The sequence below is a fragment of the Chenopodium quinoa genome, unplaced genomic scaffold, assembly GCF_001683475.1.
Source record: "Chenopodium quinoa cultivar QQ74 unplaced genomic scaffold, ASM168347v1, whole genome shotgun sequence".
Classification (NCBI taxonomy): domain Eukaryota; kingdom Viridiplantae; phylum Streptophyta; class Magnoliopsida; order Caryophyllales; family Amaranthaceae; genus Chenopodium; species Chenopodium quinoa.
Genome location: NW_018745419.1, coordinates 577,698 through 649,786, shown reverse-complemented (window position 1 = coordinate 649,786; position 72,089 = coordinate 577,698). Strand labels below are relative to the sequence as shown.

The window sequence follows — 72,089 nt, the reverse complement described above, 5'->3', positions numbered from 1 at the left end:
CGACATACAAGTTCATTCGGAAAGGCACCGACATACTGGTTCATTCGCAAAAGGCACCGACGTATTGGTTCATTCATTTAGAAAAAGGCACCGACATACAGGTTCAAAAGCACCAAAAGTTCTGACGTACAGGCATAGCGGAAGCAAAGTTCAAGCGAGCTTTTAAAGATCGACAAGAGGAGATCTTCGGTAATTTCCTTTGGAACATTATCGCAATAAATGAGGATGGCTTCAAGCGAGGATATCTTTGGCAGCGTTCCCTAGATTGTGGAAAGTTGTCACAAACAACTGAAGGTGATTTCAAGCGAAGTTGTCTTCGATCATGTTCCCTAAGATGTGGAAGATGGTCACAAAGCGGAAGAGGATCATTTCAACCAAAACAATCTTCGATATTGGAAGCAGTTACAAGTGTAGCGGTTTTCAAGCGGGATGGAATTCTCTTGGCAGGAGGTCATCAAAACAGTAATACAACAACAATCCGGTTACTTTCATAGACGTGTGCTCGACGGTGCAAGATACGCGTTTCTTACCTCTTTTATCTGTTCAACTAACGCTATTTTGCAGGTATCAGCGTTACAAGAGTGATTTAGGATCGCAGAACGTTCTGAATCATTCTTCGTCCCTATCGATACTTTACTTTTGTTTACGAAACTGGCGTTTCTCCAAACTCAGTAAAAGTGGGGGCTTCTGTAGACACCCATTTGTGTCTCCCCAAAACCAAACCCGGTGATGAGTACCTTTCACATCGAATCATAATCGAATGAAGTGAAAGTGTGGAAGGTTTAGTGTGGCGGATAGTTTTAATTTATTTTCTCTTCTCTCTGTTTTTGAAAACCTATTTTAAGAAAAAAGCCAATACAGTTTGGTTGGTCCATGATTTGGGTCCAATAGTAGTGTAGTTGGATGGGGCTTGAAAAGAGCTTTCCAACGATATATTATAAGCCCAATTCCGATGAATATTGAGGAAGTTATGGCCAAATTACTGAACTGGGCCCGGTTTGAGCCTTATATACGGCCCAATGATCTAGAGGAGGGCCTAATATAGATTTATCATTCCTAATGCAATTAGGAATGGTTTTAGTCTTCTAGATTCTTCTAGAAAGTTCTTTTCATTCCTAATTTAATTAGCATTGATAAATTGACTTTTGTTGACTTTTTAGAGTTTTAATCAAAATAAAAGAACGTTTTTGAGGAAAATACGATTTTATCCTCCTGTACGGCAATTTCTATCTAATTTTAAGAAAACTCGTCAATTTCTTAGTTAACGCCAAACACCAGCTGTAGCGCCTGACGTTACGCTCGGCGCCTGGCGCTACGCTTGGCGCCTGGCGCTAACCTGGGTTTTCGCGTCAGAACTCTGTTTTTGATTTTTCTCTCTTTTTGGCTGATTTTCTCTATAAATAGCTTCCTAAAAACCCCGTTTTGATTCACCAACTCTCATCAAGATTTTCTTGATTACTCTCTCTCTCTCTTTCTTTTCTAAACTAGCCTTCTCTCAAAATATAAAAATTTCGCATTCATTAGATTTAGGAACACCTAGCCAATTTTGAAGTTGCCTTTGTCCTAGACGTGAAAGGTTTAATTTCTGAGGGTTTGGTCCCAAATCTCTTTCAATTATTTAATTTAATTGTTTATTTATTATTTTCTTTGAAGTTACTAATGTGTGTATTTTGTAATTAGAAAGAGGTACGAGGCATCCAAGTAAGTACTTTAATGATTTTTATTGATATTATTATGTAGAAATCATGCTTGAGTTGTTATTATGATATTCCTAGTATCATGTCTAGGGTAACTTTAATATCAAGTATGATTAAAAGTATGATGCCTTTTATATTCTTCCTAATATTTATTTTTGTTAGTATCATGTTAGGGCTAAAGCTTTGATTTTTATTGCTTAGTGACATGCTAGGATTTGTTATTAATCTTGTTAGTATCATGCCTAGGATCTTGCTATTATTATGCTTTAACATGTTTATGATGATGATTATTTTAATTATAATTTGTTATTATGATTATTAATTATTATTATTGATGATTATTATGTTGCTTTATATTTATTTTTATTGGTTGATCACGCCTTTTATGCATGTTTAAAGGGAATTTGTACTTGTAATCACGCTTAATAAGATAATTAATAATCTTATTTAGGGTTAATATGATTATAATTCAAGTGATCGTCAATAATAGTTTATTTGTGCATTAATATTCAACCCAAAATAGGTAAACAGGTTTAGGGTTAATCCTATTGATTGTATGTTAGTCATAAAGCGCACATGAATACGATCTGAATAAAGTAGAGGCCTATTATTAGGGCAGGTTCTATATCTATTAGGTTGGATTTGTACCTTCATCCCTGAACCCTATTTGGTTCAAGACCTTATGGAGTTGACGATCGCTTAAATCGTTAAGGGGTGTAACCTTCACCTCGTGAACGGTTTACAAGTTCCTTAAAAAAACTTGTTGGCGACTCTTTTGCTCTAGCTTCTTTCCCTTTGGACGCAATCGTACTTTAGTTTATGATCACAGTGGGGTTCAAGATAAGGGATTCACGCTTGAAATATTCCCTACAAGATGCATTTGGCAACTAGCATGACCCCTTGAGATATTCAAATCTTCAAAAGGTCTTCATTTGCAACTTTATGGCTACGTCTTCCAAGAACCTCCATCTTCAAGACTTGACCATAATTAAATGCAACTACTAGTATCTACGATTAGGACTAATCAAAATATTAAAGTAGAAAAATACTCAACGGTACGCAGACCGTATTTAGATTTACAAAAATACATCACGGATCGCAGTACGTATTTTCTATCCTAATCGGGCCCTACTAGTTGCCATTTCATAAAACCTGTGAGAGAATATACATTCCATTCATCCATTCACTATTATTGAATGGCCCATGCATTTTACAACGGTAAACAAGTAACAATGCAAAAACACGCGTGAACTAGTAACTAATCTAGGTGGTTAATCCAATTAACACGCCTAATTAAAACTAGTCAAAGTTGTTTTAACCGGTTATGTAAATAAGCGCAATTAACAATTGAAGCTCCCACTAAATTCCGCATCCAACTTAATTAATCTAACTAATTAATTAAGCCAGTAAATCCCAAAATTGGTCAAAATAAATTTTGCCAATGCCGCTCAAAATCGAGGCCTAGCCTCCAAAATTTATTAAAATAATTAAAACGACAATTATTAAGAAAAAATACGTAGTCCAAGTGTCTAAGTGCCTAGCACTAAGGCATGGAGTGCTCACATTTTGCACAACCGTTAGATGCTCAATGAACGTGGGAGTGGGCCCGATGTCGCTAAGCGTTACACAGCCCACATCAGCGAACTTTCACACATAAAAAATGTGGCCCTTGATGGCCATGTTGAACGAATTCATTGCACTACATTGCTTCGCAAGCAAAGTCTACGCATACCCCTAATTACACGACGCATGCACCAAGTCCCAAGCGATGCACCATATGCTCGTGCCCCACATACCCGCGCCATAGTAGCCCCAACCACCACGCAACACAGCATACACGCACGCACGCACGCACTTGGCAGCGTGCTGCTGCTGTCGCTGTGCTGCAGCTTGTGGTCGTGTGCACCAGCCACGGCTTTCCTGCACGCACAAGGCATGGTAGCCCCTTGGCAGCCACATGCGGGCTGCTGTGCAGCCCGGCTAGCCAAGGGCGCTTAGGACTTGTTTTGCGTGCCATTAGCCTCGGGATTTTGATCCCAAATTTTGCGTGACTTTTGTAATTAATTCTAAATTAATTTTAGAACTAATTTAATGAGCAAAATTAAAAAATTTAAATAAGTCTAACTTAAATAAAAAAATTTAAAGTGCATGTAACCAAAATAATTCCCAAGAACCATTCTTTAATTAAAATTGGTTCAACTTGGTGCAACAAAAATAATAGGGCAATTACTCACTATTAATTTAATTAATTTAAATTAACTTTAAGTTTTTGACAAAAATAAGAGGGAGTTGGAAAAATGAACATAAATTCAATAATGATTCCAACTTTAATACTTGTGAATCCTTGAAAAATTATCTCTTGTAATATGAAGATAAACAATTTTTCTACCACAAAGTTTCAAACTTTATGATTCCAATCAACTAAAAAATGATTAAATCAATAAAGTTTAACAAAAATTCATGAAATTTAGTATTATAAAGTTTCAATCACTTAACATAATTAAAGATTGAATCTTTAATACTTGGAAGCCTCAAAGAACAACAATTTCACACTTAATGCAATTAGTTTGCAATTATGTGAAAAAATAAAACCAAGCATTCAAGAACAAATTACTACCTAGTAATCATGCCTAAAGAGGTTTAAAATTGCATATAAAATATGTATTGAACCAATTACATAACCACCATAAATATGCAATTAATTTTCAAGGTTAGAAAGACTTAAAGTTTTTCGTAAAAACAAAAAAACCCTCGAAAATAGCATTTCTGGTCGTTTTTTGGCTAAAAATCAAGTCCTTGAGGGTAAAACCATTTCCAGAACACATTTTCCACCCAAAATTCACAATTTTTGGGTCGAAATCTGGGTTCGAGGCTGAAGGTAGCTTAAATACGAGGTTAAAATAGATAATACGAGCTACCGTATTATAATTAAGCCATAAAAATCACCTTGAAAAATATTATGATTTTAAAAATAAACGAGCGTGGCTCCGATACTGCTATTGGGTTTTGGTAAGTCCAACTTACCGCGGAAACGACCCTAACCCGCAATTAATAAAATCATAAAGCATAACAAATAAACATAAAAGGATAAAATCGGAATTTACCTTTGACGCGTGCTTTGCCCGACATAGCTAATGGGCTCTTACTTGAAAGCTTTAGCTCCGAAAATACCGAGCCTCCAATGGTATCCACCCACAAAGGACGAACACTGACTTTTTAGGTCCGCTATCTTGGAGTTAGCAAGGTCCGACCAAAACCCGAGTGATTAATGAGTTCAAAGGTTTTCACAATGGTGATGCTTTTTTCAACTCTCACTCAAGTGATTTTCCCAATACCCCAACTTGGGTATTTATAGGAAAAACAAGATAGTGAAAAAGCTCTCCCATCAATGTGGGAGAATTTGATTTTTCCATATTATTTTAAAGCTAAAATAAAATTAATAATCAAACTAGTAATAAATCAACAAGTGGTAAGCTCATGAGAGAGGTTAGGTGAGGACCATTTGGAGGAGGGGGGGACTAAACTTGCTCCCCACTCCCTCTCCAAAAATCGGCCAACACAACCCTCAAACCTCCTCTCAAGTTGCGCCACATGGCACCACACTTGGGCAACAAGGCACCCAAGGTGGGCCGCCATGCGCGGCTGCCAGCAGGCCCAGCACGCTAGCATGCGCGCAATGGCCCAGCCATGCTACTGCGGCTGGCGCGCATTGCGTGCTAGCTACTGCGGATTGTTGTGGCATGGCTGCTAGCCAATGCGCGCACAAGGCAGCACTAGCATGCACTAGGCTATGCCTAGTGTTGCGATGCTATCATTGGTGCGCTAGCACGCACCAGCCAGCCTAGGCTCGGCTTGGTGCGCATGCTAGCCACCATGCTATATCAATTGCCCCTAGAACTCGGTTTGCTCGGGAAATTCCGATGCTAGGGTTATTTTGGTCTTGTTGATTAATTATTATTTTCATGTCTCGTCTTTTACTATTTTTTTGACTCGACTTTCGACGCTCTGTTTCGACGCTCTAAGCTCGAATTTCCGACGTCTAAATATTTAACACTCGGGCGACAAATTAATTTCTTCCGAATTAATTCGTCGGGTCAGTTCGCATATTTGCTAGGGTGTGACCCGAAGGGTTCAGTCAAGATTAATTTGTAATATTAAATATTCATTAATATTACTGATCGAAAGTGGCCTCCACCCAGGCATTCCGATCATTTGACCTTAGTGAATATATTAGCTTTCTAATAATTCTGAACCCGGTATCAGAAAAATACACTTGTTCGAAGGACACCATTCCTTTCATAAAGTTTGAAACTTGTGATAGAAATTTGTTTATCTCCATATTGGAAGATATAATTTTTCAAGGATTCACAATTATTAAAGTTGGAATCTTTATTGAACTTATGTTCATTTTTCCAACTCCCTTTTATTTTGTCAAAAACTCAAGATTAATTTAAATTAATTAAATTGATAGTGAGTAATTTCCTTCTTATTTTTGTTGCACCAAGTTAAATCAATTTTATTAAAAGATGGTTCTTGGAATAATTTTTGTTTTATGTACTTGGATGAATTTATTTAAGTTGGACTTATTATAATTTTTTTCCTCAAAATTAATTGATGTTAAAATTAATTTAGCAATTGTTAAATATGTCACACAAAGTTGGGATTTCTTTTTCCCGAAGCATGAGCACCAAATCGAGGCCTAAGATACCCAAGCATGCTCTCGGCCAGCCGGGTTGCTCACGCAACCCACATGGGGCTACCGAGGCTACTAGGCGCCTCGAAATGGTGCACATGCGCGTGGTGGCTGTTGCACGTGCAACCCTTAACGCACCATAGCAGCCTTGTGGCTTGCTGTAGGTAAGCCTCCTAGGGTGCTTACATTTGAGCTTACTTGAGGATTTTTTTTGTGGATAGCTTGGTACATCATTAAAGGGAATATGCGTAGACATTGCTTGTAAAGCAATGTGGTGCAATGAGATCGTGCGAGTTGTGTGCGAGTTGTGAGCACTCCAAATCTTAGTACTAGGCACTTGGATATTTTGGACTACGTAATTTTTTGCTTAAATTGTCGTTTTAATTATTTTAATTATTTTGTTTATTTAATTAAAATTTTGGAGGCTAGCCCTCAGTTTTTTGAGCGACATTGGCAAAATTTATTTTGACAAATTTTGGGTTTTACCGACTTAATTAATTGGATTAATTAAGTTGGATGCGGAATTTAGTGGGAGCTTCATTTATTATTTTCATAACCTGTTAAAACAACTTTGACTAGTTTTAATTAGGCGTGTTAATTGGATTAACCACCTAGATTAGTTACTAGTTCTCGCGTGTTTATGCATTATTACTTGTTTATCGTTGTAAAATGCATGGGTCATTCACAGATAGTGAATGGATGAATGGAATATATATTCTCTCACAGGTTTTATGAAATGGCAACTAGTGGGGCCCGATTAGGATAGAAAATACGGACTGTGATCCGTGATGTACTTTTGTTAATCTAAATATGGTCTACGAACCGTTGAGTATTTTTGTACCTTAATATTTAGATTAGTCCTAATCGTAGATACTAGTAGTTGCATTTATTTTGGTCCAGTCTTGGAAGACGAAGCCATGAAGTTGCAAATGAAGACCTTTTGAAGATTTGAAGATCTCAAGGGGTCATGCTAGTTGCCAAATTCATCTCTAGTTATGTTTTTCGATATGTATATGTTTATGTAAATGAATTAAATGTTAGATGCATGTTCAGGATTTCGAATGTTGTGATGATTAATTAAGGTCACTTAAATCAACCAACATAGAAAACCTAGGTCCCTAAATATTGATTAAAACATGCCATTCCAAAACAACACTTACCAACCGAACGAGGGTAGTGGTGGGCTACGCCAAATTGAGGCATCACTACGTCTCCAAGGAACGTAAGGCATACCGGGTATGAAAGTTGGTTTTGGTTATACTCAACGATATGAGTGATGGAGTCCTAACATGTCCTGGCAAAGTTGACAAATTGTTGAGAGAGCATTAGATGCGACGATTTATTCAACCAAGAGTGGCTTAGAGCCATTAGCAAAGCGTTGCTTACCTTGGGAGATTGAGTGCTAAGACAAGCCAAAGCATGCTAAGCCACTCTTTGTTTCCTTGGATCTTGGAATCGACTTATTCTCGCCAAATGGGGGAAAAATTTAATGCGTATATAAGACATTTAATAATATTGAAAATTTGCATGAATACCTTTTAATTTTCAAACTTATTATGTTATTTACTTGATAAATGGTTATACTTTGTACTTTTATTTGTAGAATTCCAAATCAAACTGTATTGTTTTCCATGATTGGTAAAAGAAATCATTGAGAATGGTTTTCAAAGAAAATTAAAGCATTTCTAAAACACAAATCTCATAAATGACTTTTATAACAAAGTCCGAAAAGACGGTTGGACATCATGTATTCAAAATACTAGGTAGTTTTGATAAAACATGAAGTATTGAATTGCAAACTCAAATTGTCAATAATGACAACCAACATATCTTTTCTCTTAATGCGTAGATGAGTAGGACTCATTGATGTAGTAATTCAAGCGTGAATTAAAGGAAAAGATGGAACTTTGTTTTACGGTGCATTAGATTCTTAATTATGCCTAACAAAGTAAAAAAAGTCAAAGACACTTAAAGAAATGGTTCTTAAAGATTATGAGATAAAGTGTGATAAGAAATATAGGAAACGATGAACGAAGAAAAGGAATAAGATTCCATTTCAACCCATGAGCTCATGTTATTGTAGTTAACTTAGCAATTTGTTATCTTCAAGTATCGGATACTGCTTGAGTGTTCCACTTTGAAAGTGACCTCAAACTATTGAAGATAAGCTAAGTTATCGACTTACAAGCTTAGAATGAAGCAAGTGGTGCTACATCAGTTGTAAGTTCGTATGCTTTGTTTAAAGACCTTTAAGCTAAGGCTGGAACAAATAAATGGTTATTGTGTTCCATAATCAGCAATTGATCCGTTTACACACGGAAAGACTCACTTTCACAGCAATGAGCAATAGTTGCAAATTTATTTGAATGGCATGGTTTTCTAAACCATGAGTCAAGAATGCTTGATTATAAACAAACATTTTCTTAACATGATAAACTAGCAAAAGCTCAAAGTCATGGGCATGATTTGCGTTCCAAACATCTTTAGCAATGTCACATTGACAAGAACATACTCAAGGCTCTATTAGATAGGCTCTTGATAGTTGATCGATTCGGAATCATTTTAAGACAAGCAATTCTTACTTGTTGAAACCGACAAAGTAAAGATATATTGTTTTTGGTATAGACAATTGACTCCGAAAACTAAAGATGATTTATTTACTTCAACGTTTCACAAAGAATTTGAAAGAATATGGCTATATTCATCAAATGTGAACAAACTTGACTTTGAATAGTTCAATAGTTTAGTGAAGTACAGAATCGACTTGGCAAGATATCAAAACATCTAGATTAGATCGAGCGATATTTACTTGAGCCAAGCGTGACCATCACAAAGTTATGAAATTGAAATTTTTATAAATAACTCCACAAGAACATAGTGTAACTTCACGGAGACCTCGATGCCATTTAAAAATGACTCGAACAATGATGGATCATATCCCTTCCTATAAAGTTCTTAAGATTTGCACGAAGGACTAATGCTACACTAAACAAAATGTCAAAGCTAAGAAGGACGCCATATTCAATTATTGATAGAATTATCTTCTAAATGTCTTCTCAAGTATATGTCTAAAACTCTTAGCCACAATGGGAGTTCACTGGCTTAGTGGGAGCTAAGAGACTCAGTGGAGCTCACCGGCTTAGCAAGAGCTAGGTGGTTGAGTGGGAGCTTAATGGCTCATTAAAGTCTATGTTTACTCAAGTGGGAGCTAACTGTTTGTTTTACAACAAACGTTTACCCAAAGACAATATGCATGTCTCTTTGTAAGCATTCAAGTGAGACCATGGGCATTATCTCCACAGCATAATTGAGAACATAGTGTTTGTTGCTCTAAGTGGTATCTTTCTGGAAAGTAACACGTTTCCAAAATGACAAGTGGGAGGAAAATAAACTCGATGACCATCGAGCTTAGCAACAAACTAGAACTGAGAATCTCAGATTACCTTAAAAGGACTTCGTGAGAATTCTTGATCAAGAATACTCAAAAGGACTTTACAAGTGCCTTAAAAGAGAATTCATTACTCACAAAACATCATAAATGTTGGAGTAAGATCAACATAATAAAAGGGCTTTGAAAGCGCCTTGAAACTCAGTGGTTGATGCAATTACCCCGTATAGGTATAGAATTCACCAAAAGCTTGGATTGAATCCTATAAATTTCTATTAAGTTAGAAATAAAACTAAGACTTACAAGCATACTATTTAATATTAAATAATAAAGGAATAATGTATTGTAAGATAGCTACGACAAATCTAAATTCTGAATAATGGTTAGAGGCCATGAAAATCCGATTCAGACCCCATGTTTGAAAATCATGTTTGAAACTTGATTAATTTGCATGAAAGGTGAAAGACCCATTGATTGCAAATAAGTTTTCAAGTAGAAAACTAAAAAATGTGGAAATGTATATGCATACATAGCTAGATTGGTTGAAAATGATACAATTAAATTCACGGAATTGATTTTAATAAAAACCTATTCACCAATTGGAATGCTTAAGTCTTTTCGTGATTGGTCTAGCAAAAATTGAACATATGACATATGGCAAAATAGATACCAAAACCGCCTTCCTAAATAGGATTTTGGAAGTGACTATGAAAATAATCTAAGGGTTTTGAAAATCTAAATAAATGCTAGATTTAAAAGCAAGCTCAAGGAATCCGTCATGGGATTAATGGAAGCATTGCATATAGGAATTGGAACAAGTTTTCTCATGAAGTTAATAAGAGGATTGGCTTATGGAGAAACATAGAAATTCTTATGAATAAGAAGTTTAGTGGGAGCAAAAGTAAATTACATAAAGGTCCAACGAAAAGTTTATGAACTCTATTGTTAAATAAATATCAAATGCTAAATGCTTAGATTTGATAGTATTTTCGACAATGGACCAAGAAAAAGAAGATACTTAGTACATATTGGTATTAAGATCTATTGTATAGACTTAATAAAAATTTTGAATGTGTAAAGGATTTTACCGTGTTAAACATGAATTGAAGGACTTTGAAAGACTTTCGACCCGTATGTATAAAACTAAGTAAATGTTTGAACTAAATATAAGCTAGGTTAAATACTAAGTCAAACATGAAAGACTCTAATAGAGACTTTTAACCATATCACATAGCAAACAATTTAGCAAAGACTCAGTGAAACTGAATGAGGTAAAATGACAAATTGATGGAATAAGATTGAGAATTACTTTGCAATTTAATCCATCATGTACGTTGTGATATGGAATCGTCACGCGACTTACTTTCTTAGAGCATGTGAAGTATATATGTATGTAGTACCAATCAACCTGAATCTATGTAATAGATCGTTAGAACATCCAAAGTACTTGGATAAGTAACCGGATGATTTCTTGACTTGTGGAAACAAATACAATTTGAGAATTGATGTTGCAAGCACTAACCTTAACAAGGATTAGATCCTTAACAAGGAAGTCGTTTATAAGCACGAGCTAACTATAAGTCGTGGCTTGAGAATGGTAACATGGACGTGCATCCATGTGTAATGTGCAGGAATTTAAGGAAAATTTCCATGATCACAAGTGATTAGGGTATCCAAAATCATTGTGAGCCGTTTGGAGTGAAACCCAAGCAAAGCATCATCAGGAAGTCTACTAAAATATATGTTGAGAATATCGTTAACTTAATGGCGGTAATAAAGAAGATGTTCTATGGAAAGTTCGTTGATGAACGTAAATGATTGTAGGTTGTCAAGTTGAAGGTCTCAATCATGAAAATGAGTGGGAGTCATCTATTTACACAAATTTCGAGTCTAAATAAATAAAGACGGGAAATAAAGTAACAAATGAATTTATATTAATATGTGATTTTTGGGTACAATCTCTGTATAAAAGTTTATAATAAAATAAACTAAGTCCTCTGATTCTGTTCCGCAGCTTGACGATGACACGTGTGTGACACCTGTAGGGTGACGTTTGATGACGTCGAATTGAGTTTGAACACAGGGTGACGTTTGATGATGTCAACCTGTATTCAAGGGTTTTGTTTGAATACACCTAAACGAGGGCTTTGAAGCTTAGTCCCGTTCAAATGTGTTTGAGTGTATCCGAACAAGTCGGCAAGAGTTTGATGTGCTTGTTGACTTACTTCAGAGAGAATTCCATTTGATTTTTATGAGCTCTTGGAATAATAATTTCAGGATCCCCTCAACTGATGGAGGAATGGTGTATTTATAAGAGATGAGAACCCCTTGAGTGGGCGTAGTAGGTCTGAGCCTGGCTCATTTTATGACTTAAAAGTCTTTTAACCTGGTCCGTTTAATTTATTTATAACCCGAATTTTATTTAACTAATTCAGATTATTTATTTAGGTGGGCCATAATTAATTAAAATGGATCATTCATATGATTTTAACCCAAATTAATTTATTTAATTTAATGTATGACACTCATAAAATTTCCGTGTCTAAAAATTGCCCCCTTGAGACTGTGTCACATACACGATTTGAAGTGTTTGGCGTGATAAGGTCTCGACCCTTTTATTTGACTTGGATTCACTAGTACTTTTTTTTTAAGTACTAGGTTTGGTTTATGGGAATTCTTGAGCCCCAAGGTTAGACTCCTAATTGTACTAGGTTTGATATCCTATAAGATAATTGCCAACCGAAACCTATAAAAATAAGGAATTTGACCCTTCTATATTTCTTCATCACGGTGGACATACTTTTGACGAACACAGGTAGCCGACTTTCCCCTGCAATTGCTTTTTTATATATATATGTTCTCGAATTTGCAGCCGCCAAGACAAATATCCGAACTTTCGTGCTTCTATTTTTTTGACTAATTAATCACCTTAGATTTAATCACAATTACATCTTCCATTGTTTTTTTACATTCTTTGAGAATTTTCCTTGACATCCCACTTTCGATTGTCGCCGTCTCAAGGAACTTGATGATTTTGGAGTATTGTTGCAACAAGTTGATCGTCAACAACAATAGGTGATTAATACCTAACTTATGCCTTTCTTATTGTGATTAAATCAATTCTCATTCATCATGATTAAACCATGATTAATATTCCATGAATTTGCAGCAGTAAAAGCAAAAGGATTTTGGTAGCAATTGGTTTTTCAAGAAGCCAAACATACTTTCGTTCAGTAAGTTTGTTTGCTTACTTTCTTTTTTTAATTGCAATTTTGTCTCGTATTGCCGGAACTTTGTGATCATCAATAATCAATTACCAATTGTTTGCTGAGTGATGTTGCTTTTGCCTGATTCTTGTTGTAATTCGATACAATTACCTTAATGTAGCAACAATTGTTGACCCATAACCAGTATCTTAAGCATAACTGAATTGTGGTAATTTCATGTTACTTGCAACACTGCACTTTTTTTTTTTTTTTTTTTTTGCATGTACGGTGTATTTGTTCTCTGTGATGGTGTACATATGATAGCTTTGCAAGGTAGCCATACGTTGCCGCCCATGTCGCGATGGGTCAGGACCCTTTGTTATGAACCCATCAAGGATGTAAATTCATGTATGCTAATCGTTATGAACTTGACATCTTAAGACTGGCCGGATAACTTGAAGATTTGAAGTCGCCCTTGTTGCGATGAGTCAGGACCCTTTGTTATGAACTCATCAGAGACGTCAAGTCATGTATGACAGTCGTTAAGATCTTGACGTCTTTAAGACAGGTCTGATAACTTGAATATTTGAAGTCGCCCTTGTCGCGATGAGTCAGGACCCTTTGTTATGAACTCATCGGAGGCGTCAAGCCATGTATGCAAGTCGTTATGATCTTGACGTCTTTAAGACAGGTTTGATAACTTGAAGATTTGAGTCGCCCATGTCGCGATGGGTCAGGACCCTTTGTTATGAACCCATCGAGATGTCAAGTCATGTATGCCAATCGTTATGAACTTGACATCTTATGACTGACCTACTCAAAATTCCAATACGAGATTGCCTTCATAACATACTCATTATACATGTGCCATGTCAAACACTCTAATATTTTTTTATTATTATTTTTTTTTAATCTTTGATCATGGACAAGGTGCACGTAGTGGAATTCAATGAAGGTTCTCGATCCTATCTTTCTCTCGTCGACCAAGAGGCTGACAACCCCAAAACTGGCACGCGTCTACAAATTCGACAATCATTGCGGCGGCCTAATGGCATGCAAACAAGTATTTGTAAGCAAAATTTCCGCAGTGACATGTCTGTTGAAATTGCTAATATCTTCGACACCACAAAGGTTTACAAGCTCCAAGACACCCTTCAGAGTAGACCTGCAACAGACAATTTACTTCCCTTATTGGGTCGTTCTATTATTGAATGGTCCATAATATGGGGATCCGCTGTTTTAAATATGTATGGCGAATCATGCTTCATCCTAGTCTATCGAGAGTGGACCGAGGACGTTCTCTATCGCTCGAGGGAAAATCTGAAATCAGCATCAATCTACAATGTTGTCTATGCCTCACTTTACTCCTATGATAAAAATTCGCATATTTTACGAGCATTGTGTGAGAGTTGGTGCCTTACCACAAACACACTCCATACAATGGCAGGAGAGTGGTCCATTTCACTGTGGGATTTGCACAGACTTGGTGGCTTACCCATTTATGGGGAAATTTATGATGAGACTGTCCCTCATTTTGCAACCCTAACAGCAACAAATGAGGACAAAAAACGGTACATTTCAAAGCCTTGTGAGCATTTGTTTGTTTCTTATCATTGCCTTTACAAAGAATCGGGCTCAAGGAAGGAGGTTCCAGCCAAAGAATGGATTAGATTTTGGAACCAGAAGAAAATTTGCTATGCTGCACCGCCAAAGAGGACAAGATATCTCTCGACTCCTCCACATTCTACACATGACCCTAACGGAACGTTACAGACGTACCTATAACGTGGACAAATGAAGAATTATCCATGTTTGAGCGTTTAGGCCTTCCTGAAAACAATAGAATGGGAATAGCCTATACTGCTACTTTCTTGTCTTGTTGGTTATGCGCATTTGTACTTCCACAGTGTGATACTAGATCGATAAGACCCGAGACGTTTGAGAACGCAACCGGCTTGTGGTAAACCGTTCAGCTTGGCAGTTCCTGTCCTGGGAAGCATTTATCATGGTCTGAACGACATTTTGAGGCCTCCCAAGCCTTCTTATTCTAGTTCATTCTTCCCGACTCATTACTTGTATAGTTGGCTCGCATACTATTTCGAAACTCATCACAATCTGGATTTATCTCTCCAGGCCCTTTAATGACTGTATTCTTGGGTTCTCAAAGTTCAAAGCATTTTAAGGATAAAGAAGCACGAGATCTGATACATGAAGGGACCACAGCAAGAGTTGGGTGTACCGTGCCGAATAAGAAAGAGAACATCGCTTTGTTTGATAATGGGAAGCTCGAGATTCCACAGTTTGGCTACCTCATCTCCCTTCCCTCAAGCTACATTCTTGTATGCTCCGGTGATAAATTTTTTATAGAGCATTACAATCCTCATCGATTTGGTAGACAATTTGAGTTTTGTCAAGATGTTCCCGGTATGCTTACGCGTGCCATGGATGATCGTCAATCTGTAGGCTATTATGAAGCTCTTCGGCTTTGGGACTTGATTTTGTTTTGTGGCAGTCAATCCCGGGTGTTGACTCCTTGTCTTTCCCTGAATTGGCGTGACCTTGTAACTCGGGCTTTTCGGTCATGGTGGTATAAAGTGACAGTTAATGACCTTTGAGACAAGGTTGACGTTCTTTGCTCAAGTATTGAAACTGATCCCAACAAGTCTAGGAAGAGCCAGTAACATGCTGGTGACACAAGTGCTCCTCGATCGAAGACCAATGCTAGTAGTAAAAGGAGTCATGAGCCTCTGTCCAGACAAGGAAACTCTAAATCGATGACAGCTAGAGATGTCAGCCAAGGAAGAAGCTCTAGTACGTGACGGAGAATCTGACGTCAACTACATAAATAAACGTAGGAGTAAGAGGCGATCAGACGTTGTTGATGAAGAGGACATCAATTTAAACGATGCGGACTCCTTTAACGTTCTTCAAGATTTTCTTATTGTTCCTACTAACATACTGCTTGTAAGTATTCGATACTTTTTCTTCTTTTTTTTTAATTGATATTTTTTTTTCTTTTTTTTCTTATTTTTAGGATGATCAAGACTTCGAGAGTGTCTTCGCTGACTTCTTAGAGGTTGAAGCTATTTTACCTATACCGAGACCAACTGCTGGCAAGGGGAAAGCAATAAGGATCGCCACGAATAAAGTTCGTGACAATTCTCCCAGTTTACCAAGGAAGGAAATACAGTCTCCTACTCAAAGCCTAAAGTCAGTAGATGGTCCTCATTCTCTTGAGCTTGCCTCCCACGCTTTAGAGTTCGACAGTCAGTTGGTGATGACCGTACAGCTTCATCTCAACGTGTTTGCGCTCCTACTGTGTCTACAAACACGTTTCGACCAGGCCCCTTCTCTAGTACTATTTTTGCAGATGTAATAAAACACATAGGCGATCAATACTTGGCAATGTTGCAAGCGTCACCTTATTCGGAGGTACCCAAAAGGTTTGAAGAAGCGTCTATGGTGTATCGAGGTATACAAAACCTCAAGGGTGACCCGGCTCCGCTGAAGCATAAAGTTGAGTCTTATGTTTGTTCAGTCAAATCCTACCTTGCTTTGGAGGAGGCTGCAGCGAAACGACAAAGATCTGAACTAGTAACAAGAGACATACTTGCTCAATCTAAGTTTCTCAAGCAAGCGGAGTCCAACCATGCTAATGAGCAGAAAAGGCAAGAGCAATTGAAGGAACAAGATGCCTTAGTCACAAAAAGAGTAGAAGACCTTGAAGCTAAATTAACAAAAGCTTGCAAAGAGAAGAATTGTCCAACAGATGACTTGGTGGCTAGCAAAGGATTTATCAAATCAATTGAAGCACAAATGAACGCTGCGAAGCAGATTTTGGACGCCTTACATGCAACTCCTGTTCTGAGTGCTGATGAGATAGTCCAATTGGAGCAACAGAAAGTTCAACTTCAAGAGCTTCAGTCCATGCTCAAACCTTCTGAATGGATGGATTGAGAATAGACTACCCCTTATTTATTTATTTATTTTTATGGTTAAGCTGTTGAACAACACTACTTTTTTTTTTACTTTTTTTTTTTTATTTTGATCTTGACATTTTATTTTATTCATTCTATCATATGGATTTATTTCATTACTATTTCGCTATACACAGTTTATACTCTTGCGGGCCAGGAATAGGGATTTTTTTTTTGTTTAGCCGTACACAGTTTATACTCTTGTGGGCTAGGAGTTCTACAATGATGATGATTTTTTTTATGTAGCTGCACGGTTATCTTGCAAGACCAAGCCAACGTAGTTCAAATAATGTTTTTTTTTTTTTTTTTGTAAATAGTTTATCCTCTTACTTGGGAGTTTACAAGGCTTGCACTTCATGAATAGTAGCGCTTTAAAAACTTGCCATTAATTGGACCTACACGCAATCCCTCAGCATCAGCAATTTTGTATGCTCCATTAGTGTAGACTTCTCGTACCATATAAGGACCATCCCATTTTGATGTGAACTTATTTCCAGTTTTGCGCGAAGTAATAATAGGCCTTCTCACTGCCAAGACCATGTCTCTTACTTGAAAAGAACGAGGTCGAACCTTTTTGTTGAATGCACGTGTCATGCGAGCTTGATAACATTGCAATTTCTGTTGAGCTTGTAATCTTTTCTCATCATGTGCTTCAAGCTCAGCCAATCGAAGCTTGTAATTTTCATCACTAGTTAAATCCTCTTGAATGGAAATTCTTAGTGATGGAATTTGAACTTCTAAGGGTAGGATAGCCTCAACATCATACACCAACGAATATGGGGTAGATTGTGTTGCATTCTTGTATATCGTCCTGCATGCCCAAAGTGCTTCCCCTATCTTTTCATGCCAATCACGCTTAGACTTTGCAACGACCTTTCTTAGCAAGTTACAAAGCATTTTGTTAAATGCTTCAGCTAGACCATTTGCAGGAGCATTGTACATGGATGACTTATGTTGCGTGAACTTGAACTTTTGGCAAAGGCTATGCATCAAGTTGTTGACGAATGGCTTTCCATTGTCAGTGACAATTCTGTGAGGAATTCCATACCTGTAAATGATATGGGTGTGAATGAAATCGACAACATTTACTTTTCTCACCTCACGAGGGGTAACAGCTTTAGCCAACTTAGAAAAGTAATCAGTGGCAGCTAGTATGTAAGCGTGACCACCAGATGACTTTGGTGTGATCGGACCAACCACGTCAAGACCCCATCCGTCGAATGGCCATGATGTCATAGTTGGATGTAGTGGTTATGGGGGTTCGTGAATGAAGTTTGCATGAAATTGACATGCTTCACACTTTTTAACAAACTCCATGAAATCTTAAACCATTGAGGGCCAATAATACCCCGCTCTTTTGATACGATCATGAAGCTTAGGACCAGATTGATGAGCTCCACAAATCCCTGAATGACATTCCTCTATTATTTTGGTTGCCTCTTCATCTTCTAGACATCTCGACCATAGCTTGTCAAAAGATCATCTATAAAGAGCCCCTTTGAAGAGAACAAAATGAGAGGCTCAACGGCGAATTTCTATTCGATGTCGTGGATCATTAGGCAGCTTTTGGTGATCCAAATAGTCGATGATTGGTTGACGCCAGTCTTCTTTGTCAATTTGGCAGATAGTGATCATGTCAACCTCCTTGACCTCGTCATCTTCAACTTGATATTCTTCAGGTGCAACTACCCAACGATTGCAAACAGGCACATACATGGTTTCCTCTGCCCCTAGTTCCAAAGTGGCTGCAAGACCAGCAAGCGCGTCAGCCATCTTGTTGGCACTCCTTAGAACATGGCTTAGCTTGACAATGTCAAACTTGTCAAGCAATCTTAATGCATGTTTGTGATAAGTAATTAAATCCTCTTTATTGACTTCGTATTCGCCTAAAAGTTGACTTATAACGAGTTGCGAATCTCCATAAACATCAAGATCTTGAATTTCCATTTCAACCGCCATTTGAAGACCCATAATAAGAGCTTGGTACTCAGCCATGTTGTTTGAGCACAACTGAGTTAGCATAAATGAGTAAGGTAAAACGTGCTTTTCTAGCGACACAAAGACTACCCCTGCTCCTGCGCCGTCTTGACGAGGAGCCTCGTCAAAATACATTTCCCATGGTGGTAGTATTTCGATGTTAAACACATCTTCTCCAGGCAAATCAACGGACATCTCCCATTCAGGTGGTACTGGATGGTCGGCAAAGAAATCAGCGATGGCTTGTCCTTTGACAGACTTTTGTGGTACGAACATTATATCGTACTGTTTGATGTGTACAGCCCATTTAGCTAGTCTTCCTAACAACACTGGTCTTGAGAGGATGTACTTGATTGGGTCGACTTTTGAGACGACATGGACTGTATGAGCTTGCATGTAATGCTTCAACTTTTGAATGGAAAAAATTAACGCAAGACAAATTTTTTCAATTGGTTAATAATTCAGCTCAGCACCCACCAACGTTCGACTCAAGTAATAAAGAGTTATCTCCTAGCGATCGTCAATTTCTTGAGCACACATTGCCCTCAATTATCTTTCTTGAGAAACTATGTACAGGATTAGAGGTTTTCCTTTAACTGGTGCCCCCAAAACCGGCGGAGAGGATAAATACTTTTTTATATTGTCGAACGCTTTGTTACACGTCTCATCCCATTTGAATGGAGCATCCTTTTTCATGAGATGACTAAATGGTTGACATCTTCCTGCAAGATTGGAGATAAACCTCCGAATATATGCAAGGCGCCCTTGGAGACCGCGAAGTTCTTTGAGATTTCGTGGTACAGACATTTCTTGAATTGCCTTAATTTTGGTTTGGTCAATTTCAATTCCCCTATGTTTTACGATGAAACCTAAAAATTTTCCTGAGGTAACACTGAACGCACATTTGAGCAGATTCATTTTCAATTGACATTTACGTAGCCTTTCAAAGATTTTGCGAAGGTCACCTAGGTGATCCTCCCTCTTTTTAGACTTAACCACTAAATCGTCCACATAGCACTCCACGATTTTGTGCATCATATCTTTGAAGATCTTTTGCATTGCACGTTGATACGTGGCCCCGGCATTTTTTTAAACCAAACGGCATATCTTTGTAGCAAAATATCCCTTTTGGGTTGCAAAATGTCGTGGCTTCTTGATCTTCAGGCGCCATGTGAATTTGATTGTATCCAGCTGTGCAATCCATGAATGACAATGCTTCATGTCCAGCGGTGGCATCGATCATGATTTCTGTGACTGGAAGTGGGAAGTCATCCTTGGGACATGCTTCATTCAAATCGCGGAAGTCCACACAAACTCGTAGTTGCCCATTTTTCTTCCTCACAGGGACAATGTTTGCTATCCATGTAGGGTATTTGACTTCACGAATGAACCCTGCATCGATGAGTTTGTTTACCTCAGATTCAATTTTTGGGATCAACTCTGACCTGAATCGCCTTTGTGATTGCTTCTTTGGACTCACACCTTTTTTAATTGTTAATCGATGGACGGCGACTTTCGGGTTAAGACCTGGCATTTCTTTGTAACTCCATGCAAAGACATCTTTGTACGCAGAGAGTAATTTGAAGTACTCTTGTTCTTGCGCTTGAGTAAGAAGAGCACTAATGTATATAGGAAGTGGGTCTTCGAAAGTGCCAAGGTTTAACTCTTTTAACTCATCTACTGTTTCTTGCCCCCCGTCTTCAAGTGTCTTGGGAGCTTCATCAGTTTCTATTTCCTCGTCGGGATTTGGCACCTCTTCAGCCGTCACATGGTTCGTGGAAACAATATCCTTATGCTCCTCTATAGCATGGTCGGATGACTCATTTTGGTTAGTGAAAACCGCGGTGCGAAATCTTGCCTTTAAAGGTTGTTTCTCAATAACATCTATGTCTTGCTTTCTTTTCATGCGAGAGGGAACAACACTTTTCGACTCATCATTTTTCATGACATTGTCTTCCCTTTTCTTTATGCGACTAAAAGCTGACTGTCTTTGTTCTTTGCTAGAGGCACTTGTCATGCCTTCGCGGTCAAAGACATATACCTTTTGTCTTAAGGGTTGCGAACTTGAAGTTTCTTTAACCTTATGGTCACATTCTCCAAGCCTATCGAACACTGAGACATGATTCCTCACAGTAGATGGTTGAAGTCGATTAAATACAGAAGTTCTGGGTGTGGGAACATCGTTCTCACCTTCACCTTCCTTGAATTCCTCGGCAGTAATGTACTGTGAGGAAGAAGCGTCTACTTTACGCCATACACCAATTTTGATTGGTTTGGGGCGCTGAAACCCTAGGCCTGCCTTGGATTCTTGAAAACTAGAGCCATAGTCAAGTAGTTTCTTCTGAGTATCATTGAGTCCGTTAGGTTTAATGTCTATGACCTTACCCATGGGTGTTGGGTTTTCAAAGTCATATCCTGCCTTTGCCAATAGCTTGTATGAATTTTGTCCGAACTTTGCTTTGTTAAGCTCTTTTGCCTTAGATGACTCTGTTGATAACTTAGAAATTTGGCTTTTCGCGCCTTTACCCAATGGTAAAGTTGTTTTACTGTTCAAGTTTTTTAGAATAGTGTCATCAATTGGCTTTGCTACCTTAGCATCAAGGTTAACCTCTCGACCCACAAAAGGTGATTCTCCCTCCTTGCGACGTGTTTTTGGGATGTATCGCAAAATAGGAGTTGACAACTTTGGCTTTTCTTTTATGACAAGCTAAGAGACACTCTTTTTGTCCACTTCTACCTTTTGTTGAGACTTCTCCTCAACAAGAGATGTCTTTTTGTCATTTGAAACCAAAGTAGTGCTCTCCTTAACTTCTCTTTTTCCAGTTGAAAGGACTTGGGAAGGTAGTATCTCACTTGACGCTTCTTCTTCAAAAAAACTTGGCGTCAGCAAAGTAAGAACCTGCTTTGCTAAAGGGTTTGACATCCCCATTTATCTTCTTTTCGCCTCCACGATAGTACTTGAGACATTGATGGAAGGTCGATGCTACCACACCATTCTCATGCAACCAAGGGCGTCCTAGCAACATTTTGTATGATGTCTTTGTGTTAATCACATGAAAGAGAGTTGATGACGTTAACTCTCCCATTGTGAGTTCAAGGCGTATTATGCCTATTGCATGCTGACTGTCAAGGTTAAATCCTTGGATCACTATTGCGACTGCTAGAGAGTTCATCCATCTTGATTCCTAACTTTATCATAGTGGATTTTGGCATGATGTTAACAACAGATCCACCATCGACTAAAATGCGACTCACTTTTTGTTCACGGATATACCCTGACACAAACAAGGGTCTATTGTGGGGTTTTGACCCCATTAACATATCATCATCTGTGAACGTCAAGGCTGCGTTGTACGACACACATTTCGTGGCATCTTCTGCAGGTTCTCCAGCATTTTTCACTTTATCGGCATACAACTTTGGGTGTTGAAGTGCAAGAGATAACTGTTGACACATTTCTTTAGGCAAATGAAAATTTGCCTCCATCCCATGCGTGAAGGAAGAGCATCCAAGAAAGTAGATATTTTTGGATTTACTATCACCTCGGATTGTTGTACAACTGATTTTGTTGATGTATCATCATCAACTTGTTCCTCCTCACTTTCCACAAAGGAAACCGTATTCGCCGTAACCACAGTAAAGTAGTCTTCCGGGAAATATTCCTCCAAAGTTACAGGAGACAACAGCTATTGCTCAAGAAAATCAATAGGGAGGACCTTTTGCTTGCTGGCCTTTTTTGCTTTCTTTTTCCCCTTTGAATGCTTGGATTTCCTCTTCTTTTGTTGCTTTCTTTTGCGATGAAAAGGTTTTGGTTTAGGATTATGCACTTGTTTCCTTGGCCTTCTCCTAGTCACCAATGTCCACCCTTCGTCATCATCTTCATCTCGGTAGTTAACATGTGTTTGGTGTTCAACCTGAGATGAGACTTCGTGTTGAATAGATTGACTCTCAACAAGTATGATCACAGGCTCCAAACTTCCAAATTGCAAAGTTTGAGCCTGAAATGATGGTTCACTAGCTACCGAGGCATGATTTGATGTCACTGGCTCGTCGATATCTAGCTCGATTGTCCCATCCTTTGCCAATTGCATAATTTTCTCCTTAAGTGTTATACACTTTTCAATAGGATGACTAATCAACCTATGATACAGATAATAATTGGGATCGGATGTCTTGTTCATCTGCTCAGGGCGCTTTGACTTAGGCAACTCGATGATTTTGTTTTCCAGCAATTTGTCTAACATGCCAGACAGGTTAGAGTCTGGGAAAGGGTACTTCTTAGCTTGAAGCTCTTTCAAAGTGGGTTTATCTTTCTTGACAAATCTCAAAGATGAACCCTTACTTTCTTCTTTCTTCTTTCTTCTTCCCTGAAATTTTGATGGGTGCAGAAGAAATAGTCACAGACAACGTCTCCTTAGTTGAACTATTGGAGGACATGTCATTTTTATAATACTCCTTTTTTTCTTTCCTGGCTTATGAAGCAAGCCCCTTTTTCTTCCTGTTGTAGGTGATCGAGAGTTCCATGTCATGAGTTCTCGTCGCCAACTCCTTACAAGATCTTGGTTTGATACCCTTTAGGATGTAATGTAGTTCCCAACTCATCCCATTAATGCACATTTCTATGGCAGAAGTTTCAGTGAGTCGATCCTTACATTCCAAACTTAGACCAGCGGTTGATGTAATGAATGACTGGCTCATCATCCCACTGTGTAGTTTGAGTTAGCTCAGTCATGCTAACGACACGCTTAGTGCTGAAGAATCGCCCCCAAAAACTCCATTTCAATTTGATCCCAATTGTCAATGGACTCAGCCTCTAAGTTGGTGTACCACTCAAAAGCGGTTCCCTTAAGAGAACAAACGAATTGTTTAACAAGTAGGTCACCCTTGGTACCACCATTGCTGCACGTCTCTATGAAATGTGCAACATGTTGTTTTGGGTTACCCTTTCCATCAAAGAGTTGAAATTCTGGAGGTTGGTATCCAAACGGCATTTTCAGCTCATCTATCCTCCTAGTGTAAGGCTTCACATAACGTCGACTATTATATGAACCTCCCCCTCCAAGTTGGCTCTTGACAGCATTGACTATCATAGCTTGAACTTGTTCAGCATTGATTAAATTTTGTGCCCCATTTGGCTTTAATTCCGCCGATTTAATGCTACCATCTGAGCTGTCATCACTTTCAGTCTCAATCGCTTTTTTTCTCAAGTTTCTTTGTCAAAGCAGCAATTTGTTCATTTTGGTGTTTGATTTGAGCATCTTTTTCCTCCCCATCTTTCTTCAGCTGTTCAAGGGTACTGCTCATTTCAGCCATTTCATGTTCGACCGTCTTAGTGTGCGTCACCATAACAGCAACAAAAGTAGGTTCATGTGAACTCACACTACACTCATTCTCATGTCCTTCAGAAGAGTGAGTTTGTATGGATGACAGGATCTAATGAACCAAACACAAGACTCTCATGTGGTTCATGAGTGGGGGACGTGAGAGACCTCACAGAAGTGGCAAGACAAGCGCGACTTTTTTGTGCTTCGGTTGGTATTGACGCGGCATGCAAGCTTCTTGCGGCGGAGTCAACAACAGCTTGCTTCATCCTTCTAGTAACGATGCCCTCATCATTTTAGCTGTTAAGCATTTCAGCCAACTCAGCAACCCTTTGTTGAGCTATAGCAGAGATCCTTTTGACGACAGGGGTCTTTGAGGCCATTTCAAGTTTTTTATTTTTTGAACGTACGGAAACAGAGATGAGATGCAGAGATAGTCCCACCGAGCGTGCCAAAAATTTGTTTACACAAATTTCGAGTCTAAATAAATAAAGACGGGAAATAAAGTAACAAATGAATTTATATTAATATGTGTTTTTGGGTACAATCTCTGTATAAAAGTTTATAATAAAATAAACTAAGTCCTCTGATTCTGTTCCGCAGCTTGACAATGACACGTGTGTGACACCTGTAGGGTGATGGTTGATGACGTCAAATTGAGTTTGAACACAGGGTGACATTTGATGATGTCAACCTGTATTCAAGGGTTTTGTTTGAATACACCAGAATGAGGGCTTTAAGCTTAGTCCCGTTCAAGTGTGTTTGAGTGTATCCGAACAAGTCGGCACGAGTTTGATGTGCTTGTTGACTTACTTCAGAGAGAATTCCGTTTGAGTTTTATGAGCTCTTGGAATAATAATTTCTGGATCCCCTCAACTGATGGAGAAATGGTGTATATAGGAGATGAGAACCCCTTGAGTGGACTTAGTAGGTCTGGGCCTGGCCCATTTTATGACTTAATATTCTTTTAACCCGGTCCGTTGAATTTATTTTATAATCCGAATTTTATTTAACTAATTCAGATTATGTGTTTAGGTGGGCCAAAATTAATTAAAATGGATCATTCATATGATTTTAACCCAAATTAATTCATTTAATTTAATGTATGACACTCATAAAATTTCCGTGTCTACACCATCACTTGGACAATAAATACTAAATCATATATAATCCATGACACTCTCAAATTAATCATCTTATTATGAAAATGATCAGTAATGAAGATGCTAAGATTAGCAAAGTATTTATAAATAAACCTATGCAATAAGTGAACAACAGCATTCACAATTGCATGAAAGAAATCAAGCATATTAGATATGGGTGTGATTTCTATAGATGTTTTATAAAGAGTGATACTCTTAAAACATTCGGAGAAACCATTTATCATAAAATGAACCATTCAGGTTTTGGAGTAATTTAAACTTTCATGCAATTTTTATCACTCCGTTTGCTATTTAATTGTGGTTTAGAATTAAATAATGAGTCCATTCGAGTCTTGGAATATTCAAAATAGGGTATCAAGACCAGTCTTGGTAAGGAAACACCTATTAAGTGAACATTGAATATTATAATCGAAAATTAACCCTAATCGAGGTCATTTAAACGATGGACGATTAATGACCAGTTGAGATTAGTGTGTAGTTTGATTCATAGCATCGTTTCATGTGCTACAAGGACATGATTATCATGAATCATTTTCACAGGTATTGGTTTAGAACCATACTTCATCGACCGATGAGAATACTTTAAGAGATTAAAAATCGTCATAAGTATACTTCTCATTATGGCTATCGGAACCTATTTCCTCGACCATGAGTACTGTGAGTTCTCTTGTTTAAGTACTAGTCCGCTTTGATGTTGTCAAACATCTGCCGTAATAGGGGATTATAACGGCAACACTCAGGCGACTAGGTCCTCTCGGTAAGAGGAGCTACATTACAAGACTGGGAATGTCCCCCTACTAAAATAGGGAAGATGTCTTTGTTATATACAAGGCCTCTCGTAGAGCGAGACTGTGAAAATGCATGGTCGTGCTTGGATGGATTTTAGAAATCATCTGTTTATTGACAGTCGGACTTGTAATCGAGAAATACTTCTGGACGTAATAAGGATGACAAAATAATCTTACCTTATAGTTCATGAAGAGACATTAAGCGACATAGGAAAAAGGTTATACACTAAATGCGCACTTGTCCAGAAGGACAAGTGGGAAATTGAAAGGAATGGTGTCCTTCGAACAAGTGTACTATTCCGTTACTGGGTTCAGAATTATTAGAAAGCTAATATATTTAGTAAGGTCAAGTGATCGGAATGCCTGGGTGGAGGTCGCTTCCGATCATTACAGCTTAATCTTGACTGAACCCTTCGGGTCACACCCAAGCAACTAACGAACCGAAGCGACGAATTAATCTGGAAGGAATTAATAAGTTGACCGAGTAATTAATATTTAGACGTCAGGGAATTCGAGCTTAGAGCGTCAAAACCAAACATCAGTAGTCGAGTCGAAAAATAGTAAAAGACGAGACATGAAAATAATAATAAATCAACAAAGACCAAAATACCCCTAGCATCGGAACACCGCGTGCTAGGGGGTATAGCCAAGCTAGTAGCCCGCACAAAGTGCAGGGCTTGCTAGGAAGCTACGGCTAGCTGCCCGCACCTAGTGCGTGGCGTGCTCGTATGCTGCAACTAGCAGCCCGCACTAGGTGTGCGGCATGCTAGCAGCAGCTCTCGGCAGCAGCAGCCCGCACGCAAGTGCATGGGGGTGTCGGTCGAGAGTGCGAGCAGCAGCCCGCACTTTGTGTTGCGGGGATGGCTGGGTCGTGAGAAGGGCAGCAGCAAATGGGAAGCCCACTTGGGTGCCTTGGTGCCCAAGTGGAAGTTGCCAATTGGCGGAAGGTGAGGGAGAGAGTGGGGAGCAAGTTTGGTCCCCCCTCCTCCAAATGGTCCTCACCTAACCTTTCACATAAGCTTGCCACTTGTTGATTTATTACTAGTTTGATTATTAATTTTATTTTAGCTTTAAAATAAAATGGGAAAATCAAATTCTCCCACATTGATGGGAGAGCTTTTCACACTCATGCATTTCCCTATAAATACCCAAGTTGGGGTATTGGGAAAAGCACTTGAGAAAGAGTTAAAAAAGGCATCACCATTGTGAAAACCTTTGAACTCATTAATTACTCGGGTTTTGGTCGGGCCTTGATAACCCTAAGGCATTGGACCGTTTTTGGTGGTCGAGTTGTGGGTGGACTATCATTGGAGGCCGTCATAATTTTGAGGCTTGCTTTCGAAGTAAGAGCCCCTTTCGGTCGGGCGAAGCACGCTCCAATGGTAATTGTTTTATCTTAATCTTGTGATTAATTTTATTATGTTTATGGTTTTATTTAGTGCGAGTGTGGTCTTGTTTTTGGGTTTGTTTCCGCGGTGAGTCGGACTCACCAAACCCCAACATATGTTGGTGCCTAAGTTCACTTAAGGTGTTTTTAACACCGAGGGATAGGATTTGTGGCGCTTTATGCGTTTAAGGTGTCATTGGCACCGAGGTAGAAATAAAAAGGGTTCAACAGTAAATATTATGTGGTCACTAATTATTAAAGAATTAAATTGGTATATTTGATTGATTGAATTATTGTTGATTGAATGATTATGATTTAGAGTCATCACCAAGTTTTATAATATGTAAATAACATAAAGTGAAAGAGATTACGCACCAAAACTCTTGGAACGTATACACCTCGAGTATGAACATATGGGGGGAGTTATGTGACTTTATATTTGATCATAACTTCTACTTGAGTACAGGACATTGTACATTCCTTTTATTATTATTATGCGCAGGAATTCCACCACCTATGTGTGGTTATGAGTGATGTTATGAGTCAACACGTTGAGTGATTTATTTGTGCATCATTTCTTAAGATATGGTACCCTTAGACACCCAAGCCTTTGACCTTAGAATGGCATTATGTGTATCTTGGCTTATGGTATGCTTATGTGATTACGTGATATGCGACGTGTTAGGATATCTTTTTTTCTGTTAGTTTAGTTTAGGTTCCCAATTGTGAAGTTGTCTCTTCGTAATTTTGAGTCATATTCGAAGGGTAACATAAAAAAATCGAAAAAATGATGGCAAATATAAAAAAACGCTCAAATAAGAAAATAACTTTACGAGCAGGTGGCGCGCAACTTAATGAGTTGCGCGACCCCAACCGGCGCAAGTGATTCGGATCCGCGAGCCAGCCGCGCGCAGCTTAGTCACTTGCGCGCAACTACTATTACGAGCCATTTTGATTTTTGCGAAAACAAATTGGCTCGTTCAAACAATATCTTCATTAACGATTTTTTAAAGGTGATGTTATCCATTCAAATATATTTTGCGTTCTTTCTCCTTTTTTTCTAAAACAAGCGTATCGATTTACTTATCCTTTCGTACTTCTTTTAGGGCCGGTTTTCAAACTCGGGAACGAAGACTCCCAGACGCTCGCATTCTACGTTTACCATCAACAATCCACCCCTTTCAAACCACCTTCCCTCAATAACTAGTCCTAGCCCAACAACAATGTCAACCATTAAGCAACTACAATAAGAGATTGCTCCCTTGAGAGAAGAAAAGGCTCAAGACGCCGAGGAAAGAAAAATTAAGAAACTTGAAAAGGCTGAAAAGAAAAATGTCGAGACTCTAGCCTTGCAACAAAAGATGGAACAATTATCCATCAAAGAAAATTCGTTGGATAAGCTTGTTCTTCGTTCTACCATGGGGAACAGGTACTTCGACGCAAAAACGTTTGCTCCTCCTCAGGACTTGCTTTACCGGAAAAGTTTGTAGCTACGGACTTGCCAATATTTAAGGTGACTAATAATCTACAAAATCGCTTAATGTGTTTTACTGGCACCATGGCATTAAAGGGGAGTTGATCCTAAGTTGTATTCTTTGACTTTCCCTTTATCTCTAGACCCAACCGCGAGAGAGTGGTACTATGGGCTAGATCTGAAATTAAATACAACAAGGGAAGATGTAGTTTCGGCTTTCATTACCCAATATGAGAGTAACATAGAGTTCAAATCGACTCTATGTGAACTTGAAATTCTTAAGCAAAGCGACGATGAAGGTTTCCTTGCTTTCTATGGTAGATGGCGAGAAAAGGCAGCTCACCTTGCACAAAGGCCACCTGAACTCGAGTTAGTACAAAAGTTCATTGACAACTGTCATGAAAAGTACAACAAGCATCTACGTTACCTTGGTTTAGACACTTTCAAAAGGTCTATTATGTGGCTACTAGGATTGAATATTATCTTTCCAAAGAAAAAGCAAACAAACCTTATCATCCTCAACCTAGGAATAACTACAAAAAGGGGAATGATAATACTTCATCCTCTATTGATGTATTTGCGACTTCCACGCAATATAATAACAGTAATGATCCACGAAGAAGATGGACAAAAGAAAGAAAATTTACACCATTTCCTGTGAGCTATAAAGAATTATTAGAAAAATTGAGGAAAAAAGGTCTACTTACACAAACAAGGCCAACACCACCCACTCCACCAGAAAAAAGGTACGCTCAATGGGATGGTAATGCTTATTGTGCTTATCATAAGGGAATTAGGCATGAAACCGAACGTTTCTATGTCTTAAAACACAAAGTACAAGATCTAGTAGACGATGGGAGAATTCCCACGCCTAAACCTAACAACAATGTATCCCCACTAAGGGTATTTCACATTGATGAGGACCATATGGGAAATAATATGTTCAATTCTTTGGACTATATCACACCTATAGGGAAACCTCTAAACACAACACTCATAGGGGCAACTAATGAAGTGAGTGGGTTATGGGACGACGACTTTCAAGACTTATACGTCTCTAAGTATGCCGCCGTCCCACCTCCATCTTGTCTCCAAAATGAGACAAATGGAGCGCTTGATTGGGATTATTTATTGGGGAAGTCACAAGACTTATCAAATCTCTCCTTCGATGAACAATGGCATCAAGCACAACTGATGGAACATCTTGAAATGGAGGCACATTCAAAGCCTCTAGAAGAAAGTTGGTTCACGAGTCCTACAACTAACCCAAACGAAATAGATCATCTAACTCGTTCAGGGCGAGTTTACCAATCACCCCCAAATGGATCTTCAACCACACAAAATTAAACTCAAGGTCAATTACAAAACTCAGTACCACCTCCACTAGAGGTGAAAGATCCATTGGTCAAACAACTTCGCCAATCCAAGGCGAATGTTAGCATTACTCTCTTATGAACGCTCTAACGGCTTTGTCTGTAAGTACAGACACAACCCCTCAGGATATCGTTAGCTTGCTTACTAGCGAGAAATCCAACAAATCAATCATTTTCACTTATGATGATTTGCCTTCAAAAGACACTACCCACAACAACGCATTATACTTAATTGTGGGGTGCAAAGAGTACAATATCCCTCTCACTCTAGTAGACAACGGATCAGGTGTAAATGTGTGCCCACTACAAACAGCAAAAAATCTAGGCCTTAATTTGGAAAAAGATTTTCATTCAACAACACAAAGCATTGGGGCCTATGAAAACTCGAGGAGATCAATGTGTTGGAACTGTTGAGCTACCAGTCACCACAGGCCCAATTCAAAAGATGGTTGAATTCCATGTCATGGATATAAAACCCAGATTCAACCTTCTACTTGAAAGTCCTTGTATACATGAGCTTGGTGCAATACCATCCTCACTTCATCAAATGATTAGGTTGAACTATCAAGGGCAACTTATGACTATACATGCTTCTCCTCTCAAAATAGTTATAAATGACCAATCACTTATAGATTTAAACCATGATAATGATGAAGTGAACATGTGGGGATTTTCTGCCGAGCCAATATGCACAATCGAAATGGAAGAGAGTCTTGAAGAATCATTCAAGCTTGATCCATACTCCCCCCGGATAGTAAACAAAATCTTGTTTAAGAGTAATTACTTTCTTGGGATGCCTTTGGGAATGCGAATGAAGAAATCTCTTTTACTACCTATCCCAAAGAAATGTCTCTCTTTTGGATTGGGATACAAACCAACTAAGGAAGAACTAGAGACTCACGATGCTAAAAACAAAGCACGTAAAGACAACAATAAAAAGGGAATAATCACTTTGCTCCCATCTTACTAATAAACCCTTAATGGACAATTCATTAGGGAGGGAGAATATTATCCTTGCTATGACTTTCCAGAACCATTAGTTTTGGGAGGAATCAAGAAGCCTGGATTTGAGATATTTCATGACTGCTACTTCTTAAATGACGATCTCGAAATCGTTGAAACAAAACACCCAACCCCAGGGTGCTATGATAGGCAAGCATTCAACTTGCTATTTGGACTAGAGCAAAACCATGTTGCTACCATGACTAATCATAATGCCATCTAAGATGAAGATTTTGACCCAACCTCGTTGATCACCCCTTCTAATGAAACCTTCGAGCATAAATGGAGGAAATCTTTCAAGTGGAATAATCATAAAGGCGATAAGCTGGAGATCATCACAGGAGAAGGGAAGATGTTCGAAGAATCGGATGATGAGTTTAGCTTAGACTTTAAGGAAGCTAAAAATTTGAGCCTTGTGGCTATTACTGAGTCTTTATTTTCTGGACGAAGATCCAAAAAAGGATTCTTCTCTTGATGTACTATCTTTTGAATTCAATAATATGAGCTCTATTTCCGAGTATATGCCTTCTCTCGAATCTTTTGAATGCTATAACAATCAATCTAATGAAGATGATAATATTTATAAATTGGTTGAACTAATGAATGAACAATAACAAAAGAATCCTATAATTGAAGAAACTGAAGCAGTCAATATAGGGACTAATGAAAACAAAAGAGAAGTCAAAATTGGCTTAACTTTAAATCCGAAAGAGCGATCGACTCTTATATCGACGCTCAAAGAATTCGAAGACGTGTTCTCTTGGTCATATAAGGACATGCCTAGAATAGATAGGGAAATTGCGGAACATACCATTCCCTTGGACCCTACCTCTAAACAAGTAAAACAAAAACTTCGACGAATGAAACCTGATGTCACTTTGAAAATAAAAGAAGAAGTACAAAAGCAATTAGACGCAAGTTTCATTCGCTTATGTAATTACCCGGAATGGGTAGCAAACATCGTCCCAGTCCTTAAAAAGGATGGACGAGTTTGCATGTGTGTCGACTTTAAGGACCTTAACAAGGCTAGCCCTAAAGACGATTTTCCTCTACCTCATATTGATATATTGGTAGATAACACGGATGAACATGCAATGTTATCCTTTATGGATGGATAAGAAGGTTACAAACAAATCCTAATGGCAAAAAAAATGAAGAAAAGACATGCTTTATCACCCCTTGGGGTACATATTGCTACACAGTCATGCCATTTGGTTTAAAAAATACAGGAGCTACGTACCAAAGAACGGGTACGACTCTCTTACATGATATGATGCATAAAGAAATAGAAGTATATGTGTATGATTTGATTGTACAGTCCAAAGATAGAATGGGACACATAAAAGCTTTACGCAAATTTTTCACTCGCATAAAAGAATATAAAATGTGATTGAATCCACGAAAATACGCCTTCAAAGGTAACTTCTGGTAAGTTACTCGGATACGTAGTAAGAACACGTGGTACTGAAATCGATCCCTCTAAAATAAAGGCAATCGTTGATATGCCTCCCCCTCAAACAGAAAAAGAAATTAGGGGGTTTCTTGGCAAACTATAATAAATTAGTTGGTTTATCAACAAATTGACTATGACTTATGAGCCAATATTCAAAAAATTGAAAAAAGATGAAAAACATGAATGGGATGATCAATGCCAAAGGGCCTTTGAGAAAATCAAAGATTATCTCAAATGTCCATCAATTTTAGCACAAACAGTACCCAAACTACCTCTTAGGCTATACATCATGGTTACAGACACGGCCACAGGTGCCATGCTAGCACAAGAGGTAGAGAAAGTCGAGCGTGCAATATACTACATAAGCAAAAAATTAATTCAATATGAAACAAAATTTAGCACCTTGGAAAAAACAAGTTTAGCATTAGTGTGGGCAACTAAAAAATTACGACATTATATGTTACCACACACTACTCATGTGATATCTCAACAAAATTTGATAAAGTATTTGTTTGAACAACCACCTATACAAAGAAGAATATCCAAATGGTTAGTGATGTTGCCCGAATTTGAATTAAAATATATTCCTGAAAAATCAATAAAAGGAAAAGTAAATTCCGATTTTCTGGCCCAACATCCTATTCAAACAAGTCATGCAGAAACTACTCATCTTCTGGATGAAAAGATTCTCATGACGCAAGATGACAAATGGGTAATGTACTTCGACAGTGCATCCAATCAAAAAGGTTGTGGCGTGTGAGTGTTACTTATAAGTCCAGAGGGAGCACATACTCCAATCTCTGTCAAACTAGACTTTGAGGTTACTAATAATGTCGTGGAATGTGAAGCGTGCATTATTGGTTTAGAAGCAGCAGTTAGCATAGGTGTGCAAAAAATTAGAGTTATATGGAGATTCTAGTTTGATTATAAATCATATACTAAAAAAATGGAAAATAAAGAACTCCACAATGATATTATACCAAGCACACCTAGAGCAACTCATCGAGCATTTTGAACACATTTATTTTAAATACCTCCCATGGGATGATAATCAATTTGACGATGCGCTAGCAAAATTAGCCTCAATGATCAACATTCCAGATCATTTAAATATGATGCCATTATGCGTTGATAGAAGAGAAGAACTAACATATTGCAACACAATGGAGGAAATAAATGACATTGAAGGACACAATCCTTGGTATGATCATATCCTCCAATATATTACCCATGGCACATTGATGTGTCTATTTTATATTGTATTTTACCCCTGTCCCTTGGTCATAATTAGTAGTGTTTTTGGCTCTTTAGAGCCACTTTTATTACTAATTGGTGTTTTCGTAGATTTGGTTGACTTTTGCAGGGATTTATGCTTTTGGAGTATTTTCCCGAGATATTTTGGAGCAATCACGAGCATTGGAGAAGCACGACCAGAGTTTATAGCCCAGGGCCGGTTAGAGCCATCGAATCGGTGATTAAGGGCTCGGTATAGGTGATACCGGGGCATTTGGGCCGAGTATTCAAGACCCAAAGAGGAAACCCAGATTGGCCCGAAGAATTGGAGCCCAATCGAAGTCCAAATAGTGGCCCAAATGAGTCGCCCGGCCAAAAAGGCTGGCACCCGGAGGCGCGCTCGGTCGGGCGGGAGAAGCTTAGTCTGGCGCCCGGTGACGCGCCCGGCCGGGCGCGAGATTAGTATTAGAGTCAAAAAAGGCGCGCCCGATCGGGCGGTGCCTCGCCCGATAGGGCGCGTGTTTTATTAGTTGATTTTTAACGTAGTTTTAATTTGTTTTATCTTAGGATTTTTTGTACGGAGTATAAATACTCCTCCGTAATACGTTTTTAGGAGGACTACTTCTTCTCTTCTTCTCTCTTTTCACTTTTATTTACTCTCTTAATTATTCTCTTAGATTTCTTTTCTCTTAAACCTTTTTTCGTAATTCTACTCTTAATTCCAGATTTATTTTGGTAACGATTTCTCTTCCCTTAATCTTAGTTGTTTATTTTATTCCTTTCATCATGATTTATTTTATTACCTTGTTTAGTTTAGTTTTTAATATGTGTGAGTAGTTTAATTTCTAGGGTTTATGGAGATCTAATAAATAATATGAAGGGGTAAATTATTGTTGTTGATTATCAATGCTAGATTAATTTCCTATTGATTGATTTAATGCTTTGTGACCAGATTAGGCCTATCTTTTATGCATGAGTTTGACAATATTGATTCAAGAATCGAGAGATGAGAATTAATGTTTAGGTCTAGTTTCAATAGGCAGATTAATTTATAAATGGTTAAGTCGAGATTCGAGAGATGAGATTTAATACCGGTAGATTAATTCTGTGATTGTAATACGAAGCGAAATCCCTTTACAATCTGGTTAGTTGATGCATTGATGATTGACTATTATTGATTGTATGTATTGCAAGATAATTTCTTATTGAATTGTTTTAACGTTTTACAATTGCGGCTTGTAAAAGTATAGCAAAATTGAATTGATGAATCAAGCAGATGTTAATTTGATATTAAAGGCTATTTTCAATAAGAACTTAGATCTAGTAAATTGCGAGAGCCTGTTAAATCTATGTTGATTAATAAATTGCGAGAGCCTGTTAATCATGTTATTTATGCAATGTCAATGATTGATTACTATGTTTTACCCTGGAGTATTATTTATTGGTGAACCTACGCCCTAGATACTTTTATATATTGTTTTCTCCCTATTCCTATTCTTTGTAGTTAGTTTATACTCAAATATAAATATTGGTTACTTAGATAATTTAGATTATAATAATTAATTAGGAGTAAAAAGACTTTTTCCCCTGTGGAGATCGACCCTACTTCCCTATCTACTTTAGTTAGAGGATTTAGGTATTTACTTTTGATTAGGGGATACGACGTTACCCTGTCACACATATCCTGAAAATACTTCATCGAAAGACCAACGAGCCCTAAGAACACTTGCAGCCCAATATGGTCTATTAAATGGTCAATTATGCAAAAAGGGGCCTAACGGTCAAAGCCTTAGAATCATTTGGTTTGTATGATTTTGTTAAACGATTTTTTAATGATATTGGCATGAGAAAATTTGTTGACATGCACTATCCTACATACCGAGAACTTACCTGTGAATTCCTGTCCACTTTTCATGTTGTTAGTAGTAGGAATGGGCCTAATTTATTTTTCAGGTTAAATAATAGAAATATTAGTTTAACTTTTGTTGAATTTTGTAAAATTTTTGAATTAAATTCTGAATTATCTCACCAGTGGCATGCAGACTATAAAATGGGTGACTTATATTATGCTTTGACTGGTTTAACTGCCCCCGACCTCCAGCATGCTAGTACCAAACTTATTCACCACCCTGTCCTAAAAATCTGGCAAAGATTTGCGGGTTTGTGTTTTTTAGGTAGGGCCGAGCCTCATAACGCTCAAACTAACGAACTAGCTATTATAGGACATTATGTGTACGGGTTCGGGAAATTGACCATCGGCAGGTTTATAGTTCACCATTTGAGTAGGCATGCCACAGCCAGCACCACTTCCAAGTCCCCTATCCGTTTAGGAGGCCTTATCACTCGCACAGCGGTGAAAAAGGCCGGTTTTGTAGTAGACGGACCCCACCAGCTGACCAACTGTGGACCAGATACCTACATGACTACTAGGTATTTTGAGGATGTGGGGTGGGTTAGACCGGATAGTGAGCATACACCATTTTGGTGTATTCGGACTGGGAACGAGCAACCCTTGCCCATTTTTCCCCTACCCAGTCCAGACTTGACCGCCTTTCCCCCAGGGCAACTTTCTTACACTTACGATGCTTTAGTTGCCAATGCTAGGGGGCAGGCACCACCACCACCAGTTCCACCACCCCAGCCTCAGCCCGAGGTGGCTTTCTCTCCACCTCGTATGTCCCATTCCGTCCCTCATGTTGACTCTGACCCAGTTTTGGATCTTCAGAGTATAGGTCAGGCCTTAGGACGTATCGAGCATTCACATACTGACCTTAGGAGGATGGTGGGCTCCTTAGACCAGAGGTTAGGGTATCTAGAGAGGAACCAGGGTAGAGCTCTCTACCCTATGCTTGTCGGGGCAACATTCTCGACGACGCTATTCACCCTGACTGGTTTCAGCCACCACCCTAGGGATACGATAGCGACCCCACTGCCCGTGGTATTTACACTGACTATTCTTCTTTCTTCGGGTACGGGCAGGACATTCCTTTCAGGGGACCGGCGGGGGGGACTTTTCACGCTGATTATTTTGGTGGTAGCTCTTCTGGTGCAGGTGGTGCAGGTGGCAGTGGAGGTGCGGGCTTCGGCTCGATGGACGAGGATGATGAGGACTAGCTATGTTGGGCTAGTTTTCGAGCCAATGAGGACATTGTCTAATTTTGGCTTGGGGGAGATTTTGGTTTGGTATTTTTCTTTTTGTCTTTTCTTTTATTTTTGGTGTGTTTTCCTAGGTTAGTTTTATTGTTTTCTTTATATATAAAAATACAAAAAAAAAATTGAAAAAAAAATCCAAAAGTACGTTCCAATGAATAATAAATCATGCTTCCCTGTGCCCCTTGATGAAAATTTTTCGAAATTATTGATTCTTGGTTATTGATGATAAATATTAGGGATTAGTTGATCATGATTTAATGTTTGATTGCCTTGAAACCTTAACATGCGTCAATTTTGCCAACTATTTGTGAATATAGTGCTTGACTAGTTGATTTGGTTAGGAATGTGTGATAGTTCCATAGTTCCTGGTATGTCAATGAATTTGAATATTGGTTTGCAACTATTAGTAATATTTATATGATTCATTATTATGCACATTGAGGAGGACGAAGGCGTTCATTCTTTTAGGTAGCCTCTAGATGATTGTAGATACATTTGTTCCCTTCTTACTACACATGTTGTTGCCTTGACTTTTTGTTGTTTATTAGCCATATTACAAGCCTATTTTTACCCATTGGTTACTAGTCCCAAGCTTGGCTTGGGGGAGCTATTAGTGAGTGAGGTGAGGGAGTTTGTAGTGTGCTTATTATTTTCACAATTTGGGTGGGTTTTGAGAAGTTGTTTTGTTTTTTATCATGTTTATTTTTGATGAGTTTGAGAGTTATATTTTCTTGAAAAAATAAAGCATGATATTATGAAAAAAAGAGAAGTTCAAGAAAAAAAAATGTGAAAAAAATAAGTGAACTTCGAAAGAAAGAAAAAATGTTCAAATGTTCCAGTTGGAGGTTGATCAAAAGAAAAATAATAGAGCTTCAATGAAAAAAAAATTATTCAAGTTTGGAAATAAAGTTTGTTTATTCACTCCACTTATTCATTATTATATCTTATGAATGATATTGTAAGTGTTGGGATTGTTTATTATGATTGGAGTTGTATTTGGTGAATTTTTGGTGGAGTTGAGTATGTTGGAGATTTATTGGTCATTATTTATTTTTGACCTTGGTTTTATTTATAAGGATTTTGCTCCCTTAAGCATAGTTTTTCTCTCACTTGTTCCCAAATATTTCCCACCCTTTACCCTAGCCTTACATTACAAGCTTTAAAGACCTTCCGACCTTGTGCACAGAAGTTGTATGAATGTGAAAGTGTTGTTTATCAATGCAAGTTATTATTTGGAATATTTCGAGTCGACTAGTAGGATTGAGCGTTCATTGTTTTATACACACGAGAGTGTGAGTTGGGAGGGCATTGTTCACATAAAGGGGTGGTTGGAGAGCGATCGAGTACATCTTTTACTCGCCACATAAATGAGAGTTGAGTGTGTGAGCACTAGTCTTGAATTCTATATGCTCTTGTGGTTTGCTCTGTTTGACAATTGTTAAGGAAGATTGGTAATTAGAGGGATTTGATTGGTTGATTCTGAAGCATGTTTATTTGATTTACCCTGGATCGTTTGTGCTTGATTTTTACTTTTGGGGTGAAGTATATTTATTGATTCATTGATGAGATCTTTACTAGGGACAAGCAAAGGTTTGGCTTGGGGGAGTTTGATGTGTCTATTTTATATTGTATTTTACCCCCGTCCCTTGTTCGTAATTAGTAGTGTTTTTGGCTCTTTAGAGCCACTTTTATTACTAATTGGTGTTTTCGTAGATTTGGTTGACTTTTGCAGGGATTTATGCTTTTGGAGTATTTTCCCGAGATATTTTGGAGCAATCACGAGCATTGGAGAAGCACGACCAGAGTTTATAGCCCAGGGCCGGTTAGAGCCATCGAACCGGTGATTAAGGGCTCGGTATAGGTGATAACGGGGCATTTGGGCCGAGTATTCAAGACCCAAAGAGGAAACCCAGATTGGCCCGAAGAATTGGAGCCCAATCGAAGTCCAAATAGTGGCCCAAATGAGTCGCCCGGCCAAAAAGGCTGGCACCCGAAGGCGCGCTCGGTCGGGCGGGAGAAGCTTAGTCTGGCGCCCGGTGACGCGCCCGGCCGGGCGCGAGATTAGTATTAGAGTCAAAAAAGGCGCGCCCGATCGGGCGGTGCCTCGCCCGATTGGGCGCGTGTTTTATTAGTTGATGTTTAACGTAGTTTTAATTTGTTTTAGCTTAGGATTTTTTGTACGGAGTATAAATACTCCTCCGTAATACGATTTTAGGAGGACTACTTCTTCTCTCTTTTCACTTTTCTTTACTCTCTTAATTATTCTCTTAGATTTCTTTTCTCTTAAACCTTTGTTCTTAATTCTACTCTTAATTCCAGATTTATTTTGGTAACGATTTCTCTTCCTTTAATCTTAGTTGTTTATTTTATTCCTTTCATCATGATTTATTTTATTACCTTGTTTAGTTTAGTTTTTAATATGTGTGAGTAGTTTAATTTCTAAGGTTTATGGGGATCTAATAAATAATATGAAGGGGTAAATTATTGTTGTTGATTATCAATGCTAGATTAATTTCCTATTGATTGATTTAATGCTCTGTGACCAGATTAGGCCTATCTTTTATGCATGAGTTTGACAATATTGATTCAAGAATCGAGAGATGAGAATTAATGTTTAGGTCTAGTTTCAATAGGCAGATTAATTTATAAATGGTTAGTCGAGATTCGAGAGATGAGATTTAATGCCGGTAGATTAATTCTGTGATTGTAATACGTAGCGAAAGCCCTTTACAATCTGGTTAATTAATGCATTAATGATTGACTATTATTGATTGTTGGTATTGCGAGATAATTCCTTATTGAATTGTTTTAACGTTTTACAATTGCGGCTTGTAAAAGTATAGCAAAATTGAATTGATGAATCAAGCAGATGTTAATTTGATATTAAAGGCTATTTTCAATAAGAACTTAGATCTAGTAAATTGCGAGAGCCTGTTAGATCTATGTTGATTAATAAATTGCGAAAGCCTGTTAATCATGTTATTTATGCAATGTCAATGATTGATTACTATGTTTTACCCTGGAGTATTATTTATTGGTGAACCTATGCCCTAGATCCTTTTATATATTGTTTTCTCCCTATTCCTATTCTTTGTAGTTTAGTTTTATACTCAAATATAAATATTGGTTACTTAGATAATTTAGATTATAATAATTAATTAGGAGTAAAAAGACTTGTTCCCCTGTGGAGATCGACCCTACTTCCCTATCTACTTTAGTTAGAGGATTTAGGTATTTACTTTTGATTAGGGGATACGACGTTACCCTGTCACACATATCCTGAAAATACTTCATCGAAAGACCAACGAGCCCTAAGAACACTTGCAGCCCAATATGGTCTATTAAATGGTCAATTATGCAAAAAGGGGCCTAACGGTCAAAGCCTATTGTGTATAGACCAACCTGAATCCACACGCTTTATGGAGAATACTCACAAAGGCGTTTGTGGTCCTCACATGAATGGTAAAATGCTTGCTAAAATAATTTCACAATAAGGGTACTATTGGTCCACTATGGAACATGATTGCATACAATATGTTAAAAAATGTCCAGAGTGTCAAATGTTTGCTAACTTACAACACCTTCCACCATCCGAACTATATAATCTCACTTTCCCTTGGCCTTTTTTGACTTGGGGAATTGACATAATTTGAAAAATATCTCCAACAGGAGCAGGGGGGAACGAGTACGTATTAGTAGCCATCGATTACTTTACTAAGTGGATTGAGGCCGCTTCTTACATGAACATCACTTCTAAACATGTCGCAAAGTTACTCGAAAGAAACATATTTTGTAGATATGGAGTTCCACCCAAACTAATTAGTGATCAGGGATCTCAATTTAAAGCTGAAGTTGAGACCCTCTTAACTTGTTATAAAGTAAAACACCATCATTCATTCCCATATGGACCTCAAATGAATGGAGCTGTAGAATCGGGAAATAAAAACATAACAGACATCATTAAGAAAATAGCATAAAATTATAAAGACTGGTTGAATAAACTACACTTCGCTCTATGGGGTTATAGAACATCCATACGAACATCAATCGGAGTAACTCCTTACTCCTTAGTTTTTGGAATGGACGCAGTTCAACCAGTCAAATTGGAAATACCATCCCTACACATCGTACTGAAAAGTAAGCTACCGGAAGCTAAAGGGTAAGAGTGAGGTATGAAGAGCTGTTATTCCTCGATGAACGACGATTAAGAGCTTTACATCATGTACATGTCTACCAACGACGCATTGCACGACATTTTAACAAAAGGGTACGACCTAGAAATATCAAAGAAGGTGACTTTTTACTAAAAGAGGTTAGAGGCCTACCAACGAATCCAAGAGGGAAATTGAAACCTAATTGGATAAGGCCCTACCGCGTAATTGAAATTCTATCAGGAGGAGCTGTCAGATTAATGGATATTGGAGGTGATGAAATTCGCTAACTAATAAACATTGATCGACTTAAAAAATATTACATATGAATTCCAAATAAACTCGTTCATTCATTAAATAAATCATTTTTTAGCATTCAATTAAAAGATTCTAAGTGTTACACACTTTACCGAATAACACGATAAAGTTCATAACACTTGGGGGGTAATTTAAAAACAAAACATATGCCATTCAAGTATTCAGATTTTTTCGAACACCACGAAAAACGCTTCACACTTGGGGGGTAATAATGCAAAAAAAAATAGTAATAATAATAACACTCGTAGTACAGGTATCTCGCGCAACAAAATAGTTGCGCGCGGATGTTACGCGCAACTGAATCAGTTGCGCGCGGCAGGCTAGCGCAACCTTAGACGTTGCGCGAGCCACCTGATGACGAACTACGAACCTATAATTTTTGCGAGAGAATAAAATTGCGATTTTTACTTGCGATAAAAAAAAGATGGCGTTTCTTGAAAATAACATATACTTGGAAAATAAAAATAAAGCTTTGATTTAAATTATTAAACAAAGTTTAATTAATTTTTTCATTCAATTTCTACATAAGAGGTTGAAGAAAAAATATTTTATATATATATATATATTGCAAAGAACTACGCAAAGACCTGATTTCATAATACGAATACGTAGGCAATCTTTATAATTCGATCATATAAAAAAATATATAATCAAGCTTATTTTATTCCATTCGAAATCCAAAAAAAAAAAACAAGAGGCATTGTTGAACTAGATAATAAATTTAAAAAAAAACATAGTAGTGATTACACTTTATTTGAATTAAACTGATAAAATATTGTGTAACACTCTAAGGTTTTACTATATCATCAATTGTCATAGTAGTCGGAGGAGTAGTTTCCATCGCAGTAGTTTCAGGGACCTTAGAGCTTTCCCGTTCACTCTTCTTTTTAACCCAAATATTGTTCTTCAATTTAGGGATTGGGGCCTTTGCAACATGTTTTCCTTTTCCTTAAACAATTTTTGGGGCCTTCTTGCGAGTATTTGGTGAAGGTTCTTTAATCTTCACCCCTTGTTGCGCATGTTTAGGAGGATCCTTTCTCTTTGGTTCCTTCGAACGTTCCTTAGGAGATGAGAAGTCTAATTTTCTTCTCACTCCTTTGTTTTGGCCACTAGGAGGAGTTGTGGTGGCCAAATGCATCAAAGGTTTGGGTGGATTGTGAGCCGAGGCAGCTTGATTTTGTGATCGAGCCTTATTTAGCTCACCCTTGTCCGCCGCATTCATCCAAGACTTGTAGAAAGAGGATAACATAATGCTCGCATTAGGACTTTGTACTACCCACCTAAGGAGACTTGACCAATATTCCATCCAACGAGGGATCCTTTCAGTTTTAAAAATTACATCTTTAAGGGCATCACAATCCTAAGGGGGGATAAGTTGTTTCATTCCGTGTTGTCTCATCACCCTACAAGGAAAAATGTAAGTAGTACTAGATAGGCCTAAAAGCCTAATATGGGGACAATTAAGCTATTCCCAACCATACTACTTATGTTCCACCAAGGAATCATAAAGCGTATGTTGGGAACCCCATGACAGAGAAACGACGTCCATTCTTCTTCATTCTTAAGTTTGTAGAGAATTCGTCGTCGGGGGAATGTTCTCACTCCATGAGCCTCAAAATTTTCTGGTTGTTCAATAATTCGCAAGCGCTCCATGAGCCAAATCTGAAGAAAAAAAACGAAAAAAATTAATTTGCGAAATTACACGAGCAGGTGGCGCGCGCATCAACATCAGTCACGCGCGCCATCCGCGTGCATCGGAGACGATTGCGCTGGACAAGCCAGCTTAACTTCCCAACTTGAGCTGCTTTTTGACAAAAAAAAACGTATGAGTAATAGGAGTGGACTACCCGTGAAACCATTCTAGTTAGGGTCTCCTCTAAGGCGATTCAAGCATAGAACGGTTTCACCAAAGCTAAAGGAGCGGGTGAATGACATCCCTCTATTTGCTCTAATATGGACACCATGAAATAATCTCTGTATTCTTTACCTGTCCTAAGTAGACAATTAACAACAAGACAATAACATAAAGCACGGATTTTAAAGCGTTGTTATTCAAGTTGTCACGAGGGGCGACGAAATGTTCAATAAATTGAACTAAATCCATGCCTTCTTCTTTTCCAATGTTAACCATATCATTGTCACTCAAACCAAAAAATCGTTGAAAAACAGGTTTGGGATCCGACAAGTTAGGGGAATATGTAACAGGGAGAGTATTTGTAGGGAAGCCAAATAGAGCCTCAAACTCGCCAGGTAATGGGACAATTTCATCCCTTTTAAAAAGAAAGAGATGGTGGTTCGAGTCCTAATAATTGACAGCAGCATGGAGAAAATCAAAGTTTATAACTAGTTGCATATAATTCAATAGGGGGTCAAGGTGGTATATTTTGAAGGATAGTTTATCCTCACTTGAATTCAAATCCTAATACACCCTAACAAGTGTAAAATCCTAGGCTTTTAAATGGCTATGGGCATCTAAGGAAGGACCCCCTACGATGGGATCACCCTCATTACACCAAGCAACAATTACAACTGCATGCAATAAATAGCCTATTAAATCTTGTTTGCAAATTGGTCAGCCATTGTCAATTTGATGTAAATGCAAGAAGGAGAAAGAATAAGGAGCATGAGAGGAGAAAAAGAGAGGGAATTCGAAAGAGTTTAGGGGAAAAAAGAAAGAAAAGGGGGGTGAGGGCTCATTAAACGTCATGTGTGTTGCACATGATGTGGTCAACGCCAAAGTTTTAAGTCAAAAAATTACTTTCCGGCGTAAGGTGTTAAGTTGAAACATTTTTTAATGAAATTGTGATCTTCGGTAACATATTTTTTAAAAGGTAGTTGATTGCAAAAAATGAGATTTAAAATGTGGTTAAATGCAAAATTTCCCTTTTTTATAAAAAAAAAAATTAAATTCTAAAAATATAGATGACAAATTTGGATCAAAATGAATGATTACAAAATATATGTTAGATATAAAATAAAGTAGAAACTAATCAAAATTATGTTAAGAAATTTTTATAGACTATATATTTGTGTTAAAGATATGTCAAATCTTTTTTAATTTAAGCTATACAAAAATTTGACAGATCTTTAACACAACTATTTCAATATAATAATACTTAACGTACTCTAAGCTATTTTATATATGATTTACTTAGTATCATTTAAATATCATACTTAACTTTATAGTTTACTCACCTTTGGTAACAAGATAAGCAATTAGTTTACTCTATATACTCACTTGATACAATCAAGGTGATACTAAGTAAATCATATCTTGAAGTATCCCTAAAAAAAAGGTAAATCATATCTGGAAGATGCATACAATAAAAATAAAAATAAAATAAAAATAAAAATCAATTGTTAACTTATTTAAGATAATATATTTCAAAAGAGTTATTGTAGCATGTGTAATTGCAATTTTTCATTCAGATTTTCAAAGCATGATATTTGTATGTGGGTCAACTATAATATTACATGTTACTCGTATGATATACTCCATATCAAACAATGTTTTTAGTTGCCATTATTAAGGGTGAATATATTTAAGTTAATTACTTCATGTGGGATCTTCTAAAATACAAAGTAAGTAAGTATATTCTTAAATTTACATTTTTTTTTTTGGTAGGATATATCAAAATTTACATGTATTGCTTTTTTTGGAAAAATATATTAAATCTTTTAGAATATTGACTATATTGTTATATTTATATGCAAAATATAGGTTCTGGTTTCATGTAACCTATAGGGAACCTATACTAACCGGGTACCCTACAAGTTCCGGATCTAAAATTTTATTACCCGAAACCAGAACTTGTTACAACAGATTCGCAATTTTATTATTCAAAATCGGAAACTGATCTATAGGTTCCGGTTTTGGAACCTGCGGTTCCGAGCAATTAACAAACACTAGCATTATATATATATATATATATATATATATATATATATATAGTAACAAACACTAACCCTAATTTGAGTAACAATTAAAGTAATAATTAAGATTATGGTATAAACAAGCAGTTAATAAAACACTTAAGATAAAATTGTGTTAACTAAATTTGAAACTCTAACTTTAAAGTTTGGAATAAACAAACAATTAAAACATATGGAAGTAAAATTTAGCAAGAACTTACCCTAATTTGAGAGTGATAAAGAGAAGGAATGTGGGGTTAGAGAGAGTCTACTGTTGTGCCTTTGAACAAGTTAGGGCAGGGAGAGAAAGGTGTGGTGGTAGGGGGAAAATCAGCCACCCACGACCACCATTAGCCACCCACAAACACCACCAGCAGCCCAACGACACCCACGAACACCCACCAGCAACTAACGAGTATTTTGCCCACGAAGAGCAGCAAAAGTGCACCCCTACGCAACAGCAACCCGAACCAAATAAACTAACAAAAGCTAAGAGAAAAGGGAGTGAAGGGAGTGGTGTTTGAGGTGGAGTATGCCAGAGAGAGCTAAGTGAATTGAAGCTTGAACGCGGGAGAGAGAATGCTGAAATGAAGCTTGAAAATTTTGGCCAAAAAATTCGACCAAACTCTTTGATATTTGATGTCCTGCTTTTTAAAAAAAAAAAAAAAAAAATTGGCAAGCGGTTTGAACCGCTTCCCATTACATTTGTGGAAGCGGTTCAACCTAAACCGCTTGCATTTACACATCTTACTTTTTTTGGTGGGTTTTTAGAAGCAGATTTTAAAAACCGCTTGCCATTTGGGGCTTCCCATTTAGTTTTTCCTACTAGTGTTTATAACCTAAATATATAACTTCTATATGATTGATAACAAAGTAAAAATAAACTAAGCTACCACACTAAGCTAGCATTTGGGCTTCCCATTTAGTTTTTCCTACTAGTGTTTATAACCTAAATATATAACTTCTATATGATTGATAACAAAGTAAAAATAAACTAAGCTACGACACTAAGCTAGCATTTGGGCTTATAAAAAATGTCCCTATATTCTTTAGTAAATGGACCAAGACTACAGGTTTGTTAGCAAAATTTAAATTGTCATCCACTCATCCAAGCTTATACATTTGGGCTTACACGCAAATTGAAAGCATCTCTACATTCTTAAGCACTTCATTTTCCTTGCTTTACAAAATCATCATTTATTGTATTTGGACTTGAATCGGGCTTATACATTTAGGCTACATGCAAATTAAAAACATCTCTAAACACCTATTGTTAACACAAAAACAACATAACTAAATTGATCAATTTTTAACACTCTTTTCTTTTTTACAAAAAATTAGTTTCTTAATAGAATACACTTCATTTTTTTCCCTTACCAAAAACATTATTATCAATTTTTTAAAACAATAACCATACTCAATGCTTCTTTAGACACATATGTAACAAGTAACCAAACATAAATTTCTTTTCAAACTCATTATGAATTTGGAAAATGAAAATAAAAAACCTCCACCTCAAGACAAAAATTACACCCTAAAATTCCAACTAGCAATGCGCGCTTTGCGCGTGCAAAACATCCTAGTGTATGTGTAGACACCTAATTGTGTCTCCTCAACAACCAAACCCAGTGTTGAGTATCTTTCACATCATTGAATATCGAACGAGGTGAAATGTTGAAAAGTTTTGTAAATTCTCCTGTTTTCTAAAATGTTTTAATAAATATTAGAAAAAATTAGAATTAATAATCCCAACTTTCATCAATTTTGATAGAATAATCCCAACTTTAGATTATACTGGAATAATCCGAACTTTTGGGGGTGTTCTTTTTCTTCAATCCCAAATACCGGTTACCGGTAGAAAGGGTTAATTTTTTTGTTTTTGTTAAAGTGACACGTGTCACAAATTAATTGGTTAAAAATATTTTTTAAAAAAACCAAAAAAAAAAAAAAAACAAGCAATCACCCATTCACCCAACCCTCCACCGCTGCTCACCGGAGCTCCCCACCCCACCCACCGTCCTCTCCTTCTTTCACCGGAAAACCACGCTCAGACCGCGAAACCTGACCCCCAATCTTTCCCACATCGCAATACACCATCTCGAAACCCCTAATCCCAGCCCCACCCATTTTCGCAACCCCAATTACAATTCATACATGTCTTCAAATCGAAAATTAGCAGCGCGTACGGAGGGGAATTAGCGCGCAAGGCGGGTTATTTAGCGGCGCAGGGGGAGGGGTATAAACGGCGTAGGGGGAGGGGGAATTAGCGGCGCAGGGCGGTGATTTTTGGGGTGGAATTGGGCGGGTTTTTATTGGTGGCTTTGTGGGGGTTTCAGGGAGGATGGACGGTGGTTGCGTGGGGGTCCGACGATGTTCGTGGCTGGCGGTCACTAGGGTACGTGGTGGTTGCGTGGGGGTCCGACGATGTACGTGGCAGGGCTGGCGGTGACTAGGGTACGTGGTGGTTGGATGGGGTCCGACAAGGCTGGGCTAGGTGTTTTATTTTTTTTAATTTTGGTTTTTTTTTTAATTTTTTTTTTTAATTTTTTTTTGGACCAATCAGAACTTGACACTTGTCAAGTGACCTGGTATAATAGGTCATTGACTTTTGTTGACCGGTTAGGGATTGAGGAAAAAGAAGACCCCCCAAAGTTCGGATTATTCCAGTATAATTCAAAGTTGGGATTATTTTACCAAAATTGATGAAAGTTGGGATTATTATTTCTAATTTTTCCTAAAAATTATTCATTTCTTATTTCGAAAATCATTTATTTCATATCCTATTTATGAAAAACATCCAATCCAGTTTAATTTTCTCCATGATATTGGTCCAATAATTGTGTATTTGGATGGGGCTTGAAAAGAGCTTTCTAACGATATATTATTATAAGCCCAATTCTGAGTTATAACGAGAAAGTTATGGTCAAAATACTAAACTGGGTCTAAATGAGTTTTATGGGCGGCCCAATGATCATGTGGAGGGTCCATTAATTATAATTGTATTCCTAAAGTCTTTAAGATTTATCTTAGTTTTCTAGAATTATCTAGAAGTTATTTTAAGTTTTAAAGGGATTGAGACTAATAATTATAATTATTATTGATTTTGAAAAGATAAAGAATTCTATTTGGAATAAAACAAGTGTTTTAAAAGGATTAAATCCGGATTAATAATAAAATATTCGACTGACTCCCTCTTCTCTCTTTTCTCTCTTCTCTCTCTACTCTCTTTAGGGTTTTAATTTTCTTGGCCGTTTAGGCCGAAATTAGTCTAATTTCTTCAGAAATTAGACTATTTCCGACCCTTTTTCTTTGATTTAATTCACTTTTTTGTTATTTGATTTGTTTTGCTTTGTTTTGTTCTCTCCATTTGTGAGAGTGTGTGGGGGGTTTTCCAATTTCCTAGGATTTTGATTCTCATCTATGGATGAGAATTTTATTTTTAGGGTTTTGATAATAATTGAGAAGGTGATTTGGATTCATATGGTTTAGGGTTCGTCATCAACTCTACGATCACAACATCAGCGCAGATTGCAAATGTCTCTACTTGGAAAGATGCAAAGACAACGAAAATCACTCCTCGCGTCAAGTTTGAAGTGGTGGAGTGTGAGCTATGCCCGATATGCAAATTAGTTATGCTTTTGATTGTAAAATTAATGTTATTTTCTCTAGATCCGTGGTTTACAAATCTTTATTATTATTGTAGATGTCGTATGGCTATTTATTAATGATAATATTCTTCTTCTTGTAAAAAAAAAAAAGCGATTTAATAAAAGATATGTATCAACTCTAAGTAACTCAATTCAATTGGAGGAAGGACTCCGTACGGAATTTGTCATACAGCTTCTATCACGCCGTGATAGGTCCATCGCGCTGCAATAGGCCTGTCGATGTGTGATAAAGCTATCGCGTCGTGATAGCCCTGTCGCGCCGCAATGGAGCTGGTTCTACTCTGAGTCAAATTCATAATCTTTTCTTATCGTAACGGTCTTTTTTTCTAATAATAAGGACGATTTTCCCCGTTTTCAATCAATAATCACCCACAATCATCATCTCTATTTCTCTCTCTAAGCTTATAATCCTATTCTTTCTTTCTCTCTTGATTTCTAAGCCTAGCTTTTTCAAAATACACCATATGTTCATCATGAGACTTAGACACACATCACCAAGCTCAAAATTGCCTTAGACCTCGACGTGAAAGGTTGATAGTTCTAAGGGTTTGGTCCCTAATTTGTATTTCAATTAATATTATTTTTATCATTTGATCTAATATTTTCATTGAAGTTTCTAACGTGTGTATTCTTTTAATAGAAAGAGGTACAAGGCTTCAGAGTAAGTAATTTGATTACTTAACTATTCTTTTGATATAGAAATCATGCTTAGATTATTTTATTAATTCCTAGTATCATGTTAGGATGTCTTTATTGCTTTCTAGTATCATGTTAGGAATAAATCTTTAATTTTTATTGTTTAGTGACATGCTAAGATTTGTTATTAATCCTTTTAGTATCATGGCTAGGATCTTGCTAATAATATTATGCTTTGATGAGATTATTATGATGATGATTTGTGGAGTTAATATTATTATTGTTATTGCTGGATTAACCCATCTCTTGCAGGTTTAAAGGGAAATTTTACTTGAAATCATGCTTAATAAGATAATTAATAATTTTGTTTAGGCTAATATGATTTTAATTCAAGTGATCGCCAATAATAGATTTATTTGTGCATTAATAATGAACCAACATAAATTAAATATGCTTAGGATTAATATAATGATTGTATGTTGATCAAAAAGCGCACATGAATATGAAAAGAACAAAGTAAAGGCCTATTTAGGGCAAGTTTATTCTCTTTTAGGTTAGATTTGTACCTTCATCCCCGAGTTTCAGTCATGATTCAAGACTACTATGGAGTTAGCGATCTTTGTGATCATGAAGGGGTGTAACCTTTACCTCGTGAACGGTTTCTAAGTTCCTAAAAATTGTTGGTGACTCTTTTACTCTAACTTCCTTTCCTTTGGACACCACCATGCTTAAATGCATGATCATAGTGGGGCTCAAAGTTGAGTGTTTGAAATATTCCCTACAGTATGTTTAAAAGAGTTATAATTAGAATTATTGAGCATGATTCATGAAATTAATTCTCACCCATTTATTATTGGTGTTGAGTAAAGAGGTTAGTTTATTTATCTACTCGCTCAATTAAGTTGAGATTGAGTCAAGGAAGTTTCTTAGTGCATTCTGTACACCAACGTAGTAATTGTGCAATTTTGTGCACAAAACTAGACAAGGAACCATAATTAAAATAAACAGTATGTGCTCATTAATTATTCAAGTTTGAATTGGAAGTGTGTATTAAATATTGTTGTGTATGTTCTTGATTGATTGGTTGGAATCATCATTAGTTAAATTGGTAAATCACGTAAAGTGTAAGAGGATACGCACCAAAACTCTTAGAACGTATACACTTTGAATATGAACATATGGGGAGACTTATGTGACTTTATATTTGATCATAGCTTCTACATGGGTACAGGACGTTGTACTTTCTTTTATTATTAATGCGCTGGAATTCCGTCACCAAGTGTGACATAGTAGGTGCCAATTGAGGTAGCTTCTTGATCGGAAGCTCCATTTTTAATGGGCTATTTTAAAGGAAGGAAACTTATTCGATGCGTAATCCCAAGCTATTATTTATTAATTAATATTTCTAGTTATGAGTCAAAGGGAAGTTGACTTGTGATTGTATGGAGAGCATGTTTTAATTATTTTATCGATGATAGGATATTCACACTAGTACAAAAATGACCTAAGGTAACATCACATGGTATCACTTTGAAAGCTAGAAATTGTACTAAGTTATAAGTAACATTATTGTAACACTTTAACATTAGGTATCACTTGATTGTAACACTTTAATATTAAGTAATATTTTATTGTAACACTTTGATATTAAGTAACACTATTGTAAAACTTTGATACTAAGCAGTGATCACTAACTAAAGGTATTATTTTTAATTTTGTTTAGGAAAAAAAATGCCTTTCTTCATTAGCTCCCAAAACTTATTATTGGCATTTCGATTCAGTTGAACTCGCTTGCATTTCATTATTTCAGTCTCTCTTCACACTGCATTCTCCACCACAGCCCCCTCCATCGCAACCGTCTCCTCACCGGTGCTCTACCGTAGCTCTCCTCCACTAGAGCCCTCATCCACCGCAGACCTCGACCTCCAACAGGTTCAACTCCTCGTCTTCCTTTCTTTCCCAATGAAGCGCACTCCACGTTCTCCTCTGAGGCGACCTCATCTAAAACCAATTGAGGCGAATTATGATATCAATTGAGGTGAATTCTCTCAGGTAAAAGTTGATTCTCTATGCAATTATCGAATCTCAATTTCGCAATCCAGGGTTTATGTTTAATTTGGTTGTAAGTATATTCAATTTAGGGTTCTTCTAAACTCGATTATTATAATAAACTATTGCTTATAATTAATTTCTATTGAACTATTGCCTGTAAACTTAATTTTTACTGCCTTAGGTGTTAGAAATATGCATACGGGTTACTGTTGCTGTAGATTTCAGCTCCAAGAGGAAAAGTTTTCTATTTTATTTGGATAAATTTTTATGATATCCGGAACACCTACCTCGAGCAACCTTAGGGGAAATTTAAAAGGCAGATTATATGCCAATTTTAACAATGTAAGTTATCTTTGATATTTGATATTGCAGTGTCAATATTGTCAATCAAGGGTTTATTTTTTGGTGCTGATCCAGACAAGGGGTTTCTAAACTTCTATTATTCATTCTATTCTATTCTAAACTTTTGTTAATAGGATGGTTATGATGAAAATAATTGTTGTATAGGCGTTTGTTTGAGTTAATTAACATTCTAGCCAATTTTAATCTTTGATGATGTTTGTTAAACTAAGTGATATGTCACTGCAACATTTTTTGCTAAATTTTCCACGTTGATTTACTGAATTTTAATTCTAAAAATTTGGGAAGAATTGCTCAGATTACTGGACTTATATTACGATGCTCTGTATCTTCATAAAGGTGTTGTTCATTTGGGCATTTTACTCTTGTTGAAACTACATGCCTAAGGATAAGAATAATATTGAGGGGTTAAATATGAAGATAGGCATGTCAAAGCTAGAGGAATGTCCCAAGAATGGTATTCTCTTGTGAATGAAATTGCAAAAAGGCCTAAGTTTAGTATGATTAATAGACCATTGCTTGTGATATTTTTGGGAGTTTTAGCATGATTTATGTGCTATTGGTTGATGGTATATAATAGAAGAAATTGGGTCAAATTGAGGTACTTTGATGATAATTATAACTGCATATATGAATTTCTAATATTAGTGATTGTTTTTGGGTTTTCTCTTGGATTTATAATTTAATTAACTTTGATGTTTAATTATTGATATTTTTGAATTGATTTCTGGTTTTCAGTGATCTATGAATTTTAAGATCTAAATTTTCCATAATTTTTTTATTTATTTGTAGCAAGAATTTGAGTTTCTTAGAGTTGATGTATAGTGGATTCAATGATAGATGCAATTGCGGTGGTGAATTATTGTTCTTCATTCACTACACCTTTTTTCTAGTTTCATATATCTAACCAAAAAGAAGAATAAAAAGAGTAGGTTTAAAAAAAAGAATAAAAAGAGTATGACTTATTGATCATTTGATATCTTATTTATTTATTTCAATTTCTTAAATTCTAGAAATGTCATGATTATTCCTATTCTTACATATAAGACTCGATGGATTATTGAGGTTGGCCTTGGTTGGTGTCATCTAAGCTACAATCCGATGATAGCCATATTTTTATTGCAATTTCGGAAGAATAAGCGTCGTCTATACTGTACTTAATGTACATCCTGATAAACTATTTTATTTTAATTCAAACATTGTGTTTATCTGGCTCCTTATCATTGTTATTACACTTTACTAGGAAGAATTATGGTTGTTTGAAAGAGTGATGTCTCAAAAGCCCTTGAAAGATTAGATTATCCCAAAAGATTTTAATCTTTGATCAGGACTTAGGAGTATTCCTGAGTTGAGCAATTACCAAAATTTTATTAGACATACACATATATAGAACAATTAATAAATATATGGTGCACCACTCAGTCCACAATTATTATGATGTCTTGAGTATAACATATGAAAAAAAGTTTTTGATGTCTTTAGTATGAGTTCATGAGTTATAACCAAAAGTTTTTGTCCTGTGGAAATTTATTGTAAGGACAGACTCTGCTACTTAGAGCTACAATTTTCAAATAACATGTACCGATGATAGCCATGTTCATATGTTTGTTGGTTTTCTTCTATTATGAATTATTAGAATTTTATGATTTCATTTTTTGCTTTTCGAGCTCTTTTGATTCATCTATGAGTTGGTTTTACTTTTTTTTTTTTTTTTTTGTATTTTTTAATCTTTTAATTCACTTACCAAGGAAGACATGGCCTTTTTGTTACAGACCATAGTAGCCTAGGAAACATAAATTAACATAAACTACCTAATAATCTTACTTTTTTTTTTAGGAAACCTAATAATCTTACTTCAGACTACATATATTCTAATACAATAATAATAAGGAATTAACCTTTAACTTTATTTTTCAGTCTTACATGTTTTTTAATCCTTCTACGTGAAATTTAAATTGTTATTAACCCTAGCTCGCTGGTTCCATTGGCTCTGTGACTTTAGTATTGTCCTTTAAAGATGTCAATTTCATTAGTTTTTACTTCTACACATATTGAGTTATTTAATGTGATGGAATTGGACAGATTATTCGGATGATTCTTCGTTTGTTTGACTTTGCAGTAACAATATGATACTATGATTCTTGCCATATTGTGACTCAGATTATGGTTCAATAAAAATCATGAATACTTTTAATGATTTTCATGAATACTTTATTTCAGGGTGTCTGATATATGATGCTTTCACACATATATAGGATCAAATGGATCAAGATGAAGGATTGGAGTAGCAAGTAACGATGCCATAAGAAATACGTTTTGCATAAATGTAGCTTTCGATTGCTGTCTCTTTAGAACTATGCTCACTGCAATTTTTTTTTTCTTTTTTTTTTGGAATTTTGTGGTCTACAGGCTGAAGTTGACCTTTTCTTTTTGGATAATTAGATTTTAATGAATTTTTGTAACAAAATATGAAATTTTATTAATTCAAATTATTTTCTTTTGTATATGTTAATTTCACATTCATAGTTGTTATGTTAATATTATTTTTATATTCTTGAAAATAAGTCGAATATTGTAATATGTTACCTATTAATTAACAAGGTGCTACATTGATTTGTAAAAAGTGATACATAAGGTCGAATATAGTGATACTATATATCAAAAGATGATTGAAAAATGTTACCTATTAATACATAAAGTGTCACAATAGTTCACAAAAGTGATACATAATGTCTTATGAAGTGCTACAATATGATTGAAAAATGTTACTAAAGATAAGTAAGTGTTACATAAGAAATAAAAAGTAACACTTTAAAAATGATACTAATAATATAAAAAAGTGTTACATAAGAGGGTTTATTATATCACTTTTGAAAGTGTTACCATACGTTACCCAAAGTATTACATAAAACCTTAGGTAACATGGGCGGAAGTATCACCCATTAAAGTGTTATCTATTGTTTATAATAACACATTTACCACTTTATGTAACATTTTTTGAGTGTTACTTATAGTTAGTTTTGTACTAGTGTCATATTAGTGTGGTGCATATGTACTCATCTTTTGTTGATCCGTACTTTTGTGTTTGTGCTGGCTTTCCTTTGGTTAGCCTTATTGTGACCTATTTATATGGTGAGTAGAGGGTTGAAATAAAGGGAAAGTGGCAGGTACTCGATATGTTCATTTTATATAGTATTTTACCACCGTCCCTTGGTCATATTTAGATGTATTTTTTGGCTCTTTAGAGCCACTTTTATTACTAATATATTTTTCTAGTGTTTTTATAGATTTGGTATTGTTTTATAGAAATTGCAGATTTTAAGCATTTTCCCGGACTTATTGGAACCACTACGAGCATTAGAGAAATATGACCATCTTCCGTAGCCTAAGACCGGTTAAAGTCATCAAATCGGTGATTAAGGGCTCAACAAAGAAGAGACCAAGGCAATGGACTAAGTATTCAAGAGCGAAGGTGGAAACCCGGATTTGGGCCAAGAGAAGTAGCCCAAATCGAAGATCCTAATTGCCCAGACCTTCGCCTGACCGTCGGGTAGTGGCTCGTCCTGAGGCGCGCCTAGCCTGGTGAGGAAGGAAGGAAGGATAGAGTAGTGGCCTCGCCCTAAGGCGTGCCCGGCCGGGCGAGGTAGAAGGAAGAAAGGTAGCCTATTATCCTGATGCACTCCCGACCGGGCGCGAGCAAGCTTTACTCACTAAAAATGTGAGCCTGGCTTGGCGAATCTCCGCCCGAACAGGCGCATGTTTTCGAAGAGGATTTCGACCATTTTTACTTTGTTTTTAATTAGGATTTTTAGATTAAGTATAAATACATTTTGTTAAGCTATATATGATTACCTCCTCTAATTAGTTAATTTCTCACATTTAGTTTTAAGCTTTTGGATTATTACTCTTGTTCTCTCTCGCTACACTTTTGGTTTATGCTATTCATTACTTTCATTTACTTTGGTAATAATTTCTTCTCTTTTTATTTTCAGTATAATTGCTTTGATTAATCATGTCTTGTTTATTTGCTTTGCTTAGTTTAAATTTTAATATGTGTTAGTAGATCTATTTCTAGGGTTGTGGAGATCCATAATAATATGAAGGGGTGAATTATTATTGTTAATTTTGAATGCTTTGATTGATTTCCTATTGATTGATTTAATGATATGCAATTAGATTAGGTCTGGTTTAATTGTATGATTTTTGCAATATTGATTCGAGATCCGAGAGATGAGGATTGATGTTTAGGCTTAGTTTTAATAGGCAGTTTAATGTATACATGGTTAAGCCAAGATTCAAGAGATGCAATTTAATATCTGTAGATTTATTCTGTGGTTATAATACATAGAAAAAGTCCTTTATGATCTGATTAATTGATGCATTGATGATAGATTATTATGTTTTACCCTAGAATATTATTTATTGATGAACCTATACCCTAGGCTTTGTTCTATTTTTAATCACATAATTTTTAATCGCTTTAGTTTATTTATTCTCTTTAGTTTAATCCCTCTAAAAATAATTTGGTTGCTTAATAATTAGATTATATTAATTAATTAGGAATAGAAAGACTTGTTTCTCTGTGGAGTCGACCCTACTTCCCTATCTACTTTAGCTACAGGACCTGGACAATTCTTTTAATTAGGAGATACGACTTTATCCTATCAGTGCTTGAAGCATGAAGGGAAGAAGTGTACATAGTTACTTGCAATGCTTTCTTAGTTTTATATTATGAGTTATTGTATTATGGTTTATGGACTAACAATATTATGTTTATTGATTTATAAGTTGGATTTTAAAAAGGGTCATATTTGGATTGGCTCCAACTTGTGAACAATTTAATTTTACTCTTTTTTTGAGGTTGTGAACTCAAGTTTTATTTCTTAAAAGTTAGTTTTTATTTTAGTCTTCTAATGTTTGACTTTGAAAATTAGCCTTAGCATTTAGCATAGTGGTGGTAATATTTTGGATATTTCCTAAAAAGGGTTTTATTTAGAGTAGAAAGTATATTTTTTTTTTAAAAAAAAAGGAAATTTACAAGGTACTACAGATTGTATGTACTATCTAGCAAGGTATCTATCCTCTCTTTAAAACCATAGGCTTCCATATTGAATTTTAGGAGGGTTATCCATTAGTTTTTACCGGCGAAAAGCCCCAATATTTGTTTCTTTTATGTTTTTCTCTGCACTACTCTTTTTTTTTTTTTTTTTTGGAATAGGGAGGGGTGATTTCTTTAAATAATAATAATCATTCGGCAGTTACAATCATCCTTTTTGAGATCTAAATTCTCAATACAAGAAATAAACACCACTAAACTAATGGCATCGCTTTTGAACTGATTCTGGATAATTTAGATGTCTTTGCATCGTTCTTGACGGAGCTCCATTGATTTATAGTCGCAAAAGTGATAAAACTTGATTGGACATCAAAAACTGCCAATTTGCAAGACAAATGTTCGAAATCTGCACCCCTATACCAACAGACCCGCAATTCCACAAATTTGCAAGAAGAATCTTCCAAATTTGTAAACCTGCACACACTAAAAACAAACAATACTAAACCCTACATGGAGGGACCGTCCAAACCTACATGGAGGGATTGACTATAATCACCATACAATTGGTGATCTTTATTTGCTAAAAACATTATATTAAAGAAGAATTTGAAGCTTACCATCAATAATAAAAAAAAAAAAAAAAAAAAAACAATGGCAGCCCCTAAGTTTAACTATTGTGGCTAGGTTTAAAGAGAAAACGGAGAAAATTTTAGGGTTTTCTTACTTGATTTTTGATTTGTTACTTTTGTTTGTTTTTTGGTTCATAATAACTCTTCCTCTTTAGGAGGAACTTTCACCCCCCAAGACACTGCGTTTTTCTCCTTCTTTAAGGGAATCTAATTTTTTTTTCAAAAGACAAAGTTTTTCTTCTCCTCTTTTAAAGCAAGTTTGCTTTATTTACTTGATGGATTGTCGTGAAACTATTTCATTGTAAAAAATTATACGGGATTGAAACTTCATTTACCAATTTCTCGATTACAATAAAAAAATCAGATGAAAATAATCGTCATGACTAAGGGTGCGTATGATGCGAGTCGAGTTCGAGTTTGGGGTATCTCGACTTCATTCGTTAGCATATCGAGTCGAGTTCTGACCGAGCTTTGACCGAGTCGAGATTTGACCGAATCGATCTCGAGTAGCTTGTTAATTGATTTGGTCTTAGGGCTTGTTCACATTTACTAAAATGAGTTGAATTGAACTGAATTGAACTGAACCAATTAGAGATGAACTGAACTGAACTAAATTGATTGGAGCTGAGCTGAACTGAACTGAACTGAAGTGAATTGAAATGAACTGAGCTGAAATGAATATTTTATGAAAGAGGAAAATTAGGAGCTGAACTGAATTGAACTAATTGGAACTGAACTGAGCTAAACTGAACTGAACTGAACTGAAATAAAGTAAATGTGAACAGGCCCTTCTAAATAGCGTAAAATTTATTTTTTCTCTTTAATTTTGTATCATAAGAAGTATACATGTGATGATATGAGTACGTAAATGATATATATTTATTAATTATTATTGCAAAATAAAGTTATTGAATCAAAATATTTTTAATTTGATTAAATATAATAATGTATAAAAGAATGACTTTCTCACCAATTTTTGTGTAGAGTATTGAAATATTCGACTCGGCTCATTAACATTTCGAGCCAATTTAAGCTTAATCTTTTTACACTTTTGATTAACCAAAAAGAAAAATAATGCATCTAAATTAAAAATTTCAAGTATAGAAAGTAATATATACTACCTCCGTTACATATTATTTGCAACGATTAGACATTTTTCCTCTTTATTTTATGTCAAATCGTTGCAAATAATATTGGAGGTAGTAGTAAATTTATTTTTTATTTATTTATTGTTTAATCACAATCCTTCTTGACTCTTCAAGAGCTGTAGACTCTCCATAGTCAAAATCAACAGTACCAAACCTACTCAACTCACCAATCATCATCGTGTTCGTAAAATTTAGCTAACAAATCTATGGCTAAATCTTTCACTTTAGCACTACCACAGCCACAGTCACAGAATCTGAATCAAATTCTAAATTCCCAACTTAATAATAAACACACAATTATCTCCCCATCATCATATTCATGGACCCGAATTTCCAGCTCAATATTCCGAAATCCCAATTGTATAAATATAACTAATAATAATGTCAATAACTATGTACATTATAGAAGATTCTCCAGTATTTTTGCTTCTCCAGTTTCTTCTATTTCTTATTGTTATTTTCCTCTTTACTCGAATTGCAATTCTCTTCGTTTTCCTTCTCTTTCTTTACTTCCTTTGCGCCGATCTTGTTTATCTTCTCTTCGGTTTTCGATGATGTCTCAGAATGATGAACATGGCGCACCCATCAGTCAGGATTCTAACAAAACAGTAAGAATTTTTATTATAATTTCTTTCTTATTTATATTTATATAATTCCCAATTATTGTTTAAGGGTAATTTGTTGTTTAATTTGGTTGCTATTTGTAAAATTTTGATTTTTGTTGGTGTAATTTTCTGGGGTTTATCTGTAGATTTCTAATGTTGTTTCAATTCCCAGTTTTCGTTTAAGGGTAATTTGTTGTTTAATTTGATTGCTCTTAGTAAAATTTTTATTTTTGTTGGTGTTATTTTCTTGATTTTTCTGTATATTTCTAATGTTGTAACAATTATATTTTTCTTTTATATGGTGGGTTATATTGAGATGATTTGGTACATAATTGATTTTTAATGTTGTAAATTTGATATGTTATTCAGAATTTTGGTGATTTAATTGTTATTATTTTCTTTCCTACCAGTGATTGATGTTTGTTGAATAATGATTTTTATAAGAACGTGTATTAATTGACTACAAACATTTGATAGCTAGGCAAGTTAGCTGAAACATTAGTTATCGATTGAAATGGCATGCTTTGTTTTCCTGATTTCCACTTATCTGAACGTAGTCTGATATGTAATACGAAGTAATGAGGAATGTTGATACTTAACTGATTTTTCAATCATGAATGTGTGGGACTATTAATAAATTCATTAAATTTACCCAATTTCTGAAGTGATCTTGCGCATTTAGAAATGTTTTAGGCCATCTGGTTGGAAATTATAAAAGTGGATCGAATTATTTTTCTTAAAATTTTCTGAATAAACTGAAATCCATTTCTTTTTGAGACTTAAGCTTTTTGTTGTTGTTTTGGGCAGGTAAGATGTATGATCAAGGGCCGAGTTCAAGGAGTGTTCTACAGAAATTGGACGATTGAGAATGCAAATCAATTGGGTTTGAAGGGTTGGGTGAGAAATAGGAGAGATGGGTCTGTGGAAGCTCTTTTTTCGGGCAAGGCTGAAGTCGTGGATGAGATGGTGCAGCGTTGTCGCCGTGGACCACCTGATGCTATGGTTACTGCCCTTAATGTTGATCCTTCAAATGAGGATCCTGGATCAGGTTTTGAGCGCAAACCCACTATATGAACTTGACATCATAGATGAACTAAAGTACGTTATTATTTCATAAATCCTGTGAATCTTGGATCAAGTGTGAATGTTTGATCACCTATGATTCTGAGAACATTTAGCAAGATTCTTGGTCTGGCTGTGAATCTTGTTACTGCTTCACCACGTTACATTTATGGCATAATGCATTGTCACATGAGATTTTCGGTGTTTATCTCAAGCACTTGGCATTTCCGTAAGGACACTGTGCTCTTAGACTACCAAAAATAAATCTTTAACTTATGACGTGGCTGAGTTCAATCGTTGGATAAGTTTTTTAGTTCTTTGATGAGATTCATTAGTCATTACAGAATTAAGTCATGCCCAATATTTTGAGGTGTACCAGTTTCAAGTGATCTTGTGCTGAACTGTTTAGTTGAATAGCCTTTGCAACATTCGATGTCTCAGTTTATGAATCCTCGGTTCCACTTCTGTCTTTGGCTGTCATGAATCAGTTGTTGACGCCTATGTTCGACTACTCTGGCTCTTCTTCTCAGCTTTCCTCCAGGATTTAGATATAATGGTGCTGCTTTTGAGTTAAATTTTCATTTTCTCATCATCCAACATCATTCTATTTCCACAACTCTTTTAATGTACCCTTAGATGATCTCAAGCGAGGGAGGGGACATACCAATTTGTCCCCATATTTTTTCTTAAATGATACTGTACCAATTTGCTATCGAAAATTTTCAATGTACTTATTTAGTTAACTATAAAAAATGAAATCAATTTGCTGTTGAATTTTTTTAGAATATTGATGGTTAAAGATGTATATTTAAAATAGGCAAAATTGGCCTCAACACTCTGAAGTTTGGCGAAGGTGCACTGAGCACCTTCAACTTTACACAGTAGTTAAAACACCACAAAGTACAAATGCAAGAGTAGTGCGTGTCTTTAATGAAATTTTTCGACCAAAAAAGTTGCCTGAGAACGGAATCTATTATTTTAATTTATTATTTGCTCCCTCTTAATTTTTTTTTTCTCCCTTTAATCCTAAAACTAAACCTCACATGACACCCTCTTTCTTTTTTTTTTTTTTTTTTTTTTTTTTGAAACCTGCCTGACCCTCTTCTTATCATCCAAATTCTTCCCCAATTTGAAAACCCTCTTCTCATATTCTAGTTCTTCCCTAATTTGAAAACCCTAAAAAGTTTCGAATTGAAATTATTCCCCAATTATTGAAGCATGAGCTCAACGCCAACCACTTCGTTTAGGAGGAAATCGAATTCTCGTGCAAATGTGAGGGTGTATTGTGGACATCGATTGCCTGCTGCAATTCGCACTGCGTGGAAGTTCAATGAAAATCAAGGGAAGCGTTTCTATGGGTGTTCAAAGTGGAAGGCAATTGGAATTTGAAATGTCAGTGTTAATTTTTTTGATTTGGAATGGAATGAAGTAGATTCATTTGGAAATGCAGGTTGATGATTACAAGTTTTTTGAGTGGATTGATAAGGAAGACTATGGACCTCGCGCAATTGAAGTAATTAATGGTTTAGTTGTAGATAATAAGATGATGGAAGCTGAATTGGAGCATCTGGAGAAAAACACACGCACTCAAAAGCAAGCATATGAATATGGGGTAAAACTAAGAGCACTTAAAGATGAGAACAAGACATTGAAGCAACAACTCAAGGCTATGAGTGGAAGAGAAAGGGGCTATATTGTAGCAATCTGCATTTGTTGGATAAGCTTCGTTTTTTTTTTTTTTTTTTTTTTTTTTTTTTTTTTTTTGTGCAAGACTGTAGGTTGGTGAAGATGTAGTTGAATTAAGTAGGGTGGGTAGTAGTATATGAAAAGGTATAATAGTATGTATTACAGTATTTGAATATGTAGTACTGTGATCGAAATTTGTGTGGGAAACCAAGATATACTCTTTTTAATTCATGAAACGAAATGAAAACAGGTTTTGTTTCATATTTTATTTGTTGTTATTGTATTGTGTGATAGTATAATAAAATAAGGACCAATAATGGTAAAACCAACATGTGTACTTTTATGCTTTTACAAGGACAAAAACTAATTGTTTTAGATCCGAACTTTGACTAGCCCAGTATCCCAAAAAATGTACATTCAAAATACCAACTCCAAGCATTAAATCTGCCATGGCTGAAGTTTCAAGGTTGCTGAGCTGCTGTTGAAGCTTGTGTTCCCACTTCTCCACAGTCTGTTAGAATGGAGTTAGTTCCTTTTCTTGGTTTGCCCCTCCCTCTATGTGGTTCTGAAGCTACTTTTTGTCTTGCAAATGCAGATCTTGTGGTACATGTATGTACAACAGATTTGTTCCCGGCCGGTGTTCTTGTTGCTTTCTTGGTAGGAGCTGCAGCAGTTGCAAATGCAGATTGGTTTTTATTTTCTTCCTCTTTTGCTTACCTGAAGAAAGAGATTAGTTGTTAGTAGTAAGTAGTAGCTCTCAATAGTTATAGATAGTCATAGATAAGGTTGAAGATTACCTGCAATTGGTTTGTTGGTGTACTATCACTTGGTTTGAGAGGACATTTTCTTTTGGTATGCATCTTTAACTTGCAGACACTACAACTCATTTTCAAACCATGCCTGCTTAATTTTCATGGCTTTTCTTGTCTTTCATGGGGAGCTTTTTTCCTAGCCTTTCTTAGTCTTCCTGCTCCTATTTTTATCTCACGTGGGTGCAATGGGAAAATTACATGTTCCCAGTGATTCTCTCCCCTTAGTGGTTTAATTGAACCACTATATGCTTCCAGATACTTTGCCTTAGTAAGCCTTGCATCTACATAATCCTCACATGGTACTCTTAGCCAGCTACATGCTGCAATGGCATAACAACAAGGGAAACCATGTAGGTCCCACCGTCTGCATGTAAGTGCATGTCTTTAAATCTAAATTAACCACCACTACTACAAAAAGAGTGATTTTTGGACGCAATTGGTTCGACGCTATTGAAGTGGCGTCAGTGTATAATTTTTGGTTCCGTCTTTTCGCGACGCTTTTTTCGTCGGAAATTTTTCTCGACACTTTTGAATTTTTTTTAATGAAATAATTAGCGGGTTTGTGTATTTTCACACTCAGTCGAATTAGGTTCCCAATGAAACTGCCCATCTATTCTGCTCTCCTCTAAACTTGGAATCCATCACCACTTTCATCAGCGACAAAAAAAATCACAAATTTTAGGTTAATTTCTGGGTTTTGCTTGCTAAATTTCAAGGAATTTGGGGTTTTGTGGCTCGTCACTTTCATAAAGTTGAGGTATTAATTTACAATTTGCTGAACAATATTGTTGCTAGGTATATATCTCTATCGTTTTTGGCACCTAATATATCACAATTCTCTAAATTTTCGTTAAAATTGGGAATTATTTGTTTGCATGTCTTCGATTTTGCGTTGGTGAAGAACAAGAATCAATCTCTTATTGCGAGGTAATTTTTTGCCCTTAATTAGATAAATTAATTTCTTTTTATGTTGTTTTTTTTCGTGAATTCTGTTTTTAAATCCAAGTTTTCATGTTTTTTTTTTTCAAATTGTTTTTTGGTTTTTGTTATGATTTTTATGGCGTTTTAGGGTTTTAGTTTGGAATGTTATGGGTTTTTTATATGAATATTATAGGCTTTGAATTTTCTGGTTTTTGATATGAATTTTGTAGGCTTTGAATTTTATGGGTTTTTGATATGAATTTTATGGGTTTTTGATATGAGTTTTCTTGTTTTTCTATGGTGATTTTGTGGCTGATGATTGCATTCTGTCTTCGCATGCTCTACTCTTAGAAGCAATACTCATTCCCTTATAAATCATTAGACAACAACCCCAATACTCACGGCCTGCTGCTGATGAATCAAGTCTTATTGTTAAGAATGTATAAGTTTGTTTGTTCGTTATTATGATATGTATAGAGCCAAGGAAGCAGTGTGAACGGGACATGATCCTAGGTTTGGGAACTTTGGGTATAGTTGAAATTGATAATTGCTGATTAAATGTTATCCCTTGCACAAAGCTGGAAGTTTTTTGTTTAGTTTAGATCATTGTATTATTCTAATTTTGATAATGCCACTATGCTCTTCCTATATTGCTCATCTAATTTTGATTGTTTTTTCTGTATACTTTTCCATGTGCTCATATCTCTGTCTCTCATAGTCTTTTACCTCACGAGTCCATGAAAATGTGGAAGATAAAGGCTACCTCCACCAAGACATTCTTGTAGTTTGGTAGTTTGGAAGCTGAAAAGGTCTTATTGAAAATTTGATTGTACTTTATAGGAATCTAATATCTATATTTATATCAGGTATAAGAAAATAATGTTACTTTATCTGTGGTAAATTGTTTTAGGGGGGTAAAAATAATTCCAAAAAGTAGACCCGTTGATAAGGATACCAATCTGAAACACTAATGTTGGCTACAATCTGATCACTACTGCCTCCCCTAGCCTAGTTCTCTTTCATTGCCTATATTTTTTTAGCTCTTGTTTTGGATCAAGAATCTGAAATATTGACAATTGCTCAGTGATGACAATTGCCTCTTAGAGGTAAAAGTAAGCAATGTATGAATTTACATAATTGACAGAAATTTATGTGCAGAAAGCTTACTTCTAAGGTGGAACACTGTTAATTAACTTGTCATAAATGATTTGCATTATGTTTAAACAACTCTATGATGTTTGGAGGGAAGCATGAGGCTAAATTTTTTCTTTATAAACAGATATTTCCTTTGATATTGTTGCAGCTGTAGATTTCTGGTTGAGAGTTACATTTCGCTTGTGGTTTTAGACAAGCCAAAGTTTATTAAGGTACGATTTTCATTGCATCAAACATCGATATATTCATAATCTTGTCTGATTTTGTTATGGTTGGGTAATTGACAGTGAAAATGCAGTTGTACATCATCCTGAAAGTCTCAATTTTATACATTTTATATTTAGTCTATATATGCAGTCCTAGTAGACTCCTATTGTTGTCTAGCAAAGATAGATTACCAAAATGGATGTGTGTGAGTTAGTTGGATTTGAATAGCTTGATGCCTCGACTTACCTTTTTTTGTTCACTATCTACGACACTACATGTAAGGCCGTGGACAATTGTATTAAGGAATTTCAGAATTGTTGCATTTTGTCTTCCTATGAGCTCTCACTCATTCCCTTGCCCAATACTCATGACCTGCTACTGTATTGGTGCCTTGGTGCCTGTTTTCTATTTAAAATCTATGTATATCAAGGGTTTACTGTTGTATATTCTATTAAAGCCGGTGGTTATGAATATAGTGTTGTATACTCTATTTGTAAGCTTTTTTTTGTTGTTGCATGTTTCTTTCTAATTTTCTTCTTTCACCCACAACAAGTTTGTAGACTTGAATTACTTATTGTCATTGTTTTTGTTTGGCAATTAACTATATACTTCTTTGTAGACATGGATAGTAGTTGGATTGATTTACCAAGAGGTGATCCTGGTTATTTTAAAGGTTGCATGAAATTCTTGGAACTTGCTAAAGAGACTCTTTTACCAAATACATGGGAAATTAAATGCCCATGTAATAAGTGCAAGTTAAATAAAACGAATTCTGTAGAAGAAGTTGGAGGGCATATTTTATTTTATGGTTTTTATAAAAACTATAGAAATTGGATATTTCATCGTAAAGATGAAGGGAGTAAGACCTATGATCTAAGTTATGATCAAGTGAATGCAGTAGGTCGAGATGATATGGACGGGTTACTAAGAGCAGCTTTTAGATTTAATACACAACAAACCGACAAAACTCAAGATCCATCATTTAATGAACAAAGTATTGAGGATGACAATTCATATGACATGGATGAGGGGTTTACCATTTATCGCGAGGTAGATGATGAGTATCAATCAACTTTCTCAAATGAAGAACAGGCAAAGTATAAAAATCTCATGGAAGCTTCTGAAAAAGGCCTATACGAGGGGTGTACTACTTTTTCGAAACTTTCATTTCTATTGCATTTGATTCACCTAAAGTGTATGTTCCATTGGTCTGCAGAGTCATTTAGTAAATTACTTGAACTTCTAATTGACGCATTTCCCGTTATATGTCATTTTATTTAATCTCTAACATTATTTAATCTACTAAACGGGAAAGTAAGGACAATATTTACCTTATTGTTTACTCTACTAAACGTTATTTAATCTCTAACTAAAAAATCTGAAAATGTGATTGCAGACTATGTTAGCATACGGTAAAAAGGCACGAGCTTGTCAAAATCAGATTCATACATCTGGCTCTAAAAGTTTTGCAAACCAACAAGCTGATTATGTATGGAATATATATGTCATTTTATATTTACTTAGGATATTAGTAAGAGCAAAGCCAAGTTATATGCGTTATATACTATTGTACACATATTTAATGCTTGTTTTGCCTTATTATTTATAGGAAGATGAACATGGACAAAAAAAGAGCTTGTTAGCGCTGTGGATTAAAACCCATGCGGGTAAAGACGGAAAATTTCTTCCTGACACAGTCACTCAAGATTTTGTGGTATGGTTTTGTGACAGATTTCTGGAATCATTTTGTGTAGATTTTGTGGTGTGATTTTGTGTTATTTGTGGTCTTACATTACTCCTAAATGTTGGTATAGGATGATATTAAAGCTAAGGTTGAAGAGTTGAGGATGGTGCACCCTAAGATGTCTGAACAAGAGCTCGAAGATGAAGCATTTCAGCAAACTATGTATGGCAATGAGATTCCCGATTGTTCGGTGGGTTACAGACTAGGGGTTAAAAAGGGGGACATTTATGGAGTACGTGGTGTGTTAAGGAAGGAAGGCTATGGAAAAGTTCAAAAGAGGACTATTGTGATGGATAGTGTTAAAGAAGAAGTGAATGCTTTACACAAAAAAAATGATACACTATCTCAAGAAAATGAAAAGCTGAAAGACGAGGTCGGACACAACAATCTTCTTCTTAAAGCGCTTGTTGGACAATTTTCTCAGATTGTAGGTGCAGTTCGTCAAGGGAATGCATCTCCGGGTCTTCTAAACAAAGCATCTGAATTCTTAGGAAAGGCAAAACATCAGGTAACAAAGTCACATTTCTCTTTATGTGTGTGAAAGTCAGAGCTTGTGTGAATGCTTGCTTGTGGTGTGTGTGTGTGTGTGTGTGTGTGTGTGTGTGCCCTGCTCCCCTGCTACTGCTTGTCCTGCTTCCCTGCTGCTTTTATACTGCATGTCTGCCCTGCTCCCCTGCTACTTGCTGTAAAGCTCCCCCGCTGCTTGCTGTAAAGATTAAATTAAGTAACATTTAGAGCCACTTTTTGGAGGAAAGCCCTCAACAATTTCAGAACTGAAATCCAGAACTGAAATCCAGAACTGAATTCAGATCTGAATTTCAGAACTGAATTCAGAAATGAATCCAGAGCTGAATTCAAGAACTGAACTCAGAACTGAATGCAGAGCTGATCTTCAGAATTCAGTTCTGAATTGCAGCTCTTCAGAATTCAGTTCTGGAATTCAGTTCTGAACATCAGAATTCAGAGCTGATCTTCAGAATTCAGAGCTGATCTTCAGAAATCAGTTCTGGAATTCAGTTCTGAATTGCAGCTCTGAACATCAGAACTTGTGTGTGTGTGATTATATTTCAGAGCTTGTGTGTGTGTGTGTGTCATCAGATTTTGTCTTTTTGATCAAATTTATTTCTTGTTATTTCAACTATGATGCATTGATGTTTGTTATTCTTAAGTGTTGTTGCTGTTTGCTTTTGTTAGTTTGCTTTAAGCTATCATCAATTTGACTTTCAGCTTTATTATGGCTGAAGTTTGGGGATAAAAATGTCTTTGTTGTTAGAGTTGTTACCTCCCCCATTTTGAATTTGTTATGTGATTGTTGAGGTCTGATGATTTTACTTGCTCTAATTTTTACAAAAAAAAAAAAATACAAAATTTCTCATAAAAGATGGATGAATAAATAAGATAAGTAAAATGAAAGTGAGATGAATTCAAACAAAGCTGATGTACATATATCTATATGAAGTATGAACTGATTGTGATCAAGTTATTCATATGTGTAATGGTGGTTGCTCTGGTTATTTCTTCGTTATAATTGTTGAGTGTCTCATCCAGTTTCAGATACATCGTCTACTCCCCTTTTGAAACAAATTTTTTTCTTATCTGATACCCCATCTACATCTTGATAAACCAAAGGCTTTTGCAGTCTCAAAAGGTTTCTGGTCAGACATAAGAAAAGGAACATGTGTATAATAACGGTTACAATTGGTACAGCCAAGAGCACTTTACAAAATATAATTCTTTTCTTTGTATGATAGCTTTGTTGTGTTTATATTATGTTGTCTGTTGAAGACTTGATATAATTTGGGAATACACACATACAATGCAATTATAATGACTTAAAATTTTCAAAATATCTTCATGGAAGTATATGTATTAATTTTCTTTTTTACTAAGTATATGCATTAAGTTATATAAAGTACTTTGTATGAAATTAAACAATGAGAGAAAATAATGATCAAGAATTATACATAGACTCACTACGAAATAAGGTGAAGAGAACTAATCATAAGTCAAGGTGCAACGGACAGCGCACTAACTCAACAATATTCAAGCAAAAGAGAAGAGAAATAGGCAGAAGACAGTTGATTGTATTGAAATAGCCCAAAGGCTTTGAGAGAAAATTACAACTACAACTACTAAGCTAGCACAAACTTTTCTGAATGAATTCTTTCTCCCCTACAAACTTTCTATTTAACTCCTTACAAGTTACTACATGTGACTTAGATTTAATTACTACCATAACCACTTTTGTCTTCTTGCCATAAGCTGCCAAGGAATTTGCTGAAAAGTACTTTAGTTGTCCCCTGCCCTTGCTTGTGACTGTTGTTGGTTGCTTGGTGAGTGGTGAGTGCCCCTCTGTGGCTGTGGCTGTCCTCTTCTGCTGTATGTTGCTGGATGGGTGGCTTGGTGGGTTGGTGTGTTGCACAAGGGTGAAGGAAAAACAGGGAAATTCCCAAGCACTTTTTATTTGAATTTTGATGGGGTTGTACATCTCACTTTACCATGGCCGGTTAACTTATACAAAATTCAATCAATGAGAGAAGATAACGATCAAGATTTGTATATAGTAGCTCTGATTTATTTATGTATTTGTGCATAAGAATGGATCATGTTGCGTAGGGGGCTGTTACTAAGTGCTTTTGGTTACTTAATAACCCTTTTAAAATAATAGTTTCCCCAAATTACCAAGCTTAGAGTGTAATGTACTATATTGTGTAATGTACTAATTTATACTTTGTATTTTTTTTTTTTTTTTTTTTTAAGATTGGAAAAGGCAATGTAGGTGCAACAAGAGAATAGGCCAGGACACTTGAGCATCAACAAGCGACTATATCGTCTATAAGGCCATCATCTATCTATTTTGGTTTTTAGTCTTATATTAGTGATGTAATTATTTAGGGACAACTAAAGTACTACTTATTATCTATTTTGGTTTTTAGTCTTATATTAGTGATGTAATTATTTATTTTAGTGATGTTTTCTTTTATAAATTTGGTAATTAAGTACTACGTACTCTTATTATTGTTAATTAATTTTCTTTTAATCTAGTTATATAGAATATTTGTTTATTATTATTTTTATGTTATTAATTAATATAATTTATGATAAATTTAAATAACTATAATGTATGTATGATGATAATAATTTAATAAAAGGAAAAAAAAAAAGCTTAACAAAAAATTCTAGACGCTTTTTAGTCTACATATTTGCACATTTTCAAATTTCAAAGAGTTTCCCGCCATACCATAGGCTGACACGAATAAACGCAAGACAACAAAAAGCGTCGCTAAATTTGATTATGTGGACAGGAAAAAGCGTCGCTAAAAAACTACACATTTGGGATATTGCGCGAAATACGTAATTTTCGACGCTTCGTATATTAGTTTGGATACTAAAAGGCGTCGAGAATCTCGACGCTTTTTGGTGTCCTTGAACAATTTTCGACTCACGGATTTTCGACGCTTTTTTGCAGCGTCGAGAAATAATTTTTCGACGCTTTTTAGCGTCGAAAAAAGGCCTAAAAAGCGTCCAGAAAACGCGCTTTTTGTAGTAGACTAAAACTTCCATGTCATGAAGAACTTCACACTCTATTCTTCCAGATGCCAATGCAGCGCAACACATGGCATACTCTTAATTTGTTTTTTTTCAAGTCTTTTCCTTATTCTTGGATAGATTATGTCTTTAGCTCTCTCCATTAGAGTTTTCTTCATGAATAACCTCTCCATATAAGCCCTTCTTATGTCTTCAAGCATGTGTATTATTGGTTTAGATCTAGCTTCTAGTATCCACCCATTGAAGGTCTCTACTAGGTTATTTACCACTAGGTTGCACTTAGTGGCTATTCAGAATCCATATCTGCAAAAAGTTTGAGGGTTTTGTTTGATGAAGTCTTCTACACGGATTGTTTTCATTTCTTCAAGAGCCTTTTCATGGCCTGCCTTGTTGTATGCATACACTGCCCTCTAGAACAGCTTCTTCAACTCATCACCTCCATGTTTCTTCTGCCATGGTGGGTATATGTGCCTTGCACATAGTCTGCGTTCCACAAGTGGAAACCAAAGCTTCACTGCTGCCAAGAATTTTGTTTAGCATAGTTACACAAGTTGTTAGGGTAATATGTAAGGAAATTAAAGTTTTACATTACCTTATGTTGATCAGAAATAACTTTGCTATCTTCTCCACCAAAGTCAGGCATATCATGTTTTAGTTTTTCTAAGAACCAAGACAATGAGTCATTATTTTCAGTCTCTACCACAGTCCAAGCAACTGGAAACATTTGGTTGTTTCCATCACGACCAATTGCAGTTAGCAATTGCCCCCCCCCCCCCAAAGAAAGTTTTGAGAAAGCAACCGTCAATGCATAACACCTTCCCGTAACTAGACATGTACCCTTCCCGTAGAGCTGGAAAGCTGATGTACAATCTTTTAAAAACATGATCACCATCCTTTTCTCTTTCAGTTGTCTGCAATTGCAACCTCATACCATCATCACTCTTTTTCAACTCAAACAGATAAGTGGCCAGCTGAGAGTAATGATCAAACAAGTTACCATGAAGTATCTTATGAGGAAGAGATTTAACTATGTAGCAATTCCACTTTGAGAGTCTAACCCCAAACCTTTCCATCACATCTTTTTCCAACTTTTTCCTTGACTAGTTAGGATTGTCTCTGAATTTCTACAAATA

At 36.2% G+C, this 72,089-nt stretch overlaps 3 protein-coding genes across 3 annotated transcripts; 2 read left to right on the top strand and 1 right to left on the bottom strand.

Annotated features, from left to right (window-relative positions):
* Positions 1-18,482: 18,482 nt before the first annotated feature.
* LOC110713503 lies at positions 18,483-19,334 on the bottom strand. Its single transcript, XM_021891948.1, has one exon. The coding sequence runs from the start codon at positions 19,332-19,334 to the stop codon at positions 18,483-18,485; it is 852 nt and encodes a 283-aa protein (XP_021747640.1).
* Positions 19,335-59,323: 39,989 nt separating this feature from the next.
* Positions 59,324-64,137, top strand: LOC110713522. The gene is made up of 2 exons (XM_021891968.1): positions 59,324-59,823; positions 60,628-64,137. The coding sequence occupies exons 1-2, from the start codon at positions 59,422-59,424 to the stop codon at positions 60,892-60,894; spliced, it is 669 nt and encodes a 222-aa protein (XP_021747660.1). The 5' UTR covers positions 59,324-59,421; the 3' UTR covers positions 60,895-64,137.
* LOC110713502 lies at positions 62,101-70,401 on the top strand. Its single transcript, XM_021891947.1, has 9 exons — positions 62,101-62,256; positions 62,333-62,578; positions 63,079-63,177; positions 64,063-64,137; positions 64,282-64,307; positions 65,605-65,668; positions 67,273-67,377; positions 67,478-67,915; positions 70,168-70,401. The coding sequence occupies exons 1-9, from the start codon at positions 62,101-62,103 to the stop codon at positions 70,201-70,203; spliced, it is 1,245 nt and encodes a 414-aa protein (XP_021747639.1). The 3' UTR covers positions 70,204-70,401.
* The last annotated feature ends 1,688 nt before the right edge of the window (positions 70,402-72,089 follow it).

Bases quoted from the DNA above. Each gene is read 5' to 3' on its own strand.
- LOC110713503 (XM_021891948.1), bottom strand. From the start codon at position 19,334: ATGCAAGCTCATACAGTCCATGTCGTCTCAAAAGTCGACCCAATCAAG.
- LOC110713502 (XM_021891947.1), top strand. From the start codon at position 62,101: ATGAGCTCAACGCCAACCACTTCGTTTAGGAGGAAATCGAATTCTCGT. The intron at 64,308-65,604 runs GTAATTTTTTGC...ATATTGTTGCAG, and splicing joins AATCAATCTCTTATTGCGAG to CTGTAGATTTCTGGTTGAGA. The intron at 65,669-67,272 runs GTACGATTTTCA...TATTATTTATAG, and splicing joins ACAAGCCAAAGTTTATTAAG to GAAGATGAACATGGACAAAA.
- LOC110713522 (XM_021891968.1), top strand. From the start codon at position 59,422: ATGGCTAAATCTTTCACTTTAGCACTACCACAGCCACAGTCACAGAAT. The intron at 59,824-60,627 runs GTAAGAATTTTT...TGTTTTGGGCAG, and splicing joins GTCAGGATTCTAACAAAACA to GTAAGATGTATGATCAAGGG.